Source organism: Osmia lignaria, unplaced genomic scaffold (assembly GCF_051020975.1).
Source record: "Osmia lignaria lignaria isolate PbOS001 unplaced genomic scaffold, iyOsmLign1 scaffold0001, whole genome shotgun sequence".
Taxonomy (NCBI): Eukaryota; Metazoa; Arthropoda; class Insecta; order Hymenoptera; family Megachilidae; genus Osmia; species Osmia lignaria.
The window spans coordinates 31,803,676-31,875,764 of NW_027478158.1; the positions used below are offsets into that span (position 1 = coordinate 31,803,676).

Below are 72,089 nucleotides of genomic sequence, written 5' to 3' on the forward strand. Positions count from 1 at the left end.
GGTCCGCTCCGGCCAAAATCCGGGAAAAGTGCGGGAAAGGTTTGCCGGAGAAATAAACTCGAATGCGCAGTTTTTTTGTTATTTATTTTATTATACAGTTTGAGTGAAAATCTGTGAAAAAGGATCATGAATAAGTGAGTAACTGAGGAATAAATATGGTCGGGTTCGAAATGTGACAGGGGGGATTCCATCACCGCACATGAAAGCACTGTATCCCAACATAATGAGGGTTTTGAAAGACAAATGACATGTGGTGAACTCACACGAACAATATGAAAGACAGTAACCTTGGCTACCATGCGTTAGCTAGGTGGATAGGGCGAATTTATAGTGCAAGACAAGAGGTAGTCAAGATGGCGGGTCCACGTGTTCAACGGCACAATAACACATATACACAGACAACAGGACACTATGTACGGCACAAGAGTCACAGGACACACACTAGGAACACTCCAAGAGCCCAAGGTATTGAACACAACACTGGTGAGTCGACTTACACACTTATTTACGATAAAATCACGATACTTGGAAAATAAATTAACACGTGTAAAGAGAAGGAAACATGGAAAGACGCCAGAAGTAGACAGCGCGACACTCCGGGCGACTTTTTTGGTAGTGCGCATGCGTGAAACTGTGTTTCAGCCAATGAGAAAACTAGAAAGTGCTCGCGTCGACGCAACAACCGTGAACCTGAAGAAGAACAGCAAAGGATCTATCAGTTAGGGGGCCCGGGGCACCAAAGAATTTCTTAATAAATTACTTAAAGACAATTGGTGCTATTACAAACGGCTTTTGTGCGAACAGGGGGGTGTTCGGATACTGCTATTTAAGTGTTTTATGGATTAAACAGGATTTAAGTGTAAATATGTGCGTTTTCAGCAATTTTTAAGAACTTTAGGCGCCCACCTGTTCGGACTAGGCACTTCGATGAGATAGCCAGAGAGAATTTTGACGTCATAGGCGCGGAAGGCTAAGCGCGGTGACCGGTGTAGTACTGCAGGTATACGTGTTAATGTCGCGGTACAGTAGAGCTCGAAATATTGGTCGAAAATTTTTCACCCCGGATTTGGAACAATATATTCTTGGGGTCCTGGGTGACCCGGGGGGTCATTTTGACCCATGGGATCCTGTGGATCCCTGGGGTCCTGAGAACCCCAGGGGGTCCTAAGAACCCCGTGACGTCATGATGACGCAGTGCGCGAAAGATAGTGCGCGTCAGACTTCGCTAATTCGGGCCTCAGATGAATTTTTGACTTTCCATGGGATCCCTGTTACCCCACGGGGTTCACGGTAACCCATGTAAGCAGGGTGTAGGTGCGTAAGGGGCTGGGTTCCTATAGCACCCAGTTGCAACGGCGACCATTGTACAGGGCCTGGGGTTCTGATGTACCCAAAAGAGAAGGTTGCGGTTATACAGGGGCTGGGGTCCTTAGGAACCCATGGGGTTCTTGAAACCCCAAGTGACGTAACGCGTTTTTGTGCAGTAGTGATGGGTACAAACGAACAAACAAATGCTAGAAGGAAATATAAGAACCGCGCGCGAGTTTTTGAACAATTTTCGCTGAGTTTGCGCTTTTAGTAAAATTATGATGCACCAGCAGTTTTTGTACCCAGGAGTCACCATTTTAGTGTGTTTTAAATGAAAATAACGGTTTTGTGCCAAAGTATATGTGTTTTTCGCGAATTTTCTGACGTTTTTCGATTATTGATGTTTTGGCTTGTTCCCTGGACTTATGTTTTGGATTTTCGGACTGGGTAATGGACGGCTTTAATTATGACGACTTGGCTCGTTATACGGTCTTTCCCTTTATTTAAAAAACAATTATGGATTACAAGGCACAAGGTGAAAAAACTTACGGTGCAGGGGGTGTCGGACCCCCCAGTACCGGCGCGGTGGGTAGTTCGTGTATAGGCTCCCCCGCGTCGTTATCAGATGACTACACAGTACGTGTGGTAGACCGCCAGGCCACCGTACAAGTAAAAGCGACTGGCGAAGTTCCGGTAACCAATACGGGATTAGCGGACGAAAGAGGCGCGTTTGTAAGGAAGCCACGGGTGAGCAGGACACCGCCGAATACCAAGAAGGACAAGGTTTTTAAAGTGCCGAGTATGAGGTTAGAATCGGTTGATCTTACTGGAGACGAGGATGAGACAGACAGTGAGAATGCACCAAGTAAAAGACCCACGCGAGTGAGGAGAACTGATCACCCACGCGCTCTGGAACAAAGAAGAGAGAGTCTGACGCTGGAGGAAAAGGTGGATGCCAGTGTTGTGGTCATGGAGAAGATCCTTAATGTGATCAATGACCACAATGTAGTGTTTGACAACTTGATTTTGAAAAAAGAAGGTGAAGTAGGTCAAGAACACGTATGTGTCGCTAAAGGACCGAATCAAGGAAGTGATGAAGGTGGTCGTGGACCTAAGGAAGGCCCACACGGACCACACGGACCACACAGGAAATAAAAAGAGTAGCGATACTTACCAGACAGAGACCATGAAAATGATGACACCTGGAGGGACGTTGGTTGAACAGCCACCTGAAAAAGAGAAGAAGACTATAGGAACACAGACGGAATGTGATAGGAGGAGTGACTTCCCCCCTCTTCCGAATAGACAGAAGAGGAAGGAGATCACTCCCCCCACGGATAATCAGGGGAAGAGGACCAGGTTTTTTAGGACACAAAACGAGACACCAAGAGAGAGGATACTAGTGGATCAAGCTCGAGTGAGAGTGCAGGATAGAGGGGAGGACCCCGTAGAGGTGGAGTGGACAGAGGTTAGGAGGAGAAGGAGGAAAACTAACCCCGACGACACAAAAGGAATGGAAATAGTGACACCCAACAGAAATAATAGGGGCGGAAACAAGATAGGAAGAGAGGGGGGAGCTAGGAATACGCCCAGAAGGGCTGCGAAACCGCAGGCGATTGCGGTCAGATTTGGAAAAGAAACTTCATTTGCAGAGGTTCTTAAAAAAGTTAAGGGTGTTACCGGCAGGGTCCCAGACGGGGTAAGAAACGTCAAACAGACCAGGGCAGGCAACTTATTGATAGAGTTCGCACCTGGCTCCGACTTAGACGAATTAAGGAGAAGCCTAGACGGGAAACTGGGTTCAAATGTGGAGGTAGCTAAGCTACAGACGATGATGGATGTTGAGATAAGGGGTATTGACCCCTCCGCAGAGAAAGAGGAAGTGCTGGAAGCTATCAGGGAGATATTGGGTCATGAGGCCAGAGGGGTAAGGGTGAAAGTGCTTCGCACTGACCCAAGGTTGAGCAAGGTGGCGGTTATCGAGGGACCCGCCACAGATATGCAACGGATATTGAGGGAAAATAGGATAATGATTGGGTGGACGGCGGTCTACGCGAGGGAGATGTCGAGGCTGCTCCGCTGCTTTAAATGCCACGGTATAGGCCATATAGCTGGAGACTGCAAACTGGTTGTTGGGGACTGCGGATTATGTAGAAAGTGTGGGGTTGCAGGACATTACATGAAAGAATGTCCAAATGAACCTAAATGCAGACTCTGTGTTGAAGATGGCTTACCCGAAAACCAGACCGGACACGTGGCGGCATCGGTTAGGTGCCCTAAGTACAAGGAGGCGCTGAAAAACAAAAGGCGAGCATGATATTAATATTCTCCAAGTGAATCTAAATCACTGTAGGCTGGCACATGATCTGCTAGCCGTCAGTGCAAGAGAACAAGATGCGGATATCCTGGTGCTGGCGGAACCTTATCTTACCCCTGAAAATTGGTTCACGGACCTGACAGGAAGAGCGTCCATTAGTGTTACTAACTCCGGAATAGCTAAAAGCAGGAAATTAACGCTCCTAAACTATAACAAGGGTTTTGTCTGTATAAATTATAATGACATTTGCATCATGAGTGTATATGCCTCACCAAATGATAGCAACCAAGAGTTCGAGGCACAGCTTGCAGCGATGGAGATGTTTCTTGCAAGTATCCGGGGGGCACTGGCGAAAGTTATAGTCCTAGGTGACTTTAACGCTAAATCCCCGCTATGGGGCTCAAAAAAATGGTGTAGTAGAGGCAGGACCCTCTATCAGTGGTGCAATGGGTTGGGCCTGGTCCCCACTATAGCAAAGGGAGGAGCTACATGTGAAAGGGGAGGGGGATCGGTAGTGGACCTCCTTTTCTGTAGTAATGATGCCTCTAAACTCCATGTGACTTCGGAGGTACTGGATATATATACGGCCTCGGATCACAAGTATATTGTACGCAAGTTTAGAGGAACTACCCCGAATGCTTCAGTAACTAATGACCTATTTGATCTTGGGAAGGGGAAGATCGATGAAGCTGGGCTGTTGGACGAGCTTATCCGGAAATATGGCGACGATGCCTATGATAGAAGGGTAAAGACTGGCACCACACTGGAGGTGGATAAGTTCGTAGAGGATGTGGAGCGACTGGTCAATAAACACACCTTCTATAGAGGCCCTTATAAGGGTAATAAAACGCAGGTTTATTGGTGGAACGAGGAAACTGCTAAATGCAGGAAAGAGGTGAATAAGGCAAGGAGAAGGTATACAAGGTTAAGAGCCAAGGGCAACGCAAACGACATAGAGGTAGCTCTCAAGGAATTCAAGATGGCTGGTAAAAAAATGAAACGCGCAGTGGATAAAGCAAAGAGAACTAGCTGGAAAGATATGCTGGGCGATGTTGACAAGGACATATGGGGAAGACCCTATACACTTGTCACTAAGAAACTGAAAGGGAAGAACAGCAAACCAGACATCTTGAGTTCGGACGAAGTTGAAGCAGTCGTTAAGAAGTTATTCATTCTGTCGCCGCCGAGCATGGACACACCTGAAAAGAATATTGAACAAGAGATTAGAGACAATGCTAGGGAGATAGTTTACTTACCTGACGAAACTGGAAAAGACGAAGAACCTGGAAAAGAAAATGATGAGCCTGAGAGAGAAAATAAAGAACCTGAAAAAGAAAAAGAAAATGAAGAGGAAAATGAAAATGAAGTGAATAGAGAGAGAGTAAATACGATATACTTACCTGATGAACAGAGAGAGACGACGGAGGGAGTGAACGGGAATGCAGAAGTTAGAGATGAAGATGAAGGACCTGTTACGGTTAGGCAACGAAGAATGGGTGGGATCACGCCCGAAGAAGTTATCTCTGTGGTGAGATGCTTACCGGTCAACAAAGCCCCTGGTCCAGACAGGATGCCTACGATAGTAGCGAAGAAATTTAGCTTGGGAGCGGCCAGGTGGTTAGCGTATATCTACAATATTTGTTATGCTAGAGGCTACTGGCCCAAGGCTTGGAAGACAGGGCGGCTGGTGTTACTACCTAAAGGGAAGGCCCAGAGAGCAGAGGAGAGGGCATATAGACCGCTTTCGGTGATATGCTGCCTGGCCAAAATCCTGGAAAAATTGGTAAAGACTCGTATATTAAGTGAACTAGAAAGAAACGACTTGGCTGATAACCAATTCGGGTTTAGAAAAGGACACTCAACGCTCGATGCTATGGACAAGGTGGACGGGATCTGGCAAGAGGCACGGAAAGATGGCAGACACTGCCTCCTGGTGCTGTTGGATGTAAAAAATGCATTCAACACCATCAGGTGGAGCAGTGTCATTAGGTGCCTGAAGTAAAGAGGCTTCTCAACAGGATTGATCAATCTGATACAGAGCTATCTAACCGAGAGATGGATAGTATACAATGCTGCGGAGGGTGAACTCCTCTTCCAGGTTTTTGGTGGGGTTCCACAGGGATCCGTTATAGGACCAATATTGTGGAACCTTGTGTATGATGGACTGCTGAGGCTAAGATTGCGTAGAGATGTATACCTTGTGGCATATGCGGACGACGTCGGTATCGTCATTGTTGATGTGGATCTGGATAGGATGGTGTACGTAGCACAGGAGACCATTAAAGACCTGGGTGTATGGTATAAGAGCGGGGGGCTGAGCTTAGCACACCACAAGACAGAGGCCATTCTGCTGACGGGGAGGAAAGTAGCAGGTGGGCTTAGGTTAATATGTGGTGATGCGGAGATAAAAACGGTACCTGCCGCAAGGTATTTAGGCCTAATACTAGAGATGAATCACGGATTCAAAAATCATGTTGAAACGGCCTGTAGCAAGGCCCTCAAGTACGCCAATGTATTGGTCCAATTAATGCCCAATTTAGGTGGTGCGGGAAACCTGGCCCGTAGGTTATATTATAGAGTAGTAGAATCCGTGATTCTATACGCAGCACCTCTATGGGTAGGCGGCCTAGAACGGAGGTTGAACTGTAATCTCCTGGCGAGTACACAGCGCACTGCACTACTGAGGGTAGCACGGTCATACAGGACAGCATCTAGTGAAGCACTCTGCGTTATCACAGGCCAGATACCTATCGACTTGATGGTCAAAGAAAGAACGAGGATATATAAAAGGAGAAAGGAAAACAAGGTACTCACTTTTGAAGAGACAACTAAGATCAAGAAGGAAGAGAGGGAGTTGACAATGGAGACCTGGGAGAAGAGATGGACAGACTCGACAAAGGGTAGATGGACTTTTGAGTTGATCCCTAGGATAAAAGATTGGATTACATGGGGACCAAAGTTCCTGAGTTATCACCTGACCCAGGCTCTGACAGGCCATGGCTGTTTTGGATCCTATCTGCTGAGGATTGGTAAACAAGAAAACTCAAGATGCTGGTTCTGTGAGGGGGAGGAAGATAACCCTGAACATTTTTTGTTCCGATGTAGCCGATGGACGGCAGAAAGAGAGGCCCTGAGCGAAACTATAGGAGAAGCTCTGGGAACAGGCAATTTTATCAGGGTCCTAGGGGACAGCAGATATAGGGACCAAATAATGAGGTTCGTGACCAGCTGCATGAAGGAAAAGGAGAGGTATGAGAGAGAAATGGAGAAGGAGAGAACACAGGGAAATCCGTTTACCGGCCCTGTAGAAGTAATAGACATTACATAGACATGTAAGCCACTATGGTAATATATAGAAATAATCTAAACTATAGTCAAGGCGCCCTATAAACGCCACCTTTTTGTGAATGTATTGTTTGTATATATTTATTTATTATACATGTATGAGGAAACCTTTGCTTGGCGAAACCACTTTTGTGGAGTTTTAACTAATGAGACATACATTATGTAGTAGTTTAATTTTTTTGACAAAGGGACTGCTGTCCCGACTTTATTTTATACACAAAGAAAGTGAATGACAGAAAGTGCCAGTAGGATATACGTCCAAGGATTTTGAAGCCGGATGCCACCCCCCCTCGAAGTAATGCCTTGGATCAATAGATCGCGGCCTTTCCGGGGATGGTGGGGTATAGGCAGGCAGCATGCAAGGGAAATCGAGGTGGGTTTTTTAGTGGGTAGACCAAATATTGGGAGTCCCACAGTACCGGGCAATTAACATCGTAGCCCGGTCTGCATAAATGCATTTTTCCCACCTCGTTAAATTAAAATAAAAAAAAAAAAAAGGTTAGGGTTAGGTTAGGTTAGGGTTAGGTTGAGTCCGGTCGCGGTCGTGAAGGAGCACGGACGTGCTCCGGCATCGCTCCGTGGAATAATACCAAGTAAAATTTATTTCGGGCCAAATTCAAAATATTTATAGTGGAAAAGTGCGCGCAGGGAGAAAAAATTAAATAAAGTAATGATTTATATAAAAATTGTACGGATTTATACTTAAATTTCTGATTTTCGGAAAGTGTAAACAGTAGTAACCTCACCATATAGAAGCAAATTTTTGAAAAACTACTAAAAAGTGGAAAACAGGTAAAAACAGGTAAGTTTTCTACTAAATACCAATAATACATAATAAAACAAAGCTCTGAGTGTCTTTCCGCAGTGGAAAACTCTAAAATTTAACAAATTCTAAGTTAAAATCTTACTAAAGTAGGTAACGGCACAAACAAGGGACGAGTAAATGATTTTTAAGAATTACAGTGTACTCAGGATAAAAGTGAAAGAACAAAATGCTAAAACATAAATTATAGGAGTATATTAGATATATTTAAAATAAATCTAAACAGCGGGAGTACTATTTTACAATAATTTAATAAATTCTTGCTGTGACAATGTAAACAGTATATCTGGATACAAAGATACACTAAAATCAAATAAAAACAGAAAAATAGGGCATCTGCACTAAATAAAACTGGATAATACAAATTATACAAGTTCTTTCAGTCAAATCTAGTAATTAGGAAAGCTTAAAAAATGTTTAAATAGTGAGAAAATAAAGCCTTGCACTTGAAATAGGTTACAAAACCTGTCAAAGTACAAAAGATAAAATTTTTGGCTATATAAAGAAATTGAAAATGATAAAATACACAAACTCCACCTATAAGCAAAATTGCAAACACGACTAGAAGAAAAAAACACAATGGAAATCAAAAATTATAAAAATAGCAATATAATTTATATGAAATACTCCTACGATGTGCTGCCGCATGGCAAATTCTGGAGAAACTACAATTTGCTGGTTTAGTAACTCATAGTTGGGATAAAAATGAAATAAGAAAACGGCCATGGCCTAAAAATAAACGAAACAATCTACTAATAAACAATACATTATAGAAAAATAGCTAAATACAACACTTACATAGGAACGCTGTACAACTCTAAAAATTTTCAAACCACTATAAAAGTAAAAGCAAAGACAAAAAACGTATAAACGATAGTTATATAATATTATAAGTTAAATTAAAATAAACAAAACTAGTTTTGAGCAGTATTTTATACTATATTAATAAAATTCTATAGGGCAAAGACAAGTAATACAGCTGGTTTCCTAAAAATGCATTAAAATCAAATAATAAGGCGAAAATAGGGCACGTAGACTAATACAAATAGATAATTACAAACTACAAAAGATTTGTGGCTAAATCCGATAACTAGGTAAGCCTAAAATATTCAGAACTAAGAAAATGAAGCCTTGTACATGAAATAGGTTACAAAATCTGTCAATGTACAAAAGGAAAACTTTCCCGGATATACAAAAGAATTAAACCTGACAAAATACACAAACTTCATCTATAAATACTATCGCTAAGGCGACTATAAGGAAAAACCTATGGGTAATTAAAAATCAATTAAAAACAAAATAGAAAATAGATGAAATACTGCTACGACGTACCACCGACGAAATTATTGGGGAATCTACAAACTTTTGGACTACTAATACATAGATGGGATAAATGCGGAACAAGGAAATGGCCACGGTTTAAAAACCGATGAAATAATTCACCACTAAACAATACTATACAGGTAAAAGCAAACTGAAACGCCTACACAGGAATCATGGTTCAACTTAAAAGTACAACTCTCTTTGGATGTAAAAGCAGAAATAAAATGCATGAACGCTAATTATATAATACCATAAGCGAAACTACAGCAAATACAAATAGTTTTAGCAGTACCCTATGCAAAAATAAAGTATACAGGGCAAAGGAAAACAATACAGCCGGTCTTTAAAATACATTAAAATCAAAATAGAAACAAATAAACACTAAAAATAGGGCTTCTACACTAGACATAGACGGATAATGCAAACTATAAAGGATATCCTGGCTAAATCTGGCAACTAGGAAAGCCAAAAACGTCTAAATCTAAGTGTACAAGGTTTTTGTGCCTGAAATAGGTTACAAAACCTGTCAATATATAAAAGTAAAATCTCTGGCAATATAAAATAATTGAAAACGATAAAATACACATAAAACCAAAGCACATAAAACCACATGTCACTGAAACAATTCACAGGAAGGATATCCAAACCATTAAAAATCCAGTCAGAAAAACTGATTTTAAAGGCAAATTGCAGGAGTACAAATAAAACTGAATTATGCACGCACGGAAGTACTTGGCACAAACAAGGTTGAATACTGCGCCACTACGGGGAATGCATAATGAATGAAATCATACGCACATACGACGTATGCGTTAAACACTGTTAAGAAAACGTTTAACTGCAAAAATTTTGCATAGTAATACAAACAAAATATGAAAATGGAATAAAAATTACACAAAATGACACTCATACATGGAAAAAACAGACACGAAGAGTTATACGATAGTAAAGGCACCACGCGCGCGGCTAGTAGGGTACTACTGTCGCCATGTTGAATCGCCCGAAGTGAATGGAGCTGCGATAGATACTGATGGGTATAAGCATGTAAAGTGAAAACAAACTAGAGATGGAAATGTCGAACACCATATAAGCAAAAACAAGCGCGAAATTAGAAGCTAAAGATTGCACCATCAAAGCCCGCAAAAGCGACTTGGACTCTTAAAATTTTTCCACACGTCCTATCCCGCCCTCCTGTATTTCCTTATCCTTACACAAAACCCGTTCTAATCCTACAGTCTTGTCCCAGCTTAAGGTGTGAGGCACCGTGCCGATGGGCTCGTGGCTACAGGGACGTAAATTGTGTAGTCACAAACGGTCCCTCGGGGGTACCTGCCGTCCCCCCCGAGTATTCAGGCTTGTTCAGGTAAGGCGGCTCTGCCTGAATGGACGTAAATTCCGACCACTCTCGTGGGACTCGAATGGAAAGTTTTATCAAAACAAACAACAAAACACAAAAAACACAAAAAAAACTAGGACAGGAACTTACGACGACGACTTCGGCTATGAATGAGGATACGAGTAGATTAAAAGATATAAAAACACAAGAAGATGTCTATAAAATAAAAATTGGAGGCGAGCTAAAGGAAGCAGATTTTATCAAGCCACAAGGCGAGATTAAACCAAAAAAAGTGAGCAAAGTCTACGAGGTAAAATCTGCCTTCCGACCAACTAGGACACTGTCCAGAAGTCCGGCGAGGAACAGCGGGGAGATTATCGCTGACGTGGACTTGACCGGGGACGAGGACGACAATGTGTTCATAAATAAAAATGAGAGAAAGATAGAAATTAACACACCTACAAACAAAAAGTCCCAAAAAGAGCAGGAAACTGCAAAGGTAGAAAAAAATATTACAGGAGGCCTTAAGAGGGTAGACACGGGTAATGCAGCGAGGTGACATTACCGGCAAAAACGGGCCTATTAATGGGTTTACGGGAATCGGCTATTTGTCCTTATATGAGAACACATAGGGCTGGGTAAGGGCTCATTCGAAAGAGGAAGGTCCATTGCAGGGCGGTCAACTCATGGTTTAACGAGATTATGTGTATATTTAATAATATCAGTGTCGAAAGTAGAAGAAAAAATCGACAAAATGCAGTTGCAAATTGGAAGCATTTTTAGGCCACTAAAAGAGTTTTGTGACTCAAACGGTGAGTTGACCGCCCTGCATTGAACCTTCCTCTTTCGAATGAGCCCTTATTCAGCTCAAGATCTTCTCGTATAAGGACGAATAACCGATTCCCGTAAAAGCATTCCCAAAGACGAGTTCCGCCATTATCTGGATACTACAGAGCAAGTCACGTGACAAATTTAGTTCAGCTAGTGGTTAGGAGATGGCGCCTACTCAGGAGGACTGCCACCGTGGAATCATAGGAAAACCGAACCGTTTGCTTGATACATATGTCACAGTAAAAACGTGATGCAGGCAATGTATCCATTTTCGTAAGATTGTAGGTTAGGTTATATGTATGTTAGGAACGGCTTATTTTGAACCTCATCGGTTGCTTCAAATCACTGTGGAATTTGTATTGTCATTATTTGGCAATGTTATTTAAAATAAAAAAAGAGAGATTACAACTTTTTTACTAATACTGGTATTATTGATTTACTGATATCATTTTTTCAAAGTGTGGAAGTTACACCTAATATTTCAAATTATTCCTCTTATTATTATTCTTTTTCATTCTACAGGTAGTATATTTATGCGTCTGTCATGTATGTTTATTAAAACTGAAAAGTTTGCAATGAAAAGAAGGGTGGGCTGACGAATGATGAAAAACATTTATTGAGAGCAGAATATTGGTATCAAGAATATTTCATTTTATTTATGTACTATTAACAAAAAAATAAATACATTATTTAAAAATTAATAATTGTTTGGCGCTGCCGTCCCTTCCTCCTCTTCCACCTCTTCCTCCTCGTCCTCTTCCTCCTCTTCCCGCCCTTGATTTACCTCCATACAATTTCTCCCTGCTCTTTTTTTTTAATTCCTTCATCTGTAATACGAAAAATAAATATAAATCTTACGTTCATTACAATTCATAACTTTCATTGAAACAGTATACTCATGCAAGTACTGACCTATACTAATCGATCGTAACTGATACATAGTCAAATTTTTCGAACTCACGTGCAATTAAACTGTTCAGTCATTATCGCAGTATGATAAAGTACATGGCAAAATTCTTTAAAATGTACAGAATTAAAACATTACGATCATAATTCTGCAAGTATATTACATATCAACATGTCTCAAGCCCTGTTTCAGTCGGAAGAAGTCAAATTTATATGAACACCAGAAATGTAATAGTCGTATATTTATGATTATAACCAAAACTGATCTCGGTATTTTAACTTGCTAAACTGGAAAAAGTCTACAGATCTTGCCAAGTACTTTATTATATTGCTATAATGCCTAGACGTTTTCACACTTTCATAACAATACAACAAATGCGTACATCCAGTATCATCGTTTTGCGTGAGACCGCCTACGTATGTACGTACCTGTTGTTTGTATGCAGCAACGAGCTCCTTCCAAAAGGAGCAATTTTCGCAGTTCCAGGAGCGTGAACTAAATGTTGACCGGCTCCGGTCACGGGGAGGCGTTCTTCTTGCCGACGTGGCACGGGACTGGTTCCGGTCCCGTCGGGAGGACCTTGACGGGTCCCGTCGGGAGGACCTTGACGGGTCCCGTGACGGACTCCGCCGTCCCGACAATAATTTTGGGGAGCGACTCCGGTCCCGCGATGGAGTCCGCCTTCCTCCTGATTTTTGGGACCGGCTCCGCTCCCGTCGGTCCCGTGATGGACTCCGGTTGTTACTTCCTTTGGTACTCATCTAAAAACGAGTGACAATGAAGAAACAGTGAAAATATTGGATGTAATTTGAAAGGGAAGTAAAAAAGTACACGTTTATGAAGTTTGTACATTGTGGTATAATATAGGCTTCTTTTAGTCGAAATTTAGCACAGATACGGAATCTGTACATTTCTAAATGCTGGAATTTGTACTTTTGAGGTTCAGAAATTGTTTAATTTTCATCACTTGTCTTCAGTTTTAACTACAGAAAACGTATATTATACCTCAATGTATACGCCTTTTATAGACATATCGCGGGTAAATTATAACATAACTTTCTTATTCCACGTGAAAATAAATACACGAATCTTTGAGCGTAAGAAATACACGTACACTGAAATAATCACACTTGATAATACATTTTGCACAAAAAAATACAACAATACTATGACGGTAATGAAACTTTATCCGGAATATGTCTAAATACACTTTTGGGTTCAAAGTAAAATGTAGAAGTGTGTCAGTTATTATGAAAGTGGCGTCAGTTCAAAAAAAAAAACTCGAACTTTACATTTCTTGTGTATCAGGTTCATATAATAAGTAATAAATTCGCTAAATCAACAATATCTATCCCTGCCCCAACTCATGATACGATAAAAGATAACATCACTTTTAACAAAAAATACAACCCACTACAAAATGCAGTAACAAGTATGAAAAAAATAAATGAAATTTAATAAACAGAAAATTTTGAATTCGACCACTTTCATATTACCGGTACATAGCGAAAAAAACTGGGGTAGTAAGCGTGAATATACTTACGATGTTGACTTTCTGACGGTCACTGTTTTTCTGACGATCCAGCCCTTGCTGTCCTCAAGGGTGGACAGGGCCCAAATTGCCTTTCTCACTCACTCCATATTTTGTATTTCACTTGCACCAAGGACAGAGGGATACGTCAGCGGCCCGCGTGAAAATTCGAATGCGCAAAGGTTTGAAAACGTGTGGCGTACCCGCGCATACTTGCGGGGTGTTCCTTCGCCGTTAGCAAGTGGAAAAGGATAACTGTAGAACGAAATATGAATTCTTCCCTAATAAACTGGTTGATACGTCAAAAGTATACGCACAGGATAATAAAAAATTCTTTCCTCTGCACATTTTTACATTAAAAAGTATCCCCGAAAGTACATACTCTAAATGTCAATGTATCAGTATGGAAATGTATCTATGAAAATGTAGCAGTATACACTACTCCTAATGAGAAAGAAAGGAACAGGACGCATACATCCATCCTGTTCCGTTCTGTTTATCTTTCGTTCTGCGTCTCAGCATCTCTGATCTGTGAACAGCGTTAGCTGATCAGTTTTTTGTCGCTTGCACTACGCTGCAGACGCAGAAAGAAATCGAACTGCGCAGGTATTGATATATCTCATTATTTCATTTATGCGTAATTCAAAAGTGCAGTGACAATTAGTGTGTGTGACCATTACCATGGAAGAACAAAACAAGGGCACAGATAAACGAAATAAGCGCTATTTGAAGAGTACCACAAGAAAGGACAAGCTGAATGTATTTACAAGGCGTTTGTCCAGAAATAAGAAACGTCGAGAAAGGTAAGTTACGTTTTATGGTATACATTTGTATAATGTTACATTTTGTGATGTAGTAATAGCACGATATTGTTTTATGTTATATGTACAATCAGTCACAGTGAAAATCGTCCACCTACAACTATGTTTGATAAATTGCAATAGTTATTTGATTTGGTAACTTTTAATAACTGATTGTTATACATTTTTGTATGCTGAATCCTTTTACAATAGCACATATTCAGGTCCTTTTTCCATGCAATAACTCTGTAGACTCTACCAAATAAAATGATAGACATATAATGTAATAACAATCCGTCGCAGGTGGACGATTTCCACTTTGAGTAACTGTATATAATTTTGTTATATGAAGATAATGTTTAAAATTAGTAACAGTCATCGATACTTTGCGATTCAATGTTTAGCGTTGTTACTTGTTCAATACGAAACACATTGCTTCTTCTTTTGTGGATTTTTGTCTGCAATATGTAAGGGACATCCATGTGTCCCTTTAGCAAAAGTCTTTCATTGAAAACTTTAGTCTTCCAAACATTCTCCAGGCCTCACTAGCAAGCTTTGTTCAGCCCTGGCAATGTTTCTATATCTCAAGTACCCTGCAGTTCCAGATATTCGTACGCCCTAGCTTTATTTCTCGGCTGCTACGACCCTCGTTGTATCCTTCTCTTTTATGACCCATTGACAGCGACGAAGTAACCGCGAGTATTGAAGAATACTGTTCGCTGAATATACCTACATCGTACAAATTAGATTTCGAACCGAGTGACGATGTGATAAAATTTACTAAATAGGTGTAAATACTGTCCCCTTTTTAATCTTTTATTACAACAAGTGGAAATTGTTAAATATAACGAATTATATACCTGTATATATCCTACAATCCTATTTACAATTTGAATATTTTCCAATTAGTACAAACGGTTCATCTAAAATAAACAAACGTCACCGAGATCTTGATCGCATTGAATGGTAAAAAAAGAATGTCGGCGTCCTCGTGGAACGTTCGATCTCGTTTCGTAGGAATATCGATCGTCAAATCTTTCATGCATTCTTGAGTACCAGAAATATATATCCGGACGTAAGATAAGTAATTATATTTTTTCTGTAATGTATCATATTTTTTTATGTAAACATACAAATATTGTTTCGATAACAAAATACTATAGTGTCATCATAATATTGTCAAAAACTTGCCCATGACCTCCTAAACGTGTACAAAACTGACTAGTCAATTGTGAATAGTTCTAAAAACTGCTTACAAAATATTTCTGACAATTGAGTGGGTCTGCTTTCTGTCACCGGCGCGGTCAAGCAGGGTTTACTTCGCGAAAGGCGAACACGTGTTTATCGGACCCCTTCGTTTCTTCATTAGTTTACAACTTGCCATAAAATGAAATACCAGCCTGCAGCCCCTCGCGGAAGAGATACTCTAAAACAGGGTTTCTCAAACTTTTTCTGCAATCGAACAGTTCGCAAACCTGGAAATTTTAACAGAACACAGCTTATTTTTTCGGTTCGGTCATTCCTACTAATAAAAATTAAAAAAAAATGTTGTTAAAACACATTATTTATTTAGTAATTATTTTTAAATATAAAATTTTCCTAATTGTCGCAGAACACCTATTCAGGTTCAGCGGAACATAGTTTGGGAAACCCTGGTCTAAAATATTGTGAAGTGTTTGAAGTGTTGAAAACAAATGTTTTCCGCGCGGTCAACTGCACGCGCGCTTGTAAACACACAGGCGCGAATCGCAGCAGAGGCATGCCTGCTTGTGCAGCGTCAGCTTGCGAGTAGCGGAGACGTTTGTACAGATATGTATGTGTGAAAAGAAAACGGGCCAGAAATAGACTTCCACCGATTCTATCACCGTATGCTGCCTCGATTCGCGGCTGCCACATCAAAGGCGAGTTGAACTCGTTCAAGAAACGTGTCCTGTATTACAGTTCGCATTGTATTTTGTTGCTCCGTACAAATTACAAAACGCATTCAATCCTGAGCAAAATGCAGTAATTGAGATTTTACTGTATCTTCTTTTACTATGCCTGCTTTTCTTTTCTACTGCATGTTTTTCTTATTATTATGTACAGTAAAAGCACAATAAATGCAAGGGAGATTTGCGATCTAAACATTGCAGCCGAGGTGTCGATTCTATGTTTACATGCGGTTCCAGGCAAGCGTGAACGTAGTAAGGGACAGACAGTAGGGGAGAGAGAGAGGTCCAAAAATTCAAAGCGAGGAGCCGAAACGTATCGGTGTGACTAATAGTAATTCAATTATAAAACTTTTTTATTTTGGACTTTTTTAAAATAAAATTTGTACTAGCGCATTGGTGAGATCGAATCAAAACATTGCGCATATCCAAGCGAGGTGTCGATTCTGCGTCCGCACACATCGTTCTATTATCATTCTATTATTATTGTTAGCTTGTAGATTACTTTAATTTTCAATAGGAAAAAACTGTCCGGTTTGAAATCACGGGCTTTTCCTACATCATAAAGCATCTAATTTGCAGTCAATAGTTCCGCAGCATATTCTGAATAAATAAATAAATAAAAGTATATCGTGTTCGGTATCATTTTAATCAGAAAAATCTCACCAATGCGCTAGTACAAATTTTATTTTAAAAAAGTCAAAAATAAAAAAGTTTTATAATTGAATTAGTATTAGTCACACCGATACGTTTCGGCTCCTCGCTTTGAATTCTTGGACCTCTCTCTCTCCTCTACTGTATGTCCCTTTCTACGTTCACGCTTGGCTGGCGTCGCGCGTAACCCGCAGTCGACAACTCGATTCTATAAACGAAATGCTTGGGTCCGAATTTCTGTTGTATATATCCTGCTTTTACTGTATCGTTCTCGACCGAGACTTCAGCCCGAGAGAAAGAGAGAGAGAGAGAGAGAGAGAGGGATAACGTGCGCGAATGCGAAACACTGAATGAGTGATCGCATGTATTTCAAACAGAGCGAATGATAGGCTGGATGAGGAAAGAGCGGGAGAGAATGAGTGTGAGAATGAGAGAGAAGCGTGTGTAGCAACCGGCAATTATAAAAGACAGAGCGATCAGATTTAGAGCGAATGGCAAACCAAACAGTTCCGACAGTAGCAATTCTTGTAAAATCAAATCGTAAAAATTTATAACAAGAATCTGAATTTAGGTATAATTATTATGTACAACACATGTAATCCTTTCTCATTCTGGCATTAGCGATTCTGATGTGTTTCATTCGTGAGATTCTACGTTCATTCGGAAGCGCTTACAATTAGTGCCAAAATGAGAGGACATGTTATATTCGATCTCTTTTCAAGAAATAACATCGCTACTCGGTCGATCACTTTATGGCTTGCCGCTACCTCCGATCTCTCACTCGTTTCTCGTGTTCTCTATCGTCCCGTTTCGAGAAGAAAGTCAAACGGTATAGCATACCTGCTCCGTAATAAACAACTGTTCGACCCGGAGCGAGTTGCTTATTTCGAGGCAACACTATTTATTACTAACACTTTCCTTGCAGGCAACAGTTAAAAAAGGCAGCATGCCTCACGGTAAGTGAAGGTACCGCAGCGGAAGCAGGTACCAGTGCAGGTACCTCCGAAAGAACAATCCCAACTACATCTGCTGCGGATGATTCTCTTACGGACAGATTATATGAAGAAAACATAGAAAATATAGAAAATGTTGAAGAAATGGAAACTATCGAAGAAATTGTAGAAGAAGGAGATTTCTATACAGAACACGAATTGAATACCACCGATGAAGACGAAGAAATAAATTGGGTGGTGGAGAAAGCCGAACCACAACAGCCAAAAGAAGCAATTTCGGAAGGAATAGATTTTGCTGATTTTGCATACATATTTGAACAAATAAAAAATCTTGCAAATCATTCACCTATTGGCTGTGGCATTGAACATTTCGAAATAATTGGATGTCAACAATATGGCTTAGAAAAAACGTATAATGTACAGTGCCGAATGTGCAATTACGTAGGACACATTCCGTGTCTTCAAAAGAATGATAGCACTATGGATATTAATCACGCCGCTGTTTCTGCAACAATGGTTACGGGCGGCGGATATAATCAACTGGAGGAATTACTTTCCGGCGTGAACATGTCTTGCATGACAAAAAGGATGTACGAGAAATGTCAGGATGACATAATCGACGGCTTCGAAGTGGCCGCACAACAAGAAATGGAAGAAGCTGGAAAAGAGGAAAGAGAATTGGCTATTGCAAGAGGCGATGTGCTTGCAGGCTACAATATACCGTGGATTCCAGTTGTCGCAGATGGCAGCTGGATGAGAAGATCGTACCGCGGAGGAGACTACAATTCTCTTTCTGGCGTAGGAGCCATCGTGGGATATCATACGAAAAAAGTGCTGTATATCAGCGTTAAAAATAAATTTTGTATGATTTGCCAAACAGCAGCCAAAAAGAAAGAAGCAGCGCGCGAACATCGCTGTTTCAAGAACTGGGGTCGTCAGCAAAGTTCAACCGGTATGGAAAGTGCTGCTATCGTCGAAGGATTTAAATGCAGCCTAGAAATGCACGGCCTAGTATATTCTATATTAGTTGCCGATGGCGATAGCAGCGTGTACAAGAAAATATTGGACAATGATCCATATAAAGATTATATGGTGCATATACGGAAAATAGAATGCACCAATCACCTGCTACGGAATTTCAGTAGGAAAATAAACGACATCGTAGCAAAAGGCCGCTACAAAGAGCTAAGAGCTGTCGTAAAGGACAATGCTCTGCGGCTGCGTACTGGAATAAAGAAAGCTGCAGAATACCGGTTCAAAGAAAAAATTAGACTAGTCGAGCAAATAAAAAATTTGAAGGAGGCCATGAAAAATGTACCGAGTCATGTTTTCGGTGAACACAAGGAGTGTCAGAAGTTAGCATATTTCTGCACCAAATATTCTGATCCGAACAGAGTGAATTATGTTCCACGATTGAAGCAAGGTGGTATATATCAAAGCATTGAAGAAGCGATGCAGCCACTCTTCGCTCAAGCTGAAAGTTTGTTGTACGCTTTAAATAATAATGCTGTAGAAAGCTTTAACAATATAATTGCCAAATTCATCGGAGGGAAAAGGATAAACTTTGGACGAAGAGGCTCATACCAGGGTAGAGTCTCCGCTGCTGTCGTCCAATTTAACACTAAAGAGACCTTTAGTAAATTGAGTATGGCAATGAATAAAGAGCCGACAAACATCGTAAGAAAGATGGAAGAACGTCGGAAGCGTGCAGCAGAAATGGCATCTAAATATAAAAAAGAAGCGAAAGCATCCTCCTTCAGAAATCAAAATCAATCGTACGACCAGGATTACGGCCCCAGTGCAGCAAAACCAGATATGGAAGAGACTGTATACTCTTCCGAGTATGAAAGGCACATGGCCATACTCCATGAGTGGCAGACGATGCGACACACGATTGAAGCGGAAACTCGCGATCAAGCGAAAAGTGAAAAGTGGATAGCTTACAGGAGAAAATTATTAACCGCATCAAATTTCGGCAAGATATGCAGATTGCGAAAAGATACACCGCGGGCAAATACTTTGAAGAGTATAATGTATCCGCAAATACCGAATTTACGTTCCCTCGAATACGGAAGAGAGAACGAGGCAAACGCCTTGAGGCAATTAGAAGACGAATTAGGAATTCATATTCTACCATGTGGCCTCTTCATCGATGCCGTTGTGCCTTACTTAGGTGCAACCCCTGACGGCATTGTAGACGATGATATCATCGTCGAAGTAAAATGTCCGGAATCGGCGAAGGATTTATCGCTTGCTGAAGCAATAGAGCAACTTCCTGCAATACGGCGTATTTTCCGGGGTGATGAAATGAACAAAATTCATCATTACTATTATCAAGTGCAAGGACAGTTGCACATAACGAATAGACAATGTGCTCTGTTCTGTTTATGGACGCCGAAAGGAATGAAAATTGTCAAAGTACCAAGAAATGATACATTCTGGGCAACAGAGATGGAGGAAAAACTGAAGAAGTTTTATAAGGACTGCATGTTGCCAGAAATCATAGATAGTAGATTCAATCGACACCAGCCGATTAGAGAACCTCCGTACATAAAAACAGGAGGAACATGTACAAGTACACGATAAATGGCTGTGAAACAAGCAATTACAATCGAAAGTCACTAATGCACCGACGAGTGCATTCAGCTCATACGAAGAGCTGTGAAACAAGAAAATACAATACAAAGTGACTAATGCACCGACGAGTGCATTCAGCTCATATGGAGAGCTGTCAAAGAAGCAATAGCAACCCGAAGTCACTAATGCACCGACGTGTGCATTCAGCTCATATGGAGAGCTGTCAAACAAGAAAATACAATACAAAGTGACTAATGCACCGACGAGTGCATTCAGCTCATATGGAGAGCTGTCAAAGAAGCAATAGCAACCCGAAGTCACTAATGCACCGACGTGTGCATTCAGCTCATATGGAGAGCTGTCAAACAAGAAAATACAATACAAAGTGACTAATGCACCGACGAGTGCATTCAGCTCATATGGAGAGCTGTCAAAGAAGCAATAGCAACCCGAAGTCACTAATGCACCGACGTGTGCATTCAGCTCATATGGAGAGCTGTCAAACAAGAAAATACGATACAAAGTGACTAATGCACCGACGAGTGCATTCAGCTCATATGGAGAGCTGTCAAAGAAGCAATAGCAACCCGAAGTCACTAATGCACCGACGTGTGCATTCAGCTCATATGGAGAGCTGTCAAACAAGAAAATACAATACAAAGTGACTAATGCACCGACGAGTGCATTCAGCTCATATGGAGAGCTGTCAAAGAAGCAATAGCAACCCGAAGTCACTAATGCACCGACGTGTGCATTCAGCTCATATGGAGAGCTGTCAAACAAGAAAATACAATACAAAGTGACTAATGCACCGACGAGTGCATTCAGCTCATATGAAGAGCTGTCAAAGAAGCAATAGCAACCCGAAGTCACTAATGCACCGACGTGTGCATTCAGCTCATATGGAGAGCTGTCAAACAAGAAAATACAATACAAAGTGACTAATGCACCGACGAGTGCATTCAGCTCATATGGAGAGCTGTCAAAGAAGCAATAGCAACCCGAAGTCACTAATGCACCGACGTGTGCATTCAGCTCATATGGAGAGCTGTCAAACAAGAAAATACAATACAAAGTGACTAATGCACCGACGAGTGCATTCAGCTCATATGGAGAGCTGTCCAATAGTAGAAGTAGAAAATAATGTAAGTATGTAAAAGAATGTAACTATGAAAGTATTTGGAGAGTGAAGAGGACCGTCTATGACGGGGGTGGTGGTGGGTCTCTTCACACTCTCCTAATAATGTATACTGGCAGCTACTTTGCCTTACTTTGTACAGGAAGAGTGCAATGCATGACAGCGTAAGTATGACATTTATACTTTTGATATAGAAATAGTTGGATGAATTGGCAATCATAATGAATTTCATGTATGAATTTATTTAAATTATTTTCAGTGATCAGTATCAATGGTGAAAATCCTGTTCTACAAAGGGAGGAAAGCAACCAGGTCTTTGCAATGCAAGCAGAAAGATAAGTAAATCACATACGTTTACATGTTTATTGCATGCAGATTGATTAGTACTGATTGTAACTTTTTATTGTAGGTTCAATGACAATTTACTGTTTACACCATTGCAAGAAATATCGGTCAGAAATGGGAAAGTAATAGTGGATTCATCAGGAAGTGTAGGTACCAGTTTTTACATTAAAGCAGTATAAACTGAAAAAGTAATTGTTATTAAACTTATTTATTTTTACAGACCAAACCAGGGTGTACAGCATGATAGTTGAAGATATTCGGTATTGTCTCAACCGAATTGTATACATAATGTTTCTTCAATAATTACTGTCAATTATCTTATAAGTGTACGCAGTTCATGTTCTACTGTAGTATTTTATTAATAAAAAAGGCTTGTAATTTACTGGGCAGTGTTTTAATCCTTTTATTTACTAATCTAACCCTAACCCTAACCGTTTAGTATTTTATTATGGAAAAAGGTGTAACGTAAGGAACTTTATTTTTCTGGGATTTCCCATCTTTTATTTTTCCTTCTGACTTATTCCTCACTCCAACGTAACATTTTGTAGCATAAGCATATTCTCATTAATTAAAAGTATAATAAATTTGCACTATCAACCAAACTTTGCGTTTACATTTTGTCAAGTATAATGCGACAGCTGACTATTTCTTTTACATTCAGAATAGAATATAGAATTAGCCAAAAGCGCCCTCTCGTTTTCATCGGCCTGCCCTACATCTATGGGTATTACCATTTCGGTGCAGAAAAATCTGCTGTAATACTGACGTCCCAAATCGGAGAGGTCACGTGCCGTGTCTACCCCCTTAACACTGCCCTTTTGGCGATTGACCAAATACTTAGCATGGTCAAGAGTTCAAATGACCTTGTAAATAATTATTTGAAGAAAATTGCCGAGGGGAGTGCAATGGTTACACAAATAAGCTCGGAAATGGGAGAAAACTTAATAAAAACCCGAGGATTGATTACGGAGGCGATCAATACGTACAAGGAAGAAAGAATACAACAAGAAGAACTCAAAAAGGTAGAAGAAAATAAAACTGCACAAATAATAAAGAGTCTTAACAAATTGGAAAACAGACAGAACACCATAGAGGCACGTAACGAATATACGGAGATGCGAAATAAGAGGAAAAACGTGACACCACCAGAAATGGAGGCGCTATCAAAAAAGACGCGCACTACTAATAAAGAGATCAGAGCGAAACCGATGATTAGGAGTATCCAAATTATAGGAAGAAAAAATGAAGAAGCCTCCTCGGAGTCGGAATGGGAAATGGTAGGTCCAAAGAGAAGAAGAAAACCAAATGAAAAGATTGAGACACCAAGTACAGATAAAAACGCTAAAATAACAAATACAGATAACTACAGAAAAAGGAATGCGCCAGTAATTAAGAGAAATGAGGCCATTACAATCAGCGTAAACAAAGAGCAAACATACGCAGAAGCAACGAGAAGGCTTAAGGAAAAAATGGGAAGAAATGTAGAGGGTGTGAAAAGAATCAGACACACCAGAACAGGAGACATCCTAATTGAATTCGAGAAAGAGACCGATAGCACAGATTTTCATAAGAAGGTCAAAGAAGCTATGGGGGATGAGACAACGGTAAGAAGACTCGTACCAAAGATCACTCTCGAAATCCTGGATATTGATCCAGGTGCTGTAAAAGATGAGATCCTCGAAAGCGTATCGGAAACCACTGGAGTAAATAGAAAAAATATCAAATGTAAGAATATTAGGAGCTCCTTTATGGGCACTCAAGTGGCTATCATAGAAGGCCCCGGAGAACTGGGATCCCTGCTTAGGGAAAACAAAATTAAGATTGGCTGGGTATATTGTAGAGTAAGACAATTGCCCAGTATAACTAGATGTTTTAAATGCCATAAGTTTGGCCACGTAGCAACGAGGTGTGCTACGATCGAGGGTAACGCGGACATATGTAGAAGATGCGGTGAAAATTCGCATAAAATGGCTGATTGTAAAGCCGAAAGAGCAAGGTGTGTACTCTGCGTAGAAAAGGGAATCACAGGGGCTGAACTAAACCATATTGCAGGATCCCTCAGATGTAAACAATATAAGGAAGCAATAAGCGGGGCACCTAAGATAAACAAAATTCAGTCTTAAACTACTTCAAATTAACCTTAATAAATGTAAACTGGCTCAGGATTTACTAGATAAAACTGTAAATACATTAAACCCAGACTTAGTATTAATAACTGAGCAGAATAGAAATAAAAACTACTGGTTTAACGACTGCAAGGGAGATGCTGCAATATGGGTGACCAATCAAGGTGTGCAGAAAGGGAAAAATATAAACATAGTTAGACAAGGGGTAGGCATGGTGGCTATAAATTACAATAATTTCCTGATAATTAGCGAGTATATTTCGCCAAACATAGATGTTGTAACAGTAGATGAGAGACTAGACGAAATATCCGAGGTTATCAAATCCAATAAATGGAGCGGTATCCTTCTGGCTGGCGACTTCAATAGCAAGTCTCCTGTTTGGGGTGGTAACACCTGGAACGCCAGAGGCAAAATATTATTAGAGTATGTACTTAGCGAGAGTCTGTCGCCCATCTACACAGTGGGCGGGAACACATGTATAAAGGGAAACGGTTCTAAAATCGATCTATTGATAACAAGTACTAACCTGTGTTACAAGGTTACAACCAGTGAAGTCCTTGATGAGTTCACTGGTTCCGACCATCTCTATTTGTGGCACGAGGTTAACCTAGAAAATCCTGAAATAGATAAAACAAAAAGTATTAGAAATAAGAACAAGAAAACGAAAAATAGGGGTAATAAAAGAATGAACAGAAGTACTATAGATTCAAATAAGTATGTAAACAAGTTCCTCGAGAAATACGGGGACAGAGAAAATAATAGGTACAGTATAAATCAGACGGTAAACGATATTAAAAAAGTACTCGAGGATATGCAAAAAATAGGTAGCAACTGTACTAAAAGAAATCCTCTTAGACCTGGCAGATGTCCGGTGCACTGGTGGACGCCGGAAATAGCTGAACAAAGGAAAGCTACTAACAAACTTCGCAGGAAGGTTACTAGGTTAAGGAGAAAAAAAGAAAAAGAACTATCAGAATTAGCGGAAAGAGAATTCAAATTAGCCAAGAAGGAACTAAATAAGAAAATTAGAAACTCAAGAAAAGAAACCGTAGAAAAACTTATTAAGACCATCGACAATGATATGTGGGGGGAAGCCTTACAAAATGATAATTAAACAAATTAAGCCCAGTGTTCCACCGATTAAACTGGACAACTGCCAGATTAACAGGGTTATTGAAGGGTTGTTTATCCTAAAACCCATAAATCAGGAAACGAAACCCGGGGTGACACCTGAAATTGAAACACGGGTAAGTACACAAAATAATGATGGGGTGGTAGATGTTGAAAGCGGAAACGAAAACGAAGACGACATTACGGAAGAAGAAGTAGTCGCCGCGTGTAAAAAAATAGCTACAAACAAAGCTCCGGGGCCAGACGGGATCCCGGCAGCAGTTGCCAAAAAAATAGGGTTGGGTGCGATTACCTTCTGGAGGGACCTGTTAAATGCGTGCTTGAGGTTGGGCTACTGGCCTGTCGAATGGAAGACGACCAGGTTAGTTCTCCTCCCTAAAGGAAAACCTGCAAATAAAACAAAAGATAAAATCACCGAGCTTATTCCATCGGATTTTAGACCGCTATGCATCGCGTCAAACATAACAAAAATTTTCGAGCAAATTATAAAGATTAGACTATTAAAAGCAATTAGAAAAGAAAATCTTTCACCACAGCAATTCGGGTTCAGGAAAGGACTAAGTACAATTCATGCCATGGATAGGGTAGTTAAATTATGGGACCAAGCCAAAAAAGAAGGTAGACACTGCCTGTTGATTCTGCTGGACGTGAAAAACGCATTTAACTCACTACGGTGGAACAGCGTAATTAATGAGATGAAAAAGAGGAAATTTCCGCAGGATCTGATTAAACTTATAAGATCCTACCTAAGTGATCGCTGGCTAGTTATAGGAGACGGCGATGGGAAAGAGAAAATTCAAGTTTTTGGAGGAGTTCCACAAGGATCCATAATAGGCCCTTTTATGTGGAACCTGGTATACGATGGGCTGCTGAGGATTAAACTTAGAAGAGACGTATACCTGGTGGCTTTTGCGGATGATATAGGCATAATCGTGATCGATAATGACCTTGACAGGATGAAATTTATAGCGAACGAAACCATCAAGGATATGGTAAAATGGTACAAGAGTGAAGGTTTGGAATTGGCACCACACAAGTCCGAGTCACTTTTGCTGACTGGCAGAAAACATCCACAAGGAATTCAAGTCTATATCGACGAAAACCAGATCCCGGCGCGCAAAAAAGCTAAATACTTAGGAGTTATTTTTGAGAGTAACCAAATATTTAAAGAACAAATAAAAGCAGCCACCGATAAAGCGAGTAAATACGCGCTACATCTGAGTTTTCTAATGCCAAACATAAATGGGGCTGGATACAAAGCTAGATTACTATATTATAATGTGGTAAACTCGGTCGTAATGTACGGGGCTCCGATATGGGCTCGAGCTCTGAAGTACAAAATAAATGTTAAAATGCTAAGAGACGCACAAAGGCAACCCCTTAGCAGAATCTGCAGAGCGTACAGAACCGTATCGACGGAGGTGCTGTGTATCTTAACAGGAAAGCTCCCGTGGGATTACACAGCCAAGGAAGTTGAAAATGTATATAATAAAATCAGAAAATTAAAAGAGGAAACGAATACAACCACAAATGAGGAGACGCCAACTATGGAAGAAAAAAAGGAAATGAAGGAAAATGAGCAAAAGAAATCGATGCAAAAATGGCAGGAAGAATGGTCAAGCCAGACTAAGGGAAGATGGACCTATACGGTTATTCCAAACCTAAAAGAATGGTACCAGGATGGACCACCACCTTTGGATTATCACACGGTTCAGGCACTGACTGGTCATGGATGTTTTGGCTCATACCTTCATAAAATCGGAAAAGAAAATACGGCAAATTGCTGGTTTTGTGACGATCCAAATGACGATGTGATGCATACTCTTTTCCAGTGCCCAAGGTGGAGTGCGGAGAGAGAAAGCCTCATAGGTCACATCCAGCCCGAGATCTAGGCAACAGAAAACATGGCAAACCTATTAAAAAAGAAAAGTACCAATTACTACGTTAGAGAATTTTGCATAAATTGCATCAGTGAAAAAGAAAAATGGGAAAAAACATATAGAGAGAAAATTAGGCGTGAAATTAAAAGAAACGCACGGGCAGAACCAACGGGCGAGGTAGAAATCATACAACTATAAGTGACGAAATAGAATTAAATTAAATTAAAAATAGGAAACAAACTAGCAAATATAAATTGAACCGAATTGTTGGGCCCGAAAGGTTTTCCGAGTAGTAATCCAAATAATAAAAGAAGAAAATACCTACTTGTACAGGTGGAAAAACCGCATAGTAGTACAGCATACTCAAAATTGCAAATATGAGCCTAAAAGGTAAAAATAGGTCAAAAAAGTCAATAAAGGCGAATGAACGAACGAAAGAACAATAAAAAGCACTTACTGGTTGCTTGGTTACATAAATATATATTACCATCATTTAGGCGTTGTGTTTATGGCGATCGTTTAACGCAAATCTACTTAAAGTGAAGCCCAGTTAGTTAAAAATGGTTACCGTTTGTAACTGGAATAAATTACTTACTCATCTATTTATTTTACTACTTAAGTATTTATTTATTATTTATTTATTTAACTATTTATTTATTTATTTATTTTAGCTATCTGCAAATCATAAGAACATTTTATACAAAGGACTAAGTTTTATTCTGTTAAACATATAATCGCGTATCTAACTTCTATTTTACTTATATCTTACTTATATACTTAATACGAATAGATATACTGGAAATTTTACAAATATGACTATATCTAGATCTTAGATTTTGAACGCATTGACTCACCGTGATATTGAGGTAAAACCCCTAAATAAAACACAGAAATGTACCAAATGATAGATTAAGGGTGGCTAAAAAAGGTTAGACCGAAGTTTTGCCTAAAAAGGCCTTACCAGTCTATCCCGGCCACTTGAAAAAAAAATGGTAAGTACGAGGAGGGGGTTTTTAGTGGGTAAACGTGACGGAGTCCCACACTACCGGGCTTGCACTCCCCGCCCGGTGTGCATAAAGCATTTTCCCCCTCCCCGCCACAAAAAAAAAGGGTTAGGTTAGGTTAGGTTAGGTTAGGTTTTGGCACCGCGTTTTCCCCGCCCCCAACACTAATGGAACGGGGGCGGGGCTACGTAGCGGTGCAGTGGGGAGAGATAGCGGTGGTGGGCATGTATTGTCCGCCCAGCCTATCCCTCGCGTCATTCGAAGAGTGCCTAGGCCGGGTGGGAGATGTGATCTCCCGTTGCTACCCCCGGCCGGCACTCGTTCTCGGGGATTTTAACTCCCACGCAAAATCGTGGGGGTCCCCGAGGACAGACGCGAGGGGTGAGGCGGTGCTCGACTGGGCGGCGGAAAATGAGCTCCGGTTGCTGAACCGGGGCTCTGTTAGCACCTGCGTACGTGCACAGGGGGAGTCGATAGTCGATCTCTCTTTCGCGACTCCCTCGGCGGTGCGTATGGTGCAGAGTTGGAGGGTGGTGGAGGAGGCGGAGTCGCTCAGCGACCACAGATACATCCGCCTCGAATTTCACTCCACCACCAACCGCCGCCCGGCGAGTGGCCCGCCGCCGCTGAGATGGGCGCTGAAGAGGCTGGATAGGGACGCGCTGATGGCCGCAGCCCTCGCTGTGACCTGGCCGGAGCAACCGGCCGGGCCGGTCGCGGATATCGGGGAGGAAGTGGAGTGGTTCCGGGGCACGATGAAAGCAATATGCGATGTTGCTATGCCCCGGGCCAAATGCCTCCCCAGACGGGCCGCCTATTGGTGGTCGGGCGAAATCGCCGACATCTGGCGTAACTGTAACGTCGCCCGACGCCAGTGGCAAAGAGCCCGTCGGAGAAGGAACCGCGACCCAGCGAGGGAGGAAACGCTGTACGGGTGCTACAGGGTGCTAGTGGTAACCCTGCAGCAGGCCATCAGAGAGGCCAAATCCCGGGCGTGGCAAGAGCTCCTCGGCTCTCTGGAGAAGGATCCGTGGGGGCGCCCTTACAGATGGGCCATGAGTAAACTAAGGCCCAGGGCGCCGCCCGTGACGGAGAGCCTCGATCCCCAGTTCCTGGGGCAGGTGGTGGACACGTTATTCCCTCGTGACGAGGGCGACCACCCCTGCCCCGCGCCGGTCCAAGTCGAATGGACCGACGAAATGGGGGTCACGGAGGAGGAGCTGGCCGGGGCAATCAAACGTATGGCGGCCCGGAACACCGCTCCGGGCCCAGACGGCATCCCCGGCCGAGCCTGGGTATTGGCCCTGCGCGTCCTTGGACCGCGATTGAGGCGCCTCTTCAGCGCCTGTCTGAAGGAGGGGACATTCCCTAGGGAGTGGAAGGTGGGACGACTGGTCCTGCTGAAGAAGGAAGGACGGCCCGCAGAGAGCCCCTCTGCGTACCGGCCCATTGTTTTGCTGGACGAGGTCGGGAAGCTGTTCGAAGCGGTGATAGCTGACCGCCTCGCCCGGCACCTATCCCTGGTGGGCCCTGATCTGGCCGAGTCGCAGTTTGGCTTTAGACAGGGGCGCAGCACCATCGATGCAATTCACTCGCTGCGCTCCTGTTGCGACTCGGCCACGTCCAGGGGCGGGGTGGGGATGGGCGTTTCACTAGACATAGTGAACGCCTTTAACACCCTGCCCCACGGGACGATAATGGGGGCGCTAAACGATCACGAAGCGCCCCCATACCTGACGAGGATCATAGGGCACTACCTATGGGATAGGTACATTATGTATGTGGGCCGGGACGAACGCATATACACGAGGGGCGTCGAGAGGGGTGTACCCCAGGGGTCCCGTTTGGGACCGCCGCTGTGGATCCTGGGGTACAACAAGACTCTGTGGGTCGCCGTCCCGGACGGGGTAAGTGTGCGGTGTTACTGTGACGACACCCACATCTTTGCCACCGACCGGGACTGGAGCAGGACCAGTCGTCTTATGGAGATAGGTGTGGCTGCCGTCGCAGCGACCATCCGGAGGCTGGGGCTTCAGTTAGCACCCCACAAAACCGAGGCGATGTGGCATTACTCGCCTCGGCGTGGGGTCGCGCCACCGCCCCAGTCTTGGATCCGGGTAGGTGACACAAGAGTCCAGGTGGGCAAGGGCTTCAAGTACTTGGGCCTCCACCTGGACAGCCACTGGTGCTTCGAGGATCATTTCGACCGTCTGGCCCCCCGATTGGAAAGGGCAACAAACGCCCTCGGGCAGATACTGCCCAACATCGGGGGGCCTAGCGAGAAGATTCGCCGCCTCTACACGGGGATCGTGCGGAGTATGGCCCTTTATGGGTCGCCGATATGGGCCCAGGCCCTGATGGCGTCCCGTCGCAGTCAAGCTGTGCTGCGGCGGGTAGAGAGGACGATGGCCATCAGGGTCGTGAGGGGGTACCGCACGGTCTCCCACGCGGCGGCGATGGCTCTGGCGGGTGTCGTGCCTTTTAAGCACGAGGCGGAGGCCGGCGCCACGTTGTATTGGCGCTTGCGCGGCCACCGCCAGACGGGCGAGGCACCGCCAGAGCCGACGGTCGAGCAGGAGTGGAGGCACCAGGCCCGGCAAAATGCCCTGGACCGGTGGCGCCGCGAGCTCATCCAGAGCGGCGCAGCCGGCCAGCGAGCGGTCGGGGCGGTCCTGCCGGTTATCAACGAATGGCGGGACCGCGGCTTCGGAAGGGTCACCTACCGGACCACGCAGGTACTCACCGGGCACGGCTGCTTCGGTGACTACCTGTGCCGGATAGGTCGCGAGGCGACGCCGATATGCCACCACTGCGGGGCGGAGCGGGACTCCGCGCAGCACACACTGCAGCATTGCCCAGTGTTTGCGCGGGCCCGTCACGCCCTGGAGTGCGAGGTGGGCCCTGATCTCTCGCCGGAGGCGGTAGTGAGAGCCATGCTTTCCGGCGAGGATCAGTGGCGGGCGGTGACCTCATTCTGTGAGGAGGTCATCGCCCTTAAGGAGGAAGCGGAGCGGGGTCGGGAGAGAGCTGACCCCGCCCGCAGGAGGACGCGCCGTCGGGGTAGGCCTCCCGACGGCGCCAACAGCAGATAAGGCGGACGGGGCGGTGGGCCGTGAAGCTATTACATACCAGGCCCACCGCCCCCACCGATAGAAGAGGATGGGGGAGCATCGGCTCCCCCAAAGAGGACTAGGGGGAGGCGCCAGCCTTCCCCAGAAGAGGAGGAGACGGGGAGAGGGATTTGCCCTCTCCCCATCAAAGGATATGGCGGCCCCGCAAGCATGGTGCGGGGCCGCCGGGCCGCAGGCGGCCGGGGCTGGGGCCCCGGTCGTCATTGCACGCGGCCCGAGGAGTAGCCGGCGTCGGGTGTGACCCCCGACGTCGGCGGAGTTGGCACGTATGGGGGAGGGTCAAAGGTTAGACCCTCCCCCGAGATGGGGCGCAGTCGCGCCAAGGGCGGGGGGGTCGCGGAGTGTTCGTAAGAGGTCCCGGGGCCCTCCCTGCAGCCCAGTGCAGGTCACCGTGGAGGTTTTAGTGGGTAGAAATCCCACACTACCTCCTGCCCCTCCCCAGGGGGGCGGGAGGTGTCTTCGGAAGATTTCCTCCACGTATAAAAAAAAAAAAAAAAAAAAAGGTTAGGTTAGGTTAGGTTAGGTTAGGTTAGGTTAGGTTGAGTGCAGTGCTGGGGATGGGCGTTTCACTAGACATAGTGAACGCCTTTAACACCCTGCCCCACGGGACGATAATGGGGGCGCTAAACGATCACGAAGCGCCCCCATACCTGACGAGGATCATAGGGCACTACCTATGGGATAGGTACATTATGTATGTGGGCCGGGACGAACGCATATACACGAGGGGCGTCGAGAGGGGTGTACCCCAGGGGTCCCGTTTGGGACCGCCGCTGTGGATCCTGGGGTACAACAAGACTCTGTGGGTCGCCGTCCCGGACGGGGTAAGTGTGCGGTGTTACTGTGACGACACCCACATCTTTGCCACCGACCGGGACTGGAGCAGGACCAGTCGTCTTATGGAGATAGGTGTGGCTGCCGTCGCAGCGACCATCCGGAGGCTGGGGCTTCAGTTAGCACCCCACAAAACCGAGGCGATGTGGCATTACTCGCCTCGGCGTGGGGTCGCGCCACCGCCCCAGTCTTGGATCCGGGTAGGTGACACAAGAGTCCAGGTGGGCAAGGGCTTCAAGTACTTGGGCCTCCACCTGGACAGCCACTGGTGCTTCGAGGATCATTTCGACCGTCTGGCCCCCCGATTGGAAAGGGCAACAAACGCCCTCGGGCAGATACTGCCCAACATCGGGGGGCCTAGCGAGAAGATTCGCCGCCTCTACACGGGGATCGTGCGGAGTATGGCCCTTTATGGGTCGCCGATATGGGCCCAGGCCCTGATGGCGTCCCGTCGCAGTCAAGCTGTGCTGCGGCGGGTAGAGAGGACGATGGCCATCAGGGTCGTGAGGGGGTACCGCACGGTCTCCCACGCGGCGGCGATGGCTCTGGCGGGTGTCGTGCCTTTTAAGCACGAGGCGGAGGCCGGCGCCACGTTGTATTGGCGCTTGCGCGGCCACCGCCAGACGGGCGAGGCACCGCCAGAGCCGACGGTCGAGCAGGAGTGGAGGCACCAGGCCCGGCAAAATGCCCTGGACCGGTGGCGCCGCGAGCTCATCCAGAGCGGCGCAGCCGGCCAGCGAGCGGTCGGGGCGGTCCTGCCGGTTATCAACGAATGGCGGGACCGCGGCTTCGGAAGGGTCACCTACCGGACCACGCAGGTACTCACCGGGCACGGCTGCTTCGGTGACTACCTGTGCCGGATAGGTCGCGAGGCGACGCCGATATGCCACCACTGCGGGGCGGAGCGGGACTCCGCGCAGCACACACTGCAGCATTGCCCAGTGTTTGCGCGGGCCCGTCACGCCCTGGAGTGCGAGGTGGGCCCCGATCTCTCGCCGGAGGCGGTAGTGAGAGCCATGCTTTCCGGCGAGGATCAGTGGCGGGCGGTGACCTCATTCTGTGAGGAGGTCATCGCCCTTAAGGAGGAAGCGGAGCGGGGTCGGGAGAGAGCTGACCCCGCCCGCAGGAGGACGCGCCGTCGGGGTAGGCCTCCCGACGGCGCCAACAGCAGATAAGGCGGACGGGGTGGTGGGCCGTGAAGCTATTACATACCAGGCCCACCGCCCCCACCGATAGAAGAGGATGGGGGAGCATCGGCTCCCCCGAAGAGGACTAGGGGGAGGCGCCAGCCTTCCCCAGAAGAGGAGGAGACGGGGAGAGGGATTTGCCCTCTCCCCATCAAAGGATATGGCGGCCCCGCAAGCATGGTGCGGGGCCGCCGGGCCGCAGGCGGCCGGGGCTGGGGCCCCGGTCGTCATTGCACGCGGCCCGAGGAGTAGCCGGCGTCGGGTGTGACCCCCGACGTCGGCGGAGTTGGCACGTATGGGGGAGGGTCAAAGGTTAGACCCTCCCCAGAGATGGGGCGCAGTCGCGCCAAGGGTGGGGGGGTCCCGGAGTGTTCGTAAGAGGTCCCGGGGCCCTCCCTGCAGCCCAGTGCAGGTCACCGTGGAGGTTTTAGTGGGTAGAAATCCCACACTACCTCCTGCCCCTCCCCAGGGGGGCGGGAGGTGTCTTCGGAAGATTTCCTCCACGTATAAAAAAAAAAAAAAAAAAAAAAAAAAAAAAAAAAAAAAAGGTTGAGTGCAGTGCGAACCGCCGTACCGAGCGGACGTGTGTCGGGTCCGCTCCGGCAAGGATCGGGTAAAGTGCGGTTTAAAGAGGTTGGAAAATAATTATTTATAGACAAGGTTGTGATTTTCTTTTTCATTTATTGTACCGTACAAGACATTAATATTAAAATTGGAAATTTGATAAACAGTTATGAAAGTTTTAACAATTAAAGAGTTCGGCTAGGAGAAAGTGACAGTTGGAACACTGATATTATAACTAATTAATACGCTGCACTCCAAAAGATTGAGATTTTAGTTATTAAAACACCATAAGTGAGATCGCATTTTTCACTACTGTATCGAAAACTAGGACGGAACTGATTATTTAACGAAGAAAATACAAAAAAGATACAATTAACACCATACGACACGAGGGAGACAAGATGGAGGGACCACGTGATTGGACACACGACAAGGAACACTTCACAGACACTGGACACGTGGGAGAGGCACTACACAGGTGATCAGTACACTGGACATACTTCACAAACACGAGGTATCCATCCCAGCACCGGTGAGTGGCCAATAATTATTATTTTCGACGAAATAAAGCGTTAAACACGGCAAAAGTACACGTGGAAGAAAACGGATACATGAAGTGACAGCCGGAAATCACTAGCGCGACTCTACGAGCTATTTTCGAGATGTTCGACCAATCAGATAGCTGGAAAAGACTTGCGCCGGCGCAAAACAGCTCGAATGTAGAAGAACAACGAAGGAGCTATCGCGAAGAGGGCCCGTGTCACCGAAATAAATTTGCAAAAGTGTTTAAAATTAATTAAAAATCGTAAACTTAGTCATGAATAGTGACAGTGGGAGTGCCGAGATCGTTGTTATGTATTTTGCGTTGAAATTATGGGATCTCGTGTATATATATGGACGTTCTCAGCTGCTTTTAGTATTCTTTGGCACCCGACTGACTTTAATAGGTACTTCGGTGAGCGGTAGAAAGCAATTTTTGACGTCATATGTGCGATAGAAGTGCGCGTTAGCAGGTTACATATAGCATGTTGAAATTAATAAGTCCCGGTACAGTAGAGGACGATATAATGGTCGCGAAAAATTTTTACATCGAAAATGAAATAATATATTTTCGGGGTCTTGGGTGACCCGGGGGTCATTTTGACCCATGGGGTCTTGAGGACCTCTGGGGCCCTGAAGACCCCACCGGGGTACTGGACGCCCCGTGACGTCAGTGTGACGTAGTGCGCGAGTGATGATGCGCGTAGACTCGGTTAGACTCTGTTTTTCTGGGCATCTGAATCGATTTTTGACTTTCCATGGGGTTACAGCTGCCCCATGGAGTCTAAGGAAACCCAATGTAGGAAGGGCTGAGGTATCGAAGGGGCTGGGTCCCTGAGGTACCCTGCTGAAACGGCTCGCATCATACAGGGGCTGGGGCTTTAAAGCACCCAGTATTGATGGCCCCCAATGTTTAGGGGCAGGGGTCTTGAGGCACCCTTGTCAGGATGGTCCTCATTGTTCAGGGGTCGGGGCCCTTGGTGACCCATGGGGTCTCTTGGACCCCATGTGATGAAACGTAGTTTTTTGTGAGGTAGAGAGGTGATGGAACGCACGAACAAGTCCTGAAGGAAAATATAAGAGTTGTGCGCGAGTGCTGAGCAAGGTTTTTACTGAAAGTCGCGGTTTTCGTTATTTCGTGAAGTTTTGACATAAATTTAGTGCGTGGCGGGTTTCCTGTGATTGGTTTACACGTCTTTCGAGTTTCCTGGAGAGATTTTTTATATTTCTTTGTTATATATGTCTCCCATTTACCCGTTATGATGCTGACTTGGCTGTGTATTATGGACATGAGCTGGATTGGTTAGGGTTTCAGGGATGGTATTGCTTATGACGACTCGGCAATGTTTTAACGGACTACTCTACAATAATATAAATATGGACAAAGTTAAATATAGTAAAAGGAATTACGGTGCAGGGGGACTCGGACCCCCCAGTACCGGCGCGGTGGGGAGTGAGTGTGCAGGCACCCCCGCGTCGTCAACCTACGACTGCACAGTACGGGCGGTAGACCGCCAGGCCCCCGTACAGGCAGCTGCTACTGGCGAAGTCCCGGTAAGTAACACGGGAATAGTGGAGGAAGAACGAGCCTTTGCAAGAAATTCGCGTTTGAGCAGGACACCACCGAGTGTTCAAAAGAATAGAGTTTTTAAGTCCGCTAGTACGAGGATGGAGTCGATTGACCTTACTGGTGATGAGGCGGAAACAGAATATGAAAGTGACTATAACAGGAGAAAAACAAAGGGGAAAAAGGTAGGCGTACCCCCCCCGCCCCCACAACAAAGAAAGGAGAGTTTAACCCTTGAAGAAAAGGTTGATGCCAGTCTTGCGGTGATGGAGAAGATCCTCAACGTGATAAATGATCATAACGTAGTGTTTGATAATATGATACTGAACAGAGAAGGTGAGGAAGATTTTGCCCTCAAAAAAACGTATGTATCGTTAAAAGACAACATACAGGAGGTGATGTCGGCGGTGGTGGAGCTAAGGAAAGCACACACTGACCACACAGAAAAAAGGAGGAACAGAGATACTTACCACACGGAGACGAAGATAACGACGAAGTCCAATGAGATGAAGGTGGTGCAGAAACCTGAAAAAGAAATAAAGTCAGTGGGAACACAAACAGAAAGCGATGGGAGGAGTGCTCTCCCCCCCCTTCTGGCAAGACAGAAGAGGAAGGAGATCACCCCGCCCACGGATAAACAGGGGAAGAGGACGAGGTTTTCTAAAACACAGACGGAGACACCTAGGGATAGGATACCAGCGAATAGGGGACAAGTAACAGGTCAGGATGGGGGTGAGGTCTCTGGTGACGGTGACTGGACGGAGATTAGAAGGAGAAGAAGAAGAACGGATCCGGAGGACACTGACAGAGCAGAAACTGAAACACCCAATAGAAATATTAGGGGAGGAATGTTAAACGGTAGAGTGGCTGGAATAAAGAATACGCCTAGGAGAGCTATGAAGCCGCAGGCGATAGCGGTCCGTTTTGGAAAAGATATTTCCTTCGCCGAGGTCCTTAAAAAAGTAAAGGGCGTGGCAGGCAAGACTCCAGATGGAGTTAGAAATGTCAAACAGACCAGGGCAGGGAATCTGTTGATAGAGTTTGCACCAGGGTCGGACCTAGATGAGCTCAGAAGAAATTTGGATGGTAAGCTTGGCGCTAACGTTGAGGTGACTAAGCTACAGACCATGCTTGATGTTGAGATGAGAGGTATTGACCCCTCCGCTGAAAAGGAGGATGTAATGGAAGCCGTCAGGTCAGAGCTGGGGCATGACGCCAAAGGTGTGAGGGTCAAAATATTACGTACCGACCCAAGAATGAACAAGATAGCGGTCATTGAAGGACCAGCGGTAGACATGCAACGGATCCTAAGAGTGGGCAGGATAAGGATCGGTTGGACGATCGTTACGGCGAGGGAGATACCAAGACTGCTCCGTTGTTTTAAATGTCATGGCATTGGTCACATAGCGAGTGGTTGCAAACTCGTTGTTGAGGAAGGCGGGTTATGCAGAAAGTGCGGGGAACCTGGTCATCACATGAAAGAGTGTGCGAGCGAGCCCAAATGTAGATTATGCGTTGCGGATGGTTTGCCCGAGAACCAGATAGGACACGTTGCGGCCTCGGTAAGGTGTCCTAGATACAAGGAGGCTTTAAAGAACAAAAGGCGCGTATGATCTGCATATCCTACAAGTGAATTTAAATCATTGTAGGCTTGCAAATGACCTAGTAAACGTCAGTGCAAGAGAACATGACGTAGACATAATGGTGTTATCAGAGCCATATATTACACCAGAAAATTGGTTCACGGACCTGTCGGGAAGGGCATCTATATGTGTCACTAACTTGGGTATAGCTAAAAGCAGAAAACTAACAGTACTGAGTTGCGGCATGGGTTTCGTCGGTATAAAATATAACGATATAGGTTTAGTGAGCGTGTATGCCTCCCCAAATGTTAGTAATGAAGAGTTTGAGGCTCAATTGGCTGCGATGGAGATTTTCCTAGTGAGCATTCGCAAAACATTGACTAAGATCTTAGTCCTAGGGGATTTTAACGCAAAATCCCCACTATGGGGATCGAAAAAATGGTGTGGTAGGGGAAGAACCCTTTTTCAGTGGTGTAACAGTCTGGGCCTGATTCCCGTGATATCCAATGGAGGCGTTACCTGTGAAAGGGGAGGAGGATCGGTAATAGACCTCCTCTTTTGTAGTAATGATGCCATGAAACAACACACATCATCGGAGATTTTGGACACTTTTACAGCGTCGGACCATAAATATATTATTCATAAGTTTGGTGAAAACGCTATAAGTGGTGAACCAGCAAAGGACCCCTTTGACCTAGGAAAAGGGAAAATTGATGAAGAAGGTCTCCTGTGTGAGCTTGTTCAGAAATATGGGGACGCGAATTACGATAGGAGAGGTAAAACCGGTACCACCATGGAGGTGGACAAGTTCATCGATGATGTAGAGAAATTAGTGAATAAATATACCACCTACAGAGGACCCTATAGAGGAAATCGCCACCCTGTATACTGGTGGAATGAGGAGACGGCTAGATATAGGAAGGATGTAAATAAGGCAAGGAGAAGGTTCACAAGGTTGAGGGCTAAGGGAAACAAGAAAGATATAGAGGAGGCTCATAAGGATTTTAAGATGGCCAAGAAAGCAATGAATCGTGAAGTAAAAAAGGCTAAAAAAACCAGCTGGGAAAATATGTTATCGGAAATAGATAAAGATATATGGGGTAGACCATATAAGCTGGTCACTAGGAAGCTCAAGGGGAAGGTTAATAAACCAGACATCTTGAGCCCTGAGGAAGTTGAAGAGGTGGTCAAAAAGCTCTTTATCCTGTCACCACCGAAAGGAGAGATTCCTGAAAGAAAAAACGAACAAGAGGTTAGAGAGAATATATATGACGTTGAACACTTACCTGATGAATCCGGAAGTCCTGGTGTACCTGCAAATAAAAATAAAAATAAAAATAATAATGATGTGTATGTTTCCACAATAGACGCGCGATACTTACCTGAAGAGCCGCGAGATATACCTGAAAGAGAAAGGGAATACGATGGGACTAATATGTATGAGGAGAGGATGGATGTACCTACCTGTATCAGACACAGAAGAGTGGGAGGGATCACACCCGAGGAGATCATCGCTGTGGTGAGGGGTATGCCGGTGAACAAGGCACCTGGTCCAGACAGGTTGTCTTCGGCAGTAACGAAGAAATTTAGTATGGAAGCGTCTAGGTGGCTTGCACACATCTACAATACATGCTATGCCAAGGGTTACTGGCCAAGGTCGTGGAAGACAGGACGCTTAGTTCTGTTACCTAAAGGGAAGGCCACGAAAGCCGAAGAGAGGGCATACAGACCTCTCTCGATAATCCCCTGTTTAGCTAAAAGCCTAGAAAAGGTAATTAAGACCCGTTTATTAAAGGAATTAGAGAAAAATGATCTGGCAGAGAACCAGTTCGGGTTTAGAAAAGGGCGATCAACAATCGACGCGATGGACAGGTTGGACTATATTTGGCAAACGGCACGTAGAGATGGAAGACACTGCCTCCTGGTGCTGTTGGATGTAAAAAACGCATTCAACACCATCAGGTGGAGCAGTATCATTAGGTGTATGGTGGAACGAGGATTCTCTCCGGAGCTAATTGCATTTATACGTAACTATTTAAGCGAGAGATGGATTGTGTACAACTCCGCCGAGGGGGAACTACGTTACCAGGTTTTTGGCGGGGTCCCACAGGGTTCTGTGATAGGACCAATACTGTGGAACCTCGTGTACGATGGCCTGTTGAGAATACGACTACGCAGAGATGTGTACCTGATAGCGTACGCGGACGATATTGGAATCGTGGTCGTCGATGAAGACCTGCATAGGATGGTGTATGTGGCAGAAGAGACGATTAAGGACCTGGGTGACTGGTATAAAGAGGAGGGCCTGAGCCTGGCAAACCACAAAACTGAGGCCGTATTGTTAACAGGGAGAAAGGTAACGGGTGGTCTTAGGCTGATTTGCGGGGACGCTGAGATCAATACGTCCCGCGAAGCAAGATATCTGGGTCTCATTCTTGAAATGAACCATGGTTTTAAGAGCCACATTGAAACGGCCTGTAACAAGGCCCTAAAATACGCTAATGTACTGGCCCAATTGATGCCCAATATAGGTGGAGCGGGTAACCAGGCCCGCAGGCTATATTACAGGGTGGTAGAATCGGTTATCCTATATGCTGCCCCATTATGGGTCACCGGTCTGCAATTCAGTATGAATCGGAAGCTATTGGCGGGCACACAACGTACGGCGCTTTTAAGATTAGCACAAGCCTATAGGACCACGTCAGTTGATGCGCTTTGCGTCATAACGGGACAGATACCCATTGATTTGATGGTAAAGGAAAGGGGGCGTATCTACAAAAGGAGGAAAGAAAATAAAAACTACACTACCGAGGAGATTAGCGGGACCAAAAAGGAAGAGAGGGAGGTGACCTTAGAGACCTGGGAACGGAGATGGACTGAGTCAATGAAGGGCAGATGGACATTCGAGCTGATTCCCAAGGTAAAAGACTGGATAACATGGGGACCGAAGCTTTTGAGTTACCATGTAACCCAAGTACTAACAGGTCATGGTTGCTTCGGCACTTACCTGTGGAAAATTGGTAAAAAGGAAAGTCCCGGATGTTGGTTCTGTGAGGGCTACGAAGACAGTCCAGAGCATTTTTTGTTTAGCTGTAGTCGGTGGAGGGTGGAAAGAGCCACATTGAATACTACTATAGGCGAACCTCTTGGAGTTGGAAATTTTATTAGGTTATTAGGTGACAATAGGTATAGGGACCATATAATCAGGTTTGTGACCGGATCATTAAGAGACAAAGAGAAATACGAGAGAGATAGAGAAAACGAGATGAGAATAAGGAGAAACCCGAGCGCTCGTAGAAAAAGATGATATTATGCTTGAAAATAGAGCCTCAATGTAACAAAATCAATTCTCTAGTCAAGGCACCATATACACGCCGATTCTCTGTGTGATGTTGTCTGTATTTATTTATTTATTATTTAGTCGTAAGTACGTATGCTTCGCATAACCTCTTTGTGAAGATTTTAATCCAAACCGACGCACCTATTGGGTAGCTTTTTTAAAATTTGACAAAGGGTACTTTTACCTGATTATCGTTTTAAATCATGAGTATGGCCGTATAAGCCTTTGTACTGTGTTGACGCGGAGCATTTGTACAACATGTATTCACTCCGGTGTTTGGAAACGCCTTATGGGCGTGCCCCGCTTGAAGGAGGAGCTGTTACGGGCCTGGTGGGCGGACCTATGATAAGCCACGCCTTGTGACGGATAGGATCAGCAGAATTGTAGATACGATCCTTCGGATACGGGGTTAGATCACTTGTACAAGGCGGAGCATAGTAGCCTAATACCATTAGATGGGAGTACGTCCATACGGTAGGAGAGCGGGTTCAGTCTTACCACGTCCAGGTGGGCTGAGTCGTTCGTAACCACGCCCATAATATATGGAGGAGGAGCGACAGGAAAATGTATGGGTGATGGAAGCTAATGGACATCCCGTGATTTTTGACGCCAGACGCCACCCCCCCCCTCCCGAAGTAATGCCTCTGATCACTAGACCGCGGCTGTTCCGGGGTGGAGGGGATAAAACAGGCAACCAGAACGGGAAATCGAGGTGGGTTTTTTAGTGGGTAGACCAAGCCTTGGGAGTCCCACAGTACCGGGCATTTAACATCGTTGCCCGGTCTGCATAAATGCATTTTTCCCACCTCGTTAAAATAAAAAAAAAAAAAAAAAAAAAAAAAAAAAAAAAAGGTTAGGTTAGGTTAGTGCAGTACGGGCGGCCGTAGTGAGCGGACACGTGCCGGGTCCGCTCCGGCCTCATCCGGTTTTAAGCGGGGAAAAGTTCGGTGAAAAATCCAGTGGTGAGTGGGACCCTTAGGTGGAAGGTAGTGTGTGAGTTTTAAGCCATAATTTGTAGAAATCGGACCGGGAATTAACAAATTATAGGCGTTTAAATCTCATCGGAGAGAGAAAGTGACAGGTGGATCACATTACCACGCGTGAAACAAACTGCACTCAACAGGAACGGGTTTAACATGCACATAAACGAGTAGAGCGGGGTTAACAACGGCTGATTCGGCACAAACAAACACAGAAAAGGGCGAAACACAGGCGAAATAACGTGGAAACAATTGGGGACATGTAGCGAGCAAGATGGCGGGACCACGTGGTGGATAGCACTTGGACACCTTAACAGGCACAACAGGACGACACCAGGAGCAATACACGCACAAAAAGCACAGAGGTAACACCACACTGACGCGAGAGACGACGTACAACAACGGTGAGTCGATTTATATAGATATTTTCGGAGATTTGAGTCGTTAAAGCACGGAAATTAACACGTGGAAGAAAGAGGAAACGATAAGCGACAACCGGATGCAGCCAGCGCGACGACTCGGGCAAATTTTCGAGTTGTGCGCATGCGCAAGGTGCTGATTACCCAATCAGAGTGCGTTAAACGGTTCGCGCCGGCGCAATATGTAAATATCTGATGAAGAACACCGAAGGAGCTAGCAGTGCTGGGGCCCGGAGCAATGGGGAAAAATTTTAGAAAATTTATTGCGGGACTTTTATAAACATTTAGTGTATGTTGGCGAATGGGGTGAAGGACCTAATTAGCTATTGAACGTTTTTATAAGGAACATTAAACAGGATTCGCTTAATTTTCGCGTCGTTTTCAGCGTTTTAAAGTATTAGGCGCCCACCCCATTTGGACTAGATACTTCGGTGTACTGCAAAGTCTGGGTTTTGACGTCATCGTCGCAGAAGTAGTGCGCGGTGGCTGGCCGCTACTACAGGTCGGCGATTAAGTGGCTCCTATAGTGGTGCGCGATAAAATGGCTCGTAAAATTTTTTATTACGGATTTCGAATAATATATTTCCGGGGTCCTGGGGGACGCAGGGGTCATTTTGACCCATGGGGTCCTGAAGACCCCACGGGGTTCTAAGGACCCCATGACGTCACGGTGACGTCGTGCGCGCTGGACCTCGTTATATGCTTGCGATGAAGCGATTTTGTCTTTTCATGGGACCTGGGGACCCCACTAGGGCATTGGAGACCCCGTGACGTCATGATGACGTGGCGCGTGCCCAGTGATGCGCGACAGACTTGTCTATTCTCGGCCTCGAAGCAAATTCTGACTTTCCATGGGTCCCGGGTACCCCACGGGGTCTCGAGGAACCCAATGTAAAGATGGTCCTCTAGGATAAGGGGCCGGGGCTGAAGGGAACCCAGGGGGCTATGAAGCACCCGGTGTAAGGCGGGACCTCCAGGATAAGGGGTTGGGGCCCCCGTAAACCCATGGGGCTACGAGACACCCAGTGTAAGGAGGGTTCACCCGATTCAGGGGTTGGGGTCCTTAGGACCCCATAGCGGAATGACGTCAGTAGGGAGGTGTAGAAGCGAATGAACAAGTGACCGAGGGAAATATAAGAACCACAATAGAGTTTTAGAACAAAGTTCGGATTTTCCACCTTTTATGTGTTTTTGATGGTTATCACCCTCGGAGGTCCCGTGGGGGGTCCCTCCCCCTCGACATGTACAGGGTGATTCAAAGTGGCTGTGAGATTTTCGTGATTTGTCGGTACTATGGGGTGCGGGGAAGTGCCCAAGCGATATTCAGGGGCCTTTTAGTCCAGGTGGTCGTGTTAACCATTGTGTGCATATCCCAGCTTACGTTGACGACTTGGTGGTGATTTACGGACTATGCTATTGTATAACGGATGGGTAATGGACTGGACTTATTTTATGACGACCTGGCTTGTTATATGGACTATTCTATTTAAAATTATGATGAACTACGACGACAAAAGTAAGAAGGTTTACGGTGCAGGGGGCTTCGGATCCCCCAGTATCGGCGCGGTGGGCAGCGTAGGTGCAGGCTCCCCCGCGTCGTTATCTAGCGACTGCACAGTACGGGTGGCAGACCGCCAGGCCCCCGTACCAGTAAAGGTTACTGGCGAAGTCCCGGCGTTGAACCAGGGAGACTTGGTGACAAGTCGCGGTTTTGCGAGGAGACCGAAGCTGAGTAGGACCCCACCCAGCGGCTCCAAGAGTCTCGGGAGCGACAACTCGGAGACTTGAGTCGATTGATTTAACGGGAGACGAGGCGGAAAGTGAAAGCGAAACGAGTAAGAAGAGTGTGAGAGGGGGAAGGAGAGGGGGAACCCCTACCCTCTCGCAACAAAGGAGGACCAGTCTCACGCTAGAGGAGAAGGTGGACGCTGGATTAGCGGCCATGGAGAAGCTATTGAGTGTGATTAACGACCACAACACGGTGTTCGATAACTTGATATTGAAGGGAGATAAGGAGGTGGATTTTATACTAAGAAGTACGTACGCATCTATGAAGGGCCACATACAGGAGGTAATGGACACGGTAGGGGATCTGAGAAAAGTACATACCGATCATACAGCTGCGAAGAAAAGCAAGGGTACCCACTGGAAGCCGGCGATGATGGAGCCTACAGACTCGCCTACGGATGGTGGACCTGCAAAAGAAAAGAAAATGAAGAGCATTAGTACACAGACAGACATCGATTTGAGGAGTGATTTCCCTCCTCTCCCGGCTGGAAAGCAGCAGAAGAGGAAGGAGACCACCCCCCCTATAAACAAGCAGGGAAAGAGGACAAGATTCCAGGGTAATTATGGACTGATGGAGACCCAGAATGTGGGAAATGATGGGGATGGAGAACAGACGACAGGACAGGAGAGGGAAGGAGCCTGTAAGGAGCCGGATTGGTCGGAAGTCAGGAGGAGGAAAAGGCGGAGCAACTTGGAGGAGGAGGATGGGGTGGGGACCACTCCCAACAAGAGGGAAACCCCCAGACCAAACAAGGGAAGGGGTAGCGCGGAGAAGACTACCCCGAGGAGGAATTTTAAGCCGCAGGCACTAGCGGTCCGTTTCGGGAAGGAGATATCTTTTGCGGATGTCCTCAAAAGGGTTAAGGGTGCAGCGGGTAAGATCCCGGAGGGAGTCCGAAATGTGAAGCAGACCAGGGCAGGTAACCTGCTCATAGAGTTTGATCAAGGAGCGGACTTGGAGGGACTCAGAAAGAATTTGGATGGGAATTTGGGCCCGGAAGTCGAGGTCACTAGGCTCCAGAAAATGATGGACATAGAGATAAGAGGTATAGATCCATCGGTTGAGAAGGAAGAGGTGTATGAGGCGATAAAAAGCGAGTTGGGACATGAAGCCAGGGGGGTCAGGGTGAAGGTCTTCCGCACCGATCCCAGGCTAAGCAGAGTGGCCGTGATTGAGGGCCCTGCTGCCGATATGAGTCGACTCCTGAACGGAAGGAGAATTTTGATTGGCTGGACTGCTGTCACGGCACGCGAGATTCCACGGCTGCTGCGCTGTTATAAGTGCCACGCTATTGGCCATGTTGCGAGTGCCTGCAATGTAACGGGCGATAGAGATGGCTTCTGCAGAAAGTGCGGAGACAGAGGGCACCAGATGAGAGACTGCAAAAATGAGACAAGGTGTAGGCTTTGTGTGGCAGATGGTCTCCCACCGGACCAAGCGGGACACGTAGCGGCCTCGGTCCGGTGCCCAAGGTATAAAGAGGCGCTTAGGCAAAGCAGGCGAGGGTAATATGAGGTTACTGCAGGTGAACCTAAACCACTGCAGATTGGCGCACGACCTGTTGCTGGTCGGAGCAGCGGAGCGAAGGGTGGACGTCGTAGCGGTTTCCGAACCCTACACCGTACCTGAGAGCTGGTTTAGCGACACTACGGGCAGAGCGGCGATATACATCACTGGTGAGGGGCTAGAAAAATGCAGACAGACGTCAATATTTGGCAGTGGTAACGGCTATGTGGCAATTAGCTACAACGACGTGGGAATCGTCAGTGTTTATGTGTCCCCTAATGCTAGCCGTCAGGAGGTGGAGAATGTGTTCTCGGGGCTGGAGCTATTGGTCAAACAATTGAGTGCGTCCCATCACAGGATCGTAGTAATGGGGGACTTCAATGCTAAGTCCCCGCTCTGGGGTGCGGCAGATTGGTGTGGGAGGGGCAGGGTTTTATACCAACTGGCGTCGAGCCTTGGGCTACGCCCCGTAATAGCCGAAGGGGGTGTGACCTGTGAGAGGGGAAAGGGGTCGGTAATTGATTTCCTTCTTGGTAGTGAACAGGCGCTGAGTACCCATGATGTATCGATGGTCCTTGATGAATTTACGGCTTCTGACCACAGGTATATCCTGCACGAGTTTAGGGGTGACGGTACGGGGCTGCCTCGAGACCAGGACCCCTTTAACCTGGGAAAGGGTAGGATAGATGAGGATAGGCTCCTTGCCAGCCTTCTCAAGAGATACGGTGACGAAAACTTTGGGAAACTGGGAAGGACAGGTACCACAAATGAGGTGGATAAGTTCATCGAAGAGCTGGAGAAGGCCGTCAATAAGCACACTTATTATAGTGGGGCGGTTCAGAGGGACCGCAAACCGGCTTATTGGTGGACAGAGTCCATCGCTGAAATGAGAAGGCTGGTTAATAAAAGCCGGAGGAAATATACCCGGGCAAGGGCAAGGGGCAATGAACTGGACATAGCAACTAAACATGAGGAGTACAAGAAGGCTAAAAAAGACATGGATAGGGGAGTAAAAAAGGCTAAGAAAGTAAACTGGAGGGAGTTACTAAACGAAGTCGATGGTGACATATGGGGGAGACCGTACAAGATAGTGATGAAACGGTTAAAGGGGAAGGCGAACAAGCCCGACGTTATGAGCCCGGGAGAGGTGGAGACGGTAGTGAAGAATTTGTTCATGGTGAAACCCCCTGTATCACGGCAACCTGAAAGAAGTATAGTCATTAATGTAGTGAGCGAAGAGGAGATCGGGAATACTTACCTATCAGAGGATGATAGAGCGCAGGGACCTGATGGAAATGGTGGTGCGGACATGGTGAGAGGAAGAGGGATGGGGGCAGGGAGTGCCCAAGGATACTTACCGACATACTTACCTGTAGTTGGGAGGACCTCAGTAGGGGCTAGTGGGCCGTCTGACCCCCCGGACCCACTGGAATTTCACCGGAATGTTGAGAGGCCGGATGTGATTAGACCCGCGGAGATTTTCCTACTAGCGAGGAGGATGTCGGCTAAGAAGGCACCGGGCCCAGATAGAATATCGTCAGCGGTGGCCAAAAAGTTCGCCATGGGCGCGTCCAAATGGCTCGCCCACATATTTACTACGTGTTATAGGAGGGGTTATTGGCCCACCCCCTGGAAGACGGGGAGGTTGGTTTTACTCCCTAAGGCGAAGGCGCAGGGTATTGAGGAGAAGGCGTACCGCCCCCTCTCCATTATATCGTGCCTGGCGAAGCTGCTAGAGAAAGTGGTTAAGAGCAGGATCCTAACTGAGCTCGACAAAAATGACCTAGCAGATAACCAGTTTGGGTTTAGGAGAGGAAGGTCCACTCTAGACGCGATGGAGATGCTGAGGAAACATTGGGAGACTGCCAGAAGAGAGGGACGTCATTGCCTGCTCATTCTGCTGGATGTGAAGAACGCATTTAACACGGTCAGGTGGGAGAGTGTTATAAGGTGCATGCGTGAACGAGGTTTTTCCAGAGAATTGATTAGGTTCATTAGCAGCTACTTGGAGGATCGCTGGATCATGCTGAACACGAGGGACGAAACGCTACGGTTCCAGGTATTCGGAGGAGTACCACAAGGGTCGGTTATAGGACCTATCCTCTGGAATCTGGTTTATGACGGACTATTGCGTATTAGACTTCGGAGGGACGTGTACCTGATAGGATACGCGGACGATATAGGTATCGCCATTATCGACAATGATTTTGACAGGATGGTGGGCGTGGCCGAAAGAACGATAAGAGACATGAGCGGCTGGTATGAGTCAGAGGGACTTAAGCTCGCCCACCATAACACGGAGGCGATCCTCCTGACGAGCCGCAAGGTGTGCGGAGGCCTCACATTCAGGTGTGGCGACTCCGACATAAGAACGAGCAGAACAGCACGCTATCTAGGTTTGATCCTGGAAATGAACCGTGGGTACCGCGTTCACATTGAAACAGCCTGTAACAAAGCGCTGAAATACACCAATATCCTGGCGCAACTTATGCCAAACTTGAGAGGGGCTGGGAATATGGCGAGACGGCTCTACTATAAAGTAGTGGAGTCGGTAATTTTATACGCGGCACCATTGTGGGCCCTGGGTTTGGAACTGGGTGTTAACCGTAAACTACTTATTAGCACGCAACGGACGGCGTTATTAAGAGTCGCGCAAGCATATAGAACAACGTCCGCGGATGCCTTGTGTGTTATTACAGGACAGATCCCTATAGACCTCCTGGTAAGGGAGAGAGAGAGAGTGTACTATAGGAGTAAGGAATTGGGCCCTGCCAAGATAGAGGGGGTGAGGGATATCAAGAAGGAGGAGCGAGAGGCCACCCTAGAGGCCTGGCAAAGCAGGTGGGCGGAGTCTAGCAAGGGTAGGTGGTCCTTTGCGTTGATTCCCCGCCTTAAGGAATGGATAGGGTGGGGACCAAAGCTGTTGAGTTTTCATATGACGCAAGTTGTCACGGGCCACGGGTGCTTTGGCACATATTTACAAAAAATTGGTAAACAAGACCGCTCAGAGTGCTGGTTCTGCCCGGGAGAGGTGGACGACCCAGATCATTTCCTGTTCCATTGCGGGAAGTGGAGGACAGAGAGGGCGGCCCTATGCGCGGATGTGGGCGTGGCACTGGACCCTGGAAATTTCATCGACTCGTTGAAAGAACCCAGGAAAAGGGACAGGATTATCGGCTTTGTTATAGGCTCAATGAGAGAAAAAGAGGCCCACGAGAGGAACATGGAAAGGGAGGCACGTGATAGGAGAAGGCCACGTTCGAGCACATAATGGCAGAATAGAGGGGATGTGCAATTATTTGTGCTACTAGGTGCCCTCTACACACCAGTAGAGTGATCGTCCTATTTATTTATTGATATGTTTATTTATTTATTTATTTAATTAGTGACGTACGCCCCTATTCTTTACTGAATAGGGTAGGGTGACTATTTTAACTACTGACCATCGACTAGATTTTATATTTTAGTGACTGACAAGCGGGTTACTCCAGTATGTGGTTTTAATTTTCGACGTGCCAGACTATTTTATCACCAACGAATGATTATAGGCGAAAACGGATTATTGGCGGGAACACGCCTCGTGGATGGTAGGCTGCGCCTCCTGCCCGTAGTGTTGCATAGCTCGAAAGTAGACAGCACTTAGTCGCCCATGTGTGGGTGGAGCCCCGTTTCTCCCGCCCGCCCCCGAAGTATTGCTGAAGACCATTGGTCAGAGCGGTTCCGGGGGCGGAGTTTCGTATGGTTAGGGGCATAATGGAAGGGAAATCGAGGTGGGTTTTTTAGTGGGTAGACCATATGGGAGTCCCACAGTACCGGGCACATAACACCTTGCCCGGTCTGCATAAACGCATTTTTCCCACCTCGTTAAAAAAAAAAAAAAAAAAAAAAAGGTTAGGTTGGGTTAGGTTAGGTTAGGGTTAGGTTTTAGGTATAAGAACCAAGCGGCCAACCTTCCATGAGTTCGGGAAATAACCAAGGCGGTAACACGCGTTAAATAGGTCGCGTATCCATTCAGGGGCTAGCCTCATTATGGGACGGAGGGCCTCTCCGGTTATTCCGTCGCGACCGGGTGCTTTTCCTCCCGATACCTTGGCAAGAGCTGCTACGGCATCACGTGTGCTGAATGGGTAGGGAATACGCGGATCCTCTGGGGCTACTCTACAAATCGGTTCTGTAAACGATGGGGTAGGACTTGTACTATTTGTTATCGGTCGATTCACTGAGGGTGGAGCGGCAGGCCCTATTGAGGTTGATCGGCTCGGGGTGGTGCAACTGGGCCCGGGCTGTGGACTGGCCGATCGGTTTCGAGGGGCAGGGGTAGGGTTCGTGACGTCAGGCACAGGGGCTGACCCGGCAGTGGTCACAGGAGGTTCGGTCACGAACAACTGGGACACGGCTGTTTTAAACTCGGTTTCATTTAGGCGCAGCAAGGGAGATCTTCCTTTCAGACGGTTCATCACTGCCTTATAAGGTTTTCCCCACGGATAACGGGCTATTTCGTCTATCATCCCGGACCATGAGGCATCCTTGCTTTGTCGAATAGCCTTAATCAGCGCGCGGCGATCGGATACCATTAGCTGACGTAAAGGGTGTTGAGAATCGACTGATACGTTGCGGTTATTCTTCGACATATTTAAGGCTGCACGCCGCCATTTTGCACGCGATCGCGCCGCGTTTAATCTAAGTCTCGATATTTCCTTGGTCCACCAGGCTACGTATTTTCGCTTCCGGGCGGAGTTGTGGGACCTTGGTATACGTGCCGATTCATACCAGGATTCTAGCTCTGCTATGGCGGTGTCTATACTGGCGGTGTCCTCGAATACGTGAATGGGTAGTTCCCGAACCCAGGCGTCAGTTTCCGGCGGTAGAGATAGGTTGTTTTTAATTATCGAAGCCCATGCTTCTTTATCGGGGGGGTTGTACGATGTATTCCACATGGAATTCATTGATGAAGACTCGAAAGTGTCTGTTGCGGAAAAGCGATGCACCAGGTAATTGTGATCAGAGCCGGTGTATTTCGTGGATACGAACGAGCTCTTTAGACGGGATCTTAGGGCATGACTGCACGCTACTGCATCGATTCGCGATTGCTGATGGTTTCGGACGAACGAGGGACCTCCCTTGCTATTCACGGGTATCAGACCCGATTGCTCACAGACGCGAAGTAGCCGGTATCCGCGCGCATCGGTGCGATCTGAACCCCATTGTACTGAACGCGCGTTGAAATCTCCGGATATTATCACGGGCTTCGTTGAAGACGCGACTCCAGCTGCTAAACCATCTAATTGGCCTTCATATGTGGCCATGGTTAGGGAGGGGGAAAAATAGCAACCGAATATAACGAAATCGCGAGTTTCTAGACCGATGCAACCGTCGGAGGTATGTATTTTGCGTATCATGCCCAGCTCGGCGGTCGGTGGTGTTCGCTGCACGCACCACATGCTCAGCGTCCCGCTTGGGTCTGTGTGCCATTCTGGCCGGGGGCGATGTGGCTCACTGATCACTACAATGTCGGCACGGTAGTCGTGTGCGGCTTGCCATAGGATGTCCTGTGCTGCGCGGCAGTGGTTCAGGTTCGCTTGCAGCACAGTGAAGGCGGACATTGCTGTTTTCTGTCAATTAAATTATGATTTTAGTTTGTTGTTTCTCTACGCTTGTGCTAACTTGTTACATGAACGGTGTCTAGTCGATATATGATTTATGATATATGATTTATGTTAATTTTGAGCAGTTCATTGGCTTACCTGTCGACTGTAATAGGGCCCCCCCTTTTTTCTTTTCTACTTTCTGTGCGCCTTCGCCCTCTCCTGCCTTTTCTTCTCTCTGGTTCCTTCTTTTCGCGATAGATTTCTATGTGATTCCTGTATGGCACGCGAGCGGGATGAAATTTGGATTTTGTCAAATTTTAAATCTTGTTGGGATGGAATACGGTAGTTCATTGGAGGTGCAGCAGGTGTGATTTCTACTAACTGGGGTTGGAGGATTTATCGCTGGCGATTAGCTGGCAATTGATACATACCTTCTGTGTACTCACTTGAAGAGTTTCGAGGCAAAATTCTGTCCAGGAAGTTGATCAATGTGCTTCGACGGCAGTTCGACGGGTTATGAACCGTCTAGTTGGCAGAATGAGCTAGTGCTGCGACGTCGTTTCTTCTCGGCACGACATTGGCTCCCGCACTGGCTTCAAGCGGTGGTGGGGGGAGGGGGCGTGGCGAGTGGTGGATGCTATGTCCGCCTACCCTGTCCTCGTCCTCACGTCCGTCTTTAGTTAGTGATCGCTATAATTAATAATCCTATCTTATAATCTGTTCACTCTCTTGTGCTCTGCTGTATTGTTTGCTCAGTTACCAAATGCATGTTTGCGGTGGCTCGGATGTGGATTTTGATGAGCATCGTGCCCTTCAGCCGACGGTCACTTCAATTGATTTACTTAATTCATTATACGATCAAATTGGAATTGTTAGCTCCATTATGGGCGCGTATATACTTCCTGCATTTCTCCTTGTTTGCTTATTATGGGACATTGATTCTACATTGATGTTAGCGCTTCCTTCTTATTGATTTCTTTGCCACATAGAACCCTTACCTTACCTTGATGGTTGAATTTAGGTTTTATTTATGTTTCAGTAGCTTTTAGTAGCTTTCATCCCCGCTAAGTCACATAACTTGTGCTGTTCGATTTAGAAATCTCAATTATTAATCACCTTGATGACACTTTCGACACTTTCGCTCGTTTTATGTCATCTTATCGGCACATTTTGTACTTTTGTTGTACTGCTGTTGTTGTATTGAGAACCTGAGACACCAGCAGTTTCTCGCTCGGCCGGTGGCACCGGTGCGCTGTTGTATTACCTAGCATTACAATTTTAAATTGATTGATTGGCTACCTCAACGATCACTGTCCCTTTAGTCTGTACGTCGGATACGATGCATGGAGTTTCGGGCCCGGCTGCAAGGGCGGCGACGGATTCATTTGCGGCTGCGATTACTTGAACGTGATGTCTTAGTAGCTATGCTCCCCTATCTTCTTGTAGCTGTAGCCTTATTACCGGCTGCTGATGCTGGGTGTATTGCGGGGATGCTGCTGCCTTGCGGTGCTCTGAACGCTATATTGTGACTTTTACACCGTTCCATTACTACACTGATTATTTGATCATATAACGCTCGTGTGGCAACAGTTGTTAGCTCTCACCCTATCGCGTTATTTTATTGCATTGTTTTTGTCGCATACCTTGATGATTCGTGGTCCTCCTCGGCTGACCTCCTTGGCTGGGCAATGGCCCTTTCATTATTGCTATAGCGTCCGTTTTATTGTTTACCCTGTCCACTTCGTTTCTTGAATCACTCATTAATCGAATGGTCAGTGTCGATCTTTCTTTATTTATTAATTCACGGAACTGCTACTGGGTTGGGTGTGTGCGCATATGTTTATGCGCATACATGTGGTTCATCGCTTCTGCCGGGTGTACTCCTGTTCTCACCGGTTTTAGTATTTGGCTGACACCGGTTGAGACTGAACTGCCCTGCCTTGATCGGGTCCTGACTATGGGTTGTTCGATCTGAACAGTTATGTATTTATATATTCATTTATTTTATTATATATTTTATATACTGCATATTCTCATTATCATAATCACTATCATAATTTGGATTGGTGTGAATTTTGCTCGGTGGCCGTGCTGGGCTTTTACGCGGGATCATTCACGATGTTATTTATATTTATTTTATTATTTGAATTTCCGAACGAACTCTGCCTGGGCGTACGCCCGCCGTCGTATGTAGTTCTTCGCGGGGTATCAACACCTTGGCATCGACACCTTGGCATTAAGTAATCCGCTTATATCCACATTAATTATAGCTATAACTTATAACTCATACCTATACTCTGTACCTTGCACCCGCTGATGTAAAATACCCTTTCATGGGGTTATATATCAGCTCTCAGTCCTTGGCCTGGGTGCCTTACCCGGTTGATGGAGGGCACAGGAAATCCCTATTTGTTGGCTATCATATTGACTGGAATTAATGATATTCGGCTTTGGTGCGATTCACTGCAGAGCATTGAAAATCCAATTAGTAATATTTGTAATTGACTGCTATGTATCCACTTACTTGCTTAATCATTCACTTATCTTTAAGGTATTATTTCTTTCGTGTGCTCTTGGTGGCTTTAGCTCTGAGTATTTTGAGAGATCATAAGATTGAATTGTTTTGTTTTGCCACGGCTGACCTGGTGCTTTGATTGGTTGCCTGCTCTATGCTACGCATAATCCTGTCCTGTAATAATAAACAATTAATACTTGAATTTGATTTTGTCCGTCCAATTGGATTGGCTATCTGTCGCTGTCTTCCGGCTTCCTGTCCCACCACTAGGAGCTGAATGGACGTGACGGCCACTCTGGAACTACCTTTGTCGCGATGGCTCTCCCTGCCTCGTGTTATTAATCATTTACCGCATTTGAAGTGATCTGCAAATGTTAATTTTTAGGTTAATATTTCGGTCTCTCACTAGGTTGTTTACTGCTCTTGCCTTATGGTTTGTTGCTGATTCCTGTCAAGGGCTTATTTGAACTACAATGACAGTTCTTACTTAGCCGATGACTGAACGTGTGTGTGTGTGTGAATGCGTATGTATGGTTATGCGTACACTCTCACTCATTTAATTCATTTGTATTTTTCACTTTGTGCTTCCTCAGACGCTTGTATGTCAATGTCTCATACCTGTAGCTGCATCGATGATTACAAACTATATTCACTGTTGTACTGGCTATTGATGTTACGGCCTGCGTGGGTTTCTCGGGGACCTGGAACCCTAATCGACTCCTAAATTCTAGTTATTTACCTTAAGTATGTTTCCCTTTCCCTTTTCCCGATTCAATATAAAGCCTGGAATTAAAAGTAAATTATTGGCTGATGTGATGACTGTCCTTTCCTTATCTATTACCTATGTACTCACCCTTTTGGGACCTTTTCCTTCTTGACTTGCCCTACTTGTTCTTGGGTCCGCAGTCCTTCAGTGCAGTAGAATGCAACAGAGAATGGGAGCTCTCCTCTCTTCCCGCTGTCTTCTCTGCAATGATGTCATGCATGGTCTAGTAGTTATAAACTGTGCGGTGTGCTCCCTGGGCTATGCATTACGATTTCTTCCTTCTCTCTTGCACTATTCTACCTTTTCTAATTGACCTTTCTTTCTTTCTTTCTTTCTTCCTTCCGTTTCCCTTTTCTTCTCATTCTCTCTTGCAGTTCTGATTTACGCTATTCAACCTCTCGTGCCTTCATTACACCTTTAGGGTGGTCATGGAGGGTGACATTGTAATTGTTTTCAACGCTACTGACAGGGCAATGTCCCTTGATGGTTGAATGGTCAACGAGGCTGCCTTGCTCTTGTGGCTTTGCTTATGCTCATCTCATCCGGCCACGTTAATCAGTATTACAGCTTCCTCTGCTGCCTTCGATAACTGAAATGGTCATGGCAGCTAATTCGTTATGTCGCATTTTGACTGATTATTTGGCTGCACTCGGATGCTGTCTATAATCTTGTGTGGTCACACTATTTTATTTGCTCTGCCATCCTGCTTCTTGAAGTGCGACGGCATCTTGCTGCTGCCCTGACGGAATTGGAAGTAGTGGCGTGTCTGATATTACTCGACTATTGAGTATTGGTACATATGTATATTTTAGTACGGGTACGAATGTGCATGTGTACGGGTATGAGTATATATTCATGATGCACTGTCACTCTCCTGATGGGGTTATATGGTGCGCCTTTGCACTTGTAACTGCCTTCAACATTAACACACCCTCAAGGTTGGGATTTGGTAATTTGCCCTTATGTTACCTATCGATGTGATAATTTGCCCTTATGTTGCCTATCGATGTGATATTTATTCAGGCTGATGGTTGTTTATTTATTGGCTCAGTTCAATACCTGGTTACTAACTTATTCTAAACTAACCTTTTCTTGTTGCCATTACAATTCTCCTTACTTTTGTTCGTCCGAGCTATGACTGAAATATTTGGATTACTGTTTAGCTGTTAACTCCAACTGCCCAGAGGTTAGCCTTTTAAGGTTAGGGCTTTAAGCAATTTTTTGACGTATGTTACTGTTTACCTCCATTATGTACTTCTGTGTAGGCAGCGACTGCTGCGTGCCCTAGCGGTTGATTTTGGTACTACATTCGACTTCGATTAATATCGATGAGACTACTGTGGATCGAGTTCACCTGCTTGGATTCGAGTTCCGGTTTGCCTGACCGGGCCTGTTTTATTATGTTTTAGGAATATGCTTATACTTAGTCTTTGCACACATGAAATCTAATTTCAATTAAATTGACTTATACTGTTGGCTATATTTTATGACAATATATATTTTATTATTTTATAAAACTTAAATCGCCTACAAATGACGGGCATACGGAATGAGATAATAACATATAACTTTAATTTTAATTTTAATATTAAGTTTAAGGAAATTATAATTGAATCTACTTCTAACTTATTAATCTATCTTATACCATTAACTTATACTATCATCATACTAACTAGTAGGGGTATGGCGGATATGGGTATGGATGGGGATAGGCAGGTGGATATGAGAAGGGGTACGGGTGGCTATACTGGCCATATCGACGTGAAAACATGGGATGGTACGGTGAATACGGAGGATAGGGATGCTCTGGTGGGTGATCTGGCAGGGTATAAGGCGATCGGTTCATGTGCTGTGCGGGGTTGGATGTATATTGGTCTGGTGGGTTCCTGGACTGGTTCTGTTCTCGCGGGTTCGGTGGCTGAGCATTCACCTCCATCAAAGGTGGGGGTGGCGCGCTGCCTGCTGGTGGTGCTGGTGAGGGTCGCGCTCTTCTTGACTGTGACTGTCCTGAGCGGGTCCATTGATATTGATTGCGCCGCCTGGTCGAAGCCTGGCTCAAATGTACCACGGCGGTTGCATGGCGCATCATCTCCTTTTGTATCTGCTCCACGCGAGCAGATACAGCCCTTTCAACTGACCCGGATATCACGGCGTCTAATTGCTGTAATTACAAGCGATTCGACTATCACTAGAGTTATTGGGATTTACCTGCAATGATTTTTTATGAGCTTAGTTTGTCCGAGGATTTTGTGTTCTGAAAGTGATTAGTCTAATTAATTTAATTTAGTTAAGTGCACTTCTGTCCATTTTCGGTGAAAGGGCGGGCTTTGACCTTGTCTACGATCGTGATCGGATCTTGTCCTTGTTCGGACGCGATGCGATCATAATTGCGATCAGTTTCTTATCTGATGTTGTTATAATTGGGTTTTGATCTCACGGCATCACGCCTTGGTTGTATTCAACTCCTTATTTTGGTCTTCCTAGCGGTTTACACCGACCTGACTATGCTCCTTATCAAATACCTTGGAGACTCGATTTCATTTCATTTCATCTACATTAATGCATACCTATCATAATTCATGGCCATCCTGATCCCTATCTCTGATTATTCGAATCACGACTTCAATTGACTGAACTTCATTAGTAACTTAACTTAGTCGCGATGTTCGACTCAACCGTATTTTCGGTCCTCGGGTGAATCTAAGTCTGCTTAACTAGACAATGCGATAGGGTGAAGACTAACTGAATTATGCTTACATTTGGATTCAGCAAGATCCTTCCCTGGTCCTGGTCTGCTGCAGGAATCGTGCACGATGATCCGGCAGTGACGTGTCCTGCGATACTGGGTCCCTCTTGTCCTGGCTCTATGATCGCGGGTAGCAGATCGGCCTTCATGCTGTTCATTTTGTCTGGTCGCTTGAGCTGTTGGTCGTATTATTTACTATTAGTATTAGTACCTTTTTTTTTTTTTTTTTTTTTTTTTTTTTTTTTTTTTCACTTAACATACTGTTGGATGGGTTCGAGAATAACTTTCTTACCCGCTCTTGGTTTACTCTTCGCTACCTCCGTGAACGATTGTCTTGCCTTGGCTGCAAGTATAGTCACTGCAGGCGATCGTGCGATGCCTCCTTTCCCTTCTTCTTTCTTTCCGCTACAGCTGGTAAATTGAGTAAATTTCAGTCAGCGGGTTGTACTGGATTGGGTTTGGGGGCGGATGGGGCTGATTGCTTAATTATTAAATGACTAATTGGCCAAGTTGGTTTTGTGTACTCATGAAACTGGTCGCTGATTGGGGGGACTGTGTCGGTTGTGCGATTTTACGAATTGGTGACTTGATGGTTGATTGACTGATTGATTGATCAATTCATTGATTGGCTGATTAATTAATGATGGCTGATTGTGGCTGGCTTACCTTGCCTCTTCCTAGCTATCCTTCTGCCTCTGCCTCTGACGTGCTTGGCTTCCTATCTGCTTGACTTCCTATCTGCTTGGAGAATGGTGCACGAATGAGTTGGGCGAAGAAGCTCTCTGTGATCGAGACTGGAGGGCGGATTTTGACTGTACAGGTCAGTGATTGGAGGATGGGATTGTGCGCTTATTGGCCGGACTGGGCGCGTTTCTCTGCGCCTGCGCGGACTTAGCATCGGGAGTCGGTTGCTGGACGGGGCGTACTCCTCCCACCCTCTTTTTTCGCCTTCGCCTATGGCGAGGAAACTCTTTCACGTACGCATGGCCCATGACTATACGAATGACTAACGTATACTGCGATGTTGGTTGGAGGGGGATTTTGAACTGCTCGATGGCCTATACACAAGGGATTCTTTAATTCTAGCGATTAACTGCTGCTTCTTTCAGCAATGGTAGTTTCTGTCTATGATTGATTGTTGATTCCCTACCCTCTTTCTTTTTCCTATCGGTCAATCTAATAGCGGTAATGGGGTTGTTGTTGGTTGTCTAGGGGCACAGTGGAATTATATCTTCTCGACAAATGGTACTAAAGCTCACCTATTCCCCTCTCAATGATGCAACGGTATGGACTTATGCAGGGGGCATTGATGCCATCGTGTAGTTCTTTATACCCTACGATTAATCTTTTCAGAGGAGTAGAGGGTGAGACGAAGGCTGACTTGAAATCTTGGCATCTTGGATATCATGGCGACTCATTTTGCTGGAACCGCTTGATTGGTGCATTGACGTAACAATGGTGGAATAATCCATATTCTACTCGGAACCTAATTTGTGCTATTACCTGGATTGCTGGCTCTGGGCAGCATTTAGCTGGGTTTCCTCCCCTTTCCCTTTACCTTTACCGCTCATTTCTTTCCTTTCTAATTACCCATTTATTCATGCTATTTATTATTCATTCTATTTATCATTCATTCTATTTATCTATTTTATTTTATTTCATTCATCTATTAATTATCCACCTTTAATTATTAAGTGATCTGTTTGTTTATTTATTTATTTATCTATCTATTGTCGCTTGCTTGCCTTCGTCTAAATACTGTCGTCACTGTGATTCTTACCGAACAGGCGTTTTCAGGGCTTTCCTGGTTCGCTGACAGATTGGAGTGTTCTTTGTCTGCCCCTCGCTCGCCTCGGTACTTCAGACATTCCGGGGCTTTGGGTCGCCTTGGTACTTAACTCAGGGACCCTGGGCTTGTGACGCGGTCACTGATTGTGTCGTATGGATCGTACTTCAATCAGTCCTAATTGTTCTCAGTTTGGCTCCGGCTCGTTTCGTCTCACCTAATGCTGATTATTTTCTCTAGCCATCATATATCCTCTCACAGCCTCCGCGGCGTTATTCAAATGCAGTATTCTTTATTCATTCTATTCTTCTCCTTACCTGCTGCTATTTTATTTAGTCCATCTCTAGCCTCCGCTAGGCCTTGATTCATTCTCAGGTAACTTAAATTATCCCCGGATATTATCTTGATTGGATTTTGACTATGGCCGACGATAGCCATGTGGTATTGCTAAATTTAGGTTGACCTCAGCTTGCTCCGGTCTGCTTTTAGATTGCTTACTTGGCATGATATGGTACGATTAAGGGGATATTATGTATTACAATGTAATTAATTAATTCCAAGCCTGATGCTTACTCCTAATACGTCCCGAGAATGATTCGACTTTCGTCGTGGCTTGATTTCAACCTTACTTCAATACTTACTGTGATGCTGATTTCGTTTTCGTATCCTTACTTCTATCGTATCTTTGTTCCTGTTCTCGATCCTGACTCCGATTCGCACCTCGACCCTGATTTTACTTTTGAGTTGATTGATCTTGATGAGGTTGATCCTGACTTCGATCTCATGGTTTATTTTAACCCAATTCAATTTCTCAATTTCTTAATGCGCCATGGTGCATTGATTTTATCCGCTGCGCCTGTATATTTATCTTGTTGTTAAGATATCTGTCGTCCGTTGTCGTACGGCTGTTCAGTTATATCTCTAATTGATTATCGGTCGATAGGCCTGTATCTGCCTTCGACTGGCGTTTTGTTTGTTTATCTTAGTATCCAGTGTCCCAAGACTCGTGGCCGCCTTGGAACTTGAATTATGACCTCGGCTCCACGATTTCTGTTCGTTGGCTGGGTTATACGGGTCGTATTTCACTCATCCTTTGAATGGGTGCTCGTCTTGTGTAGGATGGCTGTCTGCCTGTCGAGCCGGTGACGCTGCCTCATTACGATTACTTTTATGGCTTGCTTACGGGTTTTTATTTTCTTTCCTTCTTTTCCTGCGTTCGAGCAAGTCTGGCCGGTGATCAATGGGGCTGTGCGTCGGTGTGCACATGTCTCATTCTCAAAGCGCGTAGGCGTTTCGGGATCTTAGATATCCACAATTGACCAGTAAACGAGTGGGTACCTGGGAATGGGTCCCAGATGCGAAACCAGTGCCGGCAGGGTTGCATCATTACCATGTAGCAGTATATGTTGATGGACGATCGGGAATGGCTCCTTCTACGCATTAATAATGGGTACTTTTGTTCGGTGTGAATGTAACATTTTTGTGTGAATGCTCTGTTTTCCTCTTGGCTTCCTACCTACGATATTATTCGTTATCCATTTCGGCAGTACTCAGTGCGATGGAGTTCAGTGCAATTGAGCACGTCTGACTGTACCTGGATATTGCATTGGGTGTTCTGATGTTCTCATATACACCGTGATATCCTCAGATGTGCTCCTAATTATTTTAGTTTCTGTTCTTTCCTTCCTCCCTCGTGGCTGCTTGTGCTGCCACCTATTGTCGGTGGCAGTCTTGACTTCAACGGCACCTAACTACCGTTCCACTACCTGCAGTGGTTGTATCTTAATTGTTTTGATCGGAGCTAGGGGGCAGCCTACCTTTTCTGGCTATAACAAGAGTGAGCCTGAGCGGATATTGGCTTTTGGGCTGAATTTCGGTTCTGTAAGCTCGATCTGCCTATTTTAGTGTTTCTTATCGCTTCTTATTGTAATTTTCCGCTCTGACTCTCGTAGTCGATAATAATGTTCTTTCTTATTCTTATTTTTCTGCATTTTCATCATCAAGTCTGCCAGGAGGGTACAGATGATTATATTTACATATTCATTATTATTATACTTATACATATTTTTATACTTATACCTATACCCAACTTGCATATTGCATTTTACATATTATTTACAATAAATTCAGTTAGTATTGTGTAATATTGTGTTATATTTTGCATCATTATCTTTCTACGGCTAATTAATGAATAAAGTTAATTGACAGGTATATCTGAAACACTTGGTTGCCTTGTCGAGTGCTGAGTATATTCGCTTTATCTTACCGTACCTTCTTAATATTATGTCTGTTTAGGATAATATAATCTGCCTCATTGCATATTCAACGTAATGGATTTTGTAAATTTATTTGATTTAGCCTCACTGGACGACTGCGTTTATGTTCGATGTATGAATGAGTGTATGGATATGCTTGTTGGTGGAATACACTTCAATGTATCTTATTCTATTCTATTTTATTTTGTGACAGTTACGTTCATCTATATACTATACTTTACACTTTCTTTACTTTCCTTACTCTCTCTATCTACCTTTATTTGCCTTAACTTGCTTAACTTCTTTAATAACTCTATTGCTCACTCACTCATTCATTCATTCGCTTATTATCCACTGTTTATTTATTTAGATTTATTTGGATTTAAGTACGGTTAATTTTCTTGAGAGGATAGATGATTTTGTCCATTCAAATGCTTGACAGCGCGTGGCTTCTGTTATAATCACGCCATTTGAATTTCATTTCAAATACTCTACTTCTTTGCTTATTTATTTATTTATCTGTTATTCTCTTATTTTATTCTTTTACTATGTAATGGTGTGGTGTCTAATTGAACCACGCACCTTATATTTGATTAGTTTTTATTTGTCATTATATTTACTATTTATCTTTATACATCAGTCGGTTATAAATTTTTACCTTCTATTTGCATTTGCATGGACATAATCACTTACAATTTATAATCTAATTTATAAAGTAGTGGGAATGGAGTCAATAATGTTTACGGTCATATTTAATTAGAATATAACTCACTTGTTGTATTTATCTTAATTTCTTTTACACTATTTTGCATTACTACCTTATGTCGGCTATGTCTGTTAGGCGTTACACACTTTCATTTTCTGTAGTCCCTCAGTTTGTGAATATCTTCAGCTGTTCTTCTCGCATTCAGTATTCATTCATTCATTTATTATTCATTATTCATTTTGATGTTGTTTGATTATAGTTATACAATGATTAGATTTGATTTATTTTGATTTATTTTCTGATTCATATTTCCTTTCTGCCAGTTGCTTGTTGCCTTGTTGCCTTGATTTTATTCTGGTTTTATTTATTTTGTTAACTAATATTATTTGACTGGGTGTTGTTTGAATGGTTCCATGGGTGTTTCCTGACTATATGCGTTTCATATTGATTCTGCTTTGGTTTAGGGCCTTATTTTTATTTATTTATTCGGCCTCTCATTCCTTGGCGGTTGTTTTCCTTTATCTTCATTGCCTTTTGTATAATTTGTTTCTTTGCGACGTGATCATGCAGTAACGCAGTGCGTCCCGCAATCTGCGGGACTTATTCGGGCTGATTTTATGATTTATTATTTTTTATTATTTTTCTAATTATCTTATTGACTTACATCGTGTCAGGCTACTTTATGCGTTTTAACTATAATTATATTCTATCTTATTTATTTTATCACAAACTTATATGATGTTTTATATAGGTAATGTATTTATAATCATAATATTGACTTATTTCTTTCTTTATATATTAATTAATTAATGCCTGATGTTGGCCCGTCTGAAGTTTATCTCTGATTCAATTGATTTAGCATAATTATCTTTTCGATTATAGTATTGTATACCAGACTTATCTTTGATGGTAAGTCTGATGGTAAGTACGGCTTCCCAGGATTGCGCGGCAGCACGATGGACAGTTCTGCAGTCGGTAACTGTGTAACTGGTAATTGGCGCGTGGTAGGCAACTACTGCGCGGCAGATAATTTGCCTGTGGATAGCCGTTACGGAGTGAGCGGCCGAGTATCACTGTCTGGTAAATGGAATATTTGTTGCTGGTAATATCCTTGGTACTGCGGCTGATTACCAACTAGGCATAGCTTGCGGCGTATGGCCATCTTTTGTAGGTACATTGTCTTTGGTTTTGGTCATTTTGATTTGTTCAAACTGTTTTGTTTATGCATTTTCGCTTTTCGCTTATGAGCACTTATATATTCTCTATAATTACTTAATTACTTAATTTGATGGTTTGATGGATAATTTACGGTTGATAACCATTATGGTGTGAACCAGGGAATTTTATGAGCACTAGGTTCTATCTCTATATGTTTTATGCTTTATGGTCTCGCTCTCGCTCTTTTACTCGGCCCGGTTTTCAGTCTTAGGTGACATAGTTTTCGGTGACGCGTGTTTACTCTTCCCTTCTCCGGGCATTGTGCAAACTTGTGCATTATTTACTCGTCTGTGATCTGTGATGTGAAGTGATAACTAAATTAATTACTGAATTCTGCTAGTTAAGTTTAAATGAAAATTTAATCGATGCAAAGGTGATTGTGGTGAAAATGCGCGCCCCACCATGATGCATTGTGTTCCATTGCAGTGTATGTGTTTAAAAGTGGTGCTATTTACTCCGTTTTGTGCAAATTATAATATATTATATTATATTATTTATTTTATATTATGGTCATATTTATATTTATATTCAAGTTTATTACATTCAATTACCTTCTACCTCCGTTCAATTCAATCTATGTATTGAATAAAGTATTGAATATGTTATATTACTATATTATTATCTCAGATTATCTCAGATTTTGGATTATATTCAGTCATTTCAGTTATTTCAGTTACATTAGGTTATACTTAGGCAGTATTTTGCGCTACACTGTAAACTGTACTGTATTGTATTATATAACTCCCTATCTCCTATTCTTTATATTACTATAATTGAGTGAATAAGCAAATGGGGTGATTAGCGGTGACATATGGTATATTGAATAAATTAGGTTAAATTAATTAAATGACTTTATAAGTGCTTGTTTTATTTTATTTCACCATACCTGCCGTATTTACATATTTACATTATTATGTGATGACATATGTCTATATGCCTTAGTGTAGTTTAATTGGCCTTATTGCATGCTGAACATAATGGATTCAATGGAATTCACTAGAATCTATTAGAATTTGGTAGAGTTTGGTTTATACGGATTTGTTGTTTGAATGCATATATTATGTACGTTTCATTGTGCTGCGTTACCTTCATATATATTTTAAGGACAGTTTGATCCTGCGTTTTCTGTTGCATTGTGTTATGAGATGACTTAGGTGTCACTATTATGCTGTGTCTTGACTATATTAATCCATATACAAATTATATATTACAAATTTACATCTACTTAGTTCGGCTTTGACAATACTGTATGTATAATTTTGCACTTTCTTCTACCCATTTTGATATGGCTCAGTTGTTAATAAAGTAAGTGAGCGCAGCAATGTTTGTTTATACTTTGATAAGAATTGTTATTGCTCAAGGCGCCCTAATGGAATACTCCTTTTTCCTTTTGACACTTTTGTTTGATTATCGGTTTACTTCATTGCTTATTTATTTAGTTATTACTCAATGCAGCAGAGCTCAACGCAGTGTTGTGTGGTTAATTTAGTTTGGGTGTTGATTGTGTGTGCTAACATTTACTATTATACTTCCCTAACTAACTTTTCTTTCTTTTCTACTCTTTCTGCTACAGCTGCCTGTTTTACCACTCTTGCCAACAGCAATTTTTACTTCTACATTATCTTACTCATGCGATAGGATTGGAGTCTGAGTCTGTTTCTTACACTTTCGTTCTACACCTGGGTAGGGAACGGCTACTCTATGTGCCTGTTTTCTTCATGGGTATTCTGCATGCCTCCTTTACTTGCTTGGGTTGCTCGGACTTCGATGCTATAATGTTTGGGAGCGGCGTGTGTGTGTCTGGAGTACGTATGGGACAAGTCATCGAGGGTCGCAGCGTACCAAGACATGGCGCGGTCAACCGGGGAAAGGATTTCCCGGTTCCTGACCGTGGTCGAAGAACAAGCCCTGTGCTCACATATATGCCAGGCGGAACACATGGCGCGATCACCCGATGAGTGGGAAAGTCCTCCGGTTCCTGATCGTGACCGAAGAGAAAGTCCTGGCCTCGCTAATGGCAGGCAGGTGAAGTAGGGGCGCGATCACCCGTTGAGCAGGAGCTCCGGTTCCTGGTCGTGGCCGAAAAAGAAGCCCTGTCTTCGCATTGCAAGCAGGTGAAGTAGGGGCGCGATCACCCGATGAGTGGGAAAGTCCTCCGGTTCCTGATCGTTGCCGAAGAGAAAGTTTCCTGGCCTCGCTAATGGCAGGCAGGTGAAGTAGGGGCGCGATCACCCGTTGAGCAGGAGCTCCGGCTCTTGGTCGTGACCGAAGAGAAAGTTTCCTGACCTCGCTTATGGCAGGCTGGTGAAGACACGGCCCGATCACCCGTTGAGCAGGAGCTCCGGTGCCGATCGTGGTTGAAGAAAAATGGCCTGTCCTCGTGGTAGGTCGGGTGGGCGTGACGACTGCTAGGATAAGCCACATCTTCATTATCAACCTACCATGGTGGACGAAGATTGGGGCGATCAACCGGGAGATACGAAGTCCCGGGTCCTGATCGTGACCGAAGGAAAAGTCCTGTCCTGGCAAGTGCCAGGCAGGCTGAACACACGGCCCGATCACCCGATGAGTGGGAAAGTCCTCCGGTGCCGATCGTGGTTGAAGAAAAATGGCCTGTCCTCGTGGAAGGACAGGTGGGCGTGATGACTGCAAGGAAAAGCCACATCTTCATTATCAACCTACCATGGTGGACGAAGATTGGGGCGATCAACCGGGAGATACGAAGTCCCGGGTCCTGATCGTGACCGAAGAGAAAGTTCCTGGCCTTGCTAATGGCAGGCAGGTGAAGTAGGGGCGCGATCACCCGTTGAGTGGGAATCCTCCGGTTCCTGATCGTGGCCGAAGAGAAAGTTTCCTGACCTCGCTTATGGCAGGCTGGTGAAGACACGGCCCGATCACCCGTTGAGCAGGAGCTCCGGTGCCGATCGTGGTTGAAGAAAAATGGCCTGTCCTCGTGGTAGGTCGGGTGGGCGTGACGACTGCTAGGATAAGCCACATCTTCATTATCAACCTACCATGGTGGACGAAGATTGGGGCGATCAACCGGGAGATACGAAGTCCCGGGTCCTGATCGTGACCGAAGGAAAAGTCCTGTCCTGGCAAGTGCCAGGCAGGCTGAACACACGGCCCGATCACCCGATGAGTGGGAAAGTCCTCCGGTGCCGATCGTGGTTGAAGAAAAATGGCCTGTCCTCGTGGAAGGACAGGTGGGCGTGATGACTGCAAGGAAAAGCCACATCTTCATTATCAACCTACCATGGTGGACGAAGATTGGGGCGATCAACCGGGAGATACGAAGTCCCGGGTCCTGATCGTGACCGAAGAGAAAGTTCCTGGCCTTGCTAATGGCAGGCAGGTGAAGTAGGGGCGCGATCACCCGTTGAGTGGGAATCCTCCGGTTCCTGATCGTGGCCGAAGAAAAATCCTGTGCTTTCTTGTACAGGTTGAAACATCCTACCGCTAGATCGGAGGTGTGACGGCGTGGATCCTCAACCCCCCGTGGTTGCCTAGCGCACGGCGGATTGAGGTGAGACGAAAGCGCAAATGTAAGCTAGGGAGCAGAAGCGCCGTTGCGGCTATCGTCGGTACATCTGGGATATCCCCAAAGGATGAAAGGGTACCGACGGCCTACGTTAGGGAAGAGGTTTTTAGTGGGTAGTATATCAGGCCGCGGACGCCCCTTCTGGGCGCCGCTGGGTCGCCCCTTCTGGGCTGTGACCCTTTTCCTTTGTGCTCGCCCTTCAGGGTTGGGCTGTCAGGTTGCCCCTTCTGGGTTGCCTCTTTGGGTTTGCCCCCACCAAATGGGCGCCAGGCCCCCCTTCAGGGGATATGAGTCCCACACTGCCCGGGCCCCCTCTAGCCGAATAGACGAACAGGGGATAACCTGCGCGTGCGTAAATGCATTTTCCTCTTCTGTCAACCAAAAAAAAAAAAAAAAAAAAAAAAAAAAGGGTTAGGTTATGGTTAGGGTTAGGGTTAGGGTTAGGGTTAGGGCTAGGTTAGGGTTAGGGTTAGGTTAGGGTTAGGTTAGGTTAGGTTTAGGTTAGGGTTAGGGTTAGGGTTAGGGTTAGGGTTAGGTTTAGGTTAGGGTTAGGTTAGGGTTAGGGTTAGGTTAGGGTGGATTCCCGCTCGACGCGTCGAGGAGAGCGGACGTGTTTCGTGGTCGCTCCGTGGTTAGTTTCGCAACGCGGTGAAAAGCGGCTTATTTATTCGCGTTTTTTGTTAAATAGTGTTTATTAAGTGTTCGGGAGTGCTATTGTTGTGTTTTGTGATTAAATAATGTGTTAATTTGTTGTTAAATAACGAAAATGTGATGTGCGTGTTACGCGGCATTTCCACGTGTGTTCCCGGTATTCGTGGCATTAATTATGAACATTAGACATTATGTACGGATAAATTTGATTAATCGGGAACGTTTCGCATTAAAATTCCGCGTTTTTTGTGACTTTTTGTGATTAAATTAATGAAGACAACGCATGCAAGATCAGACAGGATTGACAGGTTTTCAAGATGGCTGCTGTGGTTGGACAAGGATAGTCAACCTGCACGCGCGACCCGGGCCTTGGATAGAAGAGGACAGACGATGGGAAATTAGGTCAACGGTTTGGTGACGTATTATTTTTATTCCTTTATTCTGATTTTATTCTGATTTTATTTTGTTTTCCGTTAATTGCGTCGGTTTATTAAGTGATTTGTGTAAAAGTGCATCGATATTTTTTCAATATTTTTCGATATTCCATCGTTATGTGTGTATTATTATATTAATTTATATTAATTTACTTTATTTTACTATCTGGTTGCATGCGTTTGACTGGCGCGTTATTCCGCTGTATTATTTATTTAATTATTTATTATTTATTAACACATTCGATTAATCGATTCGATTATTCGATTAGCCGGTGTTGCATATTTTCGTCGTATTTATTCGTCGTATTTTATTATTTCCACTATTTTCCATTGTCATTTTGACGCGTTTATTAATTCACATAATTTATCTTCATTTATCTTCATTTCATTTTTATTTTACATATTTCGCTTCATTATTTCATTGTTTCATTGTCTATAGTGTTCTATATTTTATTTTACTTTTCCTTTGCCGTTTATACTTATATATTTTTATTTATATTTCACATTATTTTGTGCTACTTTGCGTTTGTTTCATTTACTTTATATTATTTTATTTATTATGGTACAGTGGGGTAGTGTGCCTTGATAATTTATGCAACTTGCGTTATATTCATTATTTGTTTTATTTATTTTATTACCGTAATTTCATTCTATCTCATTGTTGTCTTTTATTTATTTAATTATTCGCAACGGTATAATTGTGTGATTAATAAACCTGCGCAATTTACGTCCCTTTGCGTGATTTAATTGTTCAATTTATTTATCGTCTTATCGTATTTGCCGTTCTATTTGGTTCTATATATATTAATATCAGTGGTTAATATCGCTGTTTGGTGTGTTAATGGTTTACGCGGTTTACATTGCTGTCTCGTCTTATTTATTTCATTACCCATCGTATTCTATTTTATTTATTTTATTTACCATCTACATTCATATTTCATATCTCATGGTTCATATTATTTCATGTCTTTCGCGTCATTACGGGTATTGCATTTATTTATTTCCTTTATTTTGTGATTCAATACGTAGTCCGCTTGTCATCCGGTTGTTCGGCTTATTGTTTAGTTTATTTATTTTATTTTATTATATTTGTCATTTTCATCGATTCATATCCGTGGTACAACGTATTTAACGTGTTTATTGGTTACGTGGTTACGTGATTTACTTTTCTTGTTCTTTCGATTTTGATTTTCGATTATCTCATTCATAGTATTCATCGTATTTATTCCTTTATTTCTTTCTTATATCGTGGCTTACATATTTCATTTTGGTCTTTCCACGACGATGCAGCAGTGACATGTGCTGAAATAAATTGAACTGATTAATAAATAAATAAATTGGACAATCCGGGTTGTGTTTTTAATTGTTCCTCTTGTTCCAGTTCCAGTTTTGTTTTAGTTTATTTCAGGTTTAGTGTGTTTGTTTTAATGATGTGGTGCGATGAGGGATTGCTTATGTGCTTCTGGTGTAAATAGTTTTGTGTAGTTTATTTGTTGCGTGATGGGTGCTCATTTACTTTCCTTTCCTTTACTTACTTACTTATAATATTGTATTACATTCACGCTTTCTTGCTTTCATTCACGCCTTCTTTCACTCACGTTACCTTCCTTGCCTTCTTTATTTTTCTAAATCTTGCATTTACTTAATCTTCCTATGCATTCAGTCATTATTCATTAACTCATTCATTCATTCTGATCAATTAAAGTTAAATTAATGGATATGATATGATTTATTTTACTTTAGTTTTATTTCTATGATGATGAGTGGTTTTGTCCATTCAAATGCTTTGATGGTGCAGGGTTTGTTATAATCTTATCATTTAAGTATCCTTATTTACTTATTTACTTATTTATTTATTTATTGTTAGTCTATACAATGGTATGGTGTTTATCGAACTACGCAGTTTACATTTGGTTTGATTTGCTTTCTTGGTCACTTTAGTTACTTTATTTTGATACGTCATTCAATAACCAGCTCTATTTGCATTTGCATTGACATGACCATTTATCATTTACCATTTACCATTTATAATTTAGTTTATAACCTACTTTGGTGTGGAAATAGAGTGTCGTAGCTAATAATCTTTACGGTTATATTTCATTGAGTTCACTTCTGGTACTTTGTATTCTATTTAGTATATTTCATTTTGTTTTACATTATATTACATTACACTATTTACATTATGTTGATTACAGCCTTTATTTTATATTTTATGCCTTATTATCTATCTTGTTAGTTACCTCATCCTTCTTTATTATCTTTAATTGATTATTTCACCGTTCAGTCATTCGTTCATTCTCTCATTGTTTATTCGTTCTGACATAGTACTGCTTTTTGCTCTCACTCACGCCTCCTACCTTCTTTATTTTCCTTAATCATTAATTTCCTTAATCGTTCCATTCATTCATTTATTATTTATTCATTATTCATTATTCATTCACTCATTCATTCTGATCAATTAAAGTTAATGGATATGATTTATATTACTTTATTTTACTTTATTTTAATTAAGTTTTGCTCTCTCTACAATGATAAGTGGTTTTGTCCATCCAAATGTTTTGATTGTGTGTGAATTTTATTATAATCTTATCATCCAAGTACTCTTATTTATTATTTACTTATTTATTTATTCTATTTTTATTTTATTTTATTTCATTTTATTCTTATTTCAGTTTATACACTGGTATAGTGTGTATTGAACTACGTACTTTACATTTGATTCATTGTTGCTTTAGCTATTTTATTTTGATACATCATCCAATAATCAGTTCTATTTGCATTTGCATTGACATAATCATTTACCATTTATAATTTAGTTTATAATCTACTTTGGTGAGGAAGTAGAGTGTTGTAGCTAATAATCTTTACGGTTATATGTCATTGAATTCACTTCTTGTATTTTGTATTTTGTATTCAGTTTATTATTGCATTCTGTTTTACATTATATTGCATTACTTATATTACAGTGCATTACATTACATTATTTACATCAGGTTGGTTACGGCCTTCACTTTTACTTTATGCTTATTATTTATTATTTACCTCATTATGTACCTCATTCTTCTTTAACATCTTTAATTGATTATTTCACTGTTCAGTCGTTCATTTTTGCATTCTCTCATTGTTTATTCGTTGACACATTCCTGCTTTCTTGCTTTCACTTACGCCTTCTTACCTTCTTTATTTTCCTTAATCTTTATTTTCCTTAATCGTTCCATCCATTCATTCATTATTCATTATTCATTATTCATTCACTCATTCACTCATTCATTCTGATCAATTAAAGTTAATGGATATGATTTATACTACTTTATTTTAATTAAGTTTTGCTTTCTCTACAATGATAAGTGGTTTTGTCCATCCAAATGCTTTGATTGTGCGTGAATTTTATTATAATCTTATCATTCAAGTACTCTTATTTATTATATACTTATTTATTTATTCTATTTTATTTTATTTCATTTTATTCTTATTTCAGTTTATACACTGGTATAGTGTGTATTGAACTACGTACTTTACATTTGATTTCATTGTTGCTTTAGCTATTTTATTTTGATACATCATCCAATAATCAGTTTTATTTGCATTTGCATTGACATAATCATTTACCATTTATAATTTAGTTTATAATCTACTTTGGTGAGGAAGTAGAGTGTTGTAGCTAATAATCTTTACGGTTATATGTCATTGAATTCACTTCTTGTATTTTGTATTTTGTATTCAGTTTATTATTGCATTCTGTTTTACATTATATTGCATTACTTATATTACAGTGCATTACATTACATTATTTACATCAGGTTGGTTACGGCCTTCACTTTTACTTTATGCTTATTATTTATTATTTACCTCATTATGTACCTCATTCTTCTTTAACATCTTTAATTGATTATTTCACTGTTCAGTCGTTCATTTTTGCATTCTCTCATTGTTTATTCGTTGACACATTCCTGCTTTCTTGCTTTCACTTACGCCTTCTTACCTTCTTTATTTTCCTTAATCTTTAATTTCCTTAATCGTTCCATCCATTCATTCATTATTCATTATTCATTATTCATTCACTCATTCACTCATTCATTCTGATCAATTAAAGTTAATGGATATGATTTATACTACTTTATTTTAATTAAGTTTTGCTTTCTCTACAATGATAAGTGGTTTTGTCCATCCAAATGCTTTGATTGTG

General features: G+C 43.9%; 2 protein-coding genes across 2 annotated transcripts; one reads left to right on the forward strand and one right to left on the reverse strand.

Moving 5' to 3' along the window:
- Window positions 1-24,453: 24,453 nt before the first annotated feature.
- On the forward strand, window positions 24,454-25,356 carry LOC143306172 (uncharacterized). The gene has a single exon (XM_076693039.1). The coding sequence runs from the start codon at window positions 24,454-24,456 to the stop codon at window positions 25,354-25,356; it is 903 nt and encodes a 300-aa protein (XP_076549154.1).
- Window positions 25,357-49,614: 24,258 nt separating this feature from the next.
- On the reverse strand, window positions 49,615-51,879 carry LOC143306173 (uncharacterized). Its single transcript, XM_076693040.1, has 3 exons — window positions 51,717-51,879; window positions 51,442-51,558; window positions 49,615-51,309 (listed from the first exon to the last, which is right to left on the reverse strand). Exon 3 carries the CDS (start codon window positions 51,298-51,300, stop codon window positions 49,615-49,617), a length of 1,686 nt encoding a protein of 561 aa, XP_076549155.1. The 5' UTR covers window positions 51,301-51,309; window positions 51,442-51,558; window positions 51,717-51,879.
- Between the last annotated feature and the right edge of the window lie 20,210 nt (window positions 51,880-72,089).

Coding starts and splice junctions, on each gene's coding strand:
- LOC143306172 (XM_076693039.1), top strand. CDS start 24,454: ATGGTGGCTATAAATTACAATAATTTCCTGATAATTAGCGAGTATATT.
- LOC143306173 (XM_076693040.1), bottom strand. CDS start 51,300: ATGTCCGCCTTCACTGTGCTGCAAGCGAACCTGAACCACTGCCGCGCA.